Raw genomic sequence first — 72,089 nt, forward strand, 5'->3', positions numbered from 1 at the left:
GTGTCATTACAAACTGGCTGTTCTGGACTTTCTCTATCTCCACAAGTCCAGTATTTTCATGAATAGTAGAAATAGGGATCAAAATCTTCACCAGCAGATAAATAAAATATGGCAGAGCACATTACAACCTCCTGGAATAAATTTTTCCCTACATGTTAATCAGTGTAACTCACTGTCTTCCTTTAAATATAACCTAGATTACTGGATGGTTGGCAGAAAAAAGACAGAAAATCCACCCAAGGATGGCCAATCAATGAAATCCACAAGTGTTCCAATTAAGTCGTCCTTTAATATGAATAAAACTTTGACTTGAAAATAAAATGAAAAATAAAAAGCTCAAAACTGTCCCTTGAAGATATCCGATAAGCGCTTTCGACTGTTGTCTTCCTCAGATCGTATAGATTACTGGATGGGTATCAACAATTTTATTTTGGAATTAATTGGTAAGGTCCTCCTAGAGAAAGAAGGTGCGGCCTGTGGATGGTTACTAGCAAAGTAAAAAACCTCATAAGAATCAATTACCTTGGAATATCTATGAATCTAAACCCTACAGATATTTGCTCCTTCTCCTGCAGTTTATTCTTCCCACACAAGACAGATTTTTCCCACCCATGACACATAGGCTCAGGGGGTGTTCACTGTCCTTGGATCACTCCTGCCCTGTAGGATATTTTTAATAAGAGGGACCAGGCAGCAGAGATAACATGGACCCAAGACTTGCTAGAAACTTAGCTAGCATGTCATCAATGACTTGTTGGACTTTAACAGGCATAGCTTGTTCAGGAAGACCTCTTAAGGGCCTTTCTGAGAACTTAGCAGCCTCTAGGGAACCTAGTCAAACAGCTGATGCAGATGCATTTTTAAGCTGTAAAGTATGAGCCCTTCATTCACCTCAGTAGTAGATTTCTGAAGTGTTAGCTCCTTAGTCCCTGCCCTACATTGTTTGACCTTGTAAATGCTCCACCATTTCATTTCTGTGATATTAGCTACACTACCACTTTGGCCATTTTCAAAAACATTCAAGTTTTAAGAGTTCAACACCTTGAGATCCTCACCTGCCTCTCTTACTTCTGGATAGTCCTGCTATTGCCAATCAACTGGCAAATATTTTCAATCTGAACCTTACTGCAAGCCTAACTTTTTCAAGTTTAAATACTCAAAGATTATATCTCTGCACAAAAGACCAAACCTCACAAATTAGTCTGTTGTTTGACCGACAGCTAAAATTTGTCCTATGGCAAAATTTGCCAAACAAGTTACATAACCTCAGTTATTGTACTGTAATAATAAATTCTCTGTTCTTTCACCTTAGCTGTACCACATGGAAAAGGGCATTTTAGCAGTCTGTATTGTTTATTGTTTTCAGATGTATTTTTAAAATAATAGTTTACTACTATTGTGATATGATGTATTGATGTGGTGTATTGTAATGGCTTAGTTATATCTTAGTGATTAGACCTTTTATTTTATATTTTTATATTTCATTTGGTTTATTTCATTTTGTTTGTTTGTTTTATTTTATTGATTTGGGTAAGGTGACTGGGTAAGTGAGCCCCACTGGGACCCCCATCCCAAGCATTATCCCAGTCCATTATGGCAAAAACGTGAACAGTCACCCATATCACAAAGGGGAAAAAAAGAAATATTTTTATACATAATGACAAATTTTAGTTCAGTATGATATCTCTATTACAGATACACAGAATAATACAAGTAAGTACATGAGAATGTACACAGCACAAAAGATCAATGAAGCATATAGGTAAAAATACAAGTCTTTATATGAATTATACTGTCAGTGATCTTTGTACTATTAATTACCTTTTCTGAAGATATGGGGTAAGTATGTACATATCTACATTGATAAGTCTGGCAAAAGATTTCAGTTGTTGTTTCTTCTCGGCTTTTCGGGGGTAGGGATACAACTCCGTCCCGGCTAATGATTAATGATTATTTGTAGAAAGCTGAGAAAGCTGACTCGACGCTCAACCTGTTCAAATGAAGGCATGTCCATTTACATGTTCTTCAATGCCCCACCCAACCAACCAGAGGAGGATATACAGACACACAGAAGCAGGCCTCACACTCCCCCAAAAAAAAAGACGGAGAACCTCTTGCTGTGAGGCAGCAATGCTACCGCTGCACCACCGCAGATTGTTTTATTTCAGTGTATGCCTGTGTCTAGTCTTTGTTACCCATGAAGTGGGCTCATCAATGGACTCCTATTGTTGTGTGATGTGTGTGTATTGAAGTTTTTTTTGTTAATTTGTTTTTTTTGTGGGAAGAAGGTTTTCCTTTTTTTAGAGGGGGGGGCCTTGTTGTTTGTTTTGCTATTCTAGCGTTTTATTTGTCTTTCTGTGTTGTTTTTTGTACAACTGTATTGTTGTTTCATATAAAAAAAAAAAAAAAAGAAAAAGAAAACTTTATATTTTTTGTACTTAAACTGATAGTTTTGGTGTGTTTTCTCTTTAGACAGGTGTGTTATCTCTAAATTAGACATGTCCAAAGAGCATAGACCCTCCGGGTTTAAAAAGTGCGCGAGGTGTGGTTATAAGATGTCCATAACGGATGACCACTCCTCGTGCGTTTATTGTTTAGGCGCCAAGCACCTACAAGAATCATGTAGCGTGTGTCACGCCTTCTCATCAAGGGTCCTCCAGGAGAGGAAAAACAAATTAATCCTTAAGGGGTTAATTAAGCCATCCTTCGAGGAGGCTTTATCTTCTTCTCCCTCTCCTTCAAAAAAGAAAAAAGCGCCGGCGCCGACCAGTCAGTCGGAACCGACTGCCAAAAAACCTAGGCAGACTTCTCCTTCGGCTCCAAGGACTTCGGAGCCAAGGGCGGAACGGTCTGCCTCGATGCCTCCAGTCTCGACCCCTCTGGTTTCGGAGCCAAGGACTGGGGCATCGAGAGGCGGGTCACCTTCATCGGCTCCACTGATATTGGAGCCGATGAGGGTTGCCGGCTCAGACTCTTCCCCTTCGGAGCCGAAGTCCTCATCGGCACCGAGGGAAATTGCCTTGAGTTCTCCCTCGGAGCCGATAGTTATAGAATCCATTCGGAGCCGGTCCCCTAGTCCTATGGAGCCGATGGAGAAATCGGTTCGGACCCGATCGGTATCGTCCAGATCCTCCAAGATGTCTGATTCGGACATCGACAGGGTGCTCCTAAGACTCTTCCAGTCTCCGGTGTTCCAAAAGTTAGTTTCGGCTCCAGCCCATTCGGCTTCGGAGCCGATGGTCCACCTTGCTACTATAGTTCCTCCTCCAACAGCCTCGGCACCATTGGAGCCGGTGCTGGTGGAACCGGTGGAGGTTTTAGGGTCGGGCCCGACCTTTACTCCAACTCCGGCTCTTGAGTTGGAGTTCGGTACGCTGACTTCTTCCGTCGGCCCCGGGGGGGATGCTTCGGGATTGATGTTTTCGGTCCCAAGTCTTCCTCTCGGTGCATCAGCTGCGGGAGTGCCGTCTACCGTCGTGGCCACGGAGGTGGGACCCTCCCAGGATTCTGGTGGTCCCGCCTTCAGGGCTATGAGGAGTGCGTTAGCCAAATCATCTTTGGCTACCTCCACGGTCTCCCCAGCTCCTTCCCTGCATACCGAGACTGGGTCTTTGGCAGTCCCCCTGTCCTTAGACAGCGGAGCCCCGGGGCCTAAGGTTACCCCCACTGGGGTTTCCCCCCCTCCTGGAGGTCCTTCTGAAGCTTCTTCGGAAGAACCCCCCAGGAAAAGATCGTGCAAGAGGAAGCACGTTGACTCCACTGATGAGTCTCTTACATCAGACACTGATCTCGATGATGCAGAGGGGTCCCCTAAGTCATCCTCAGATGATGTCTCCTTTGCAGACATCCTGGAAGCCCTTAAGCAACAAGGTGGCTGGCAGTCCAAACCCCCTTCTGCTGATGAGTCGGTGTTCCTTAAGGCCTTCGGGGCTCAGCCCTCCGCCTCCTGGATGTCTCCGCCCTTCGACAAGCTCTTGGATTTGATCTGTCGAAGGGCATGGGAACACCCAGACTCTGTGGAACCGGTGCCTGCTCGTCCTAATAAGTTCCTCTCGGCACCCCCTGAAAAAGAGTTTCTAACTAAAGGTGTGGCTGTAGATGCTTTGGTGGTGGCATCTGCTACCCAGCAAGATGTAGCAGAGGCTTCGATGTCCATCCATCCTCCTAATAAGGTGTCTAGGAGCATGGATCGGTATGGAAAGTGCACCCTAAGTTCAGCGGCCTTTACATTAAGGTCCTTGAACTACCTTACGCACTTTACCAGGTTTCAGAGGGATCTGATTAAAGAACTTTCCGATACCCTCTTGGGTAACCTGCCTGAGGAGCTGGCCCAGATGGTTGGCTCTCAGCTGGCTACATTGTCGTCCATTTCAAACTCGTCCATGAGGCTCATTTCTTATGCGGCCGAAGGGGCGAGTAGAGCGGCGGGTACAGGCATTGCTCTATGGAGACAAGCCTGGCTCTGCCTGTGTCATTTCATGGAGGCCTTTAAGTCTCCCTTTGCCGACGTCCCCTTTGATGGGTCCTCCGTGTTTGGACCCAAGGTAAAGGACACACTGACCCGCTGCGAACAGGAGGGTAAGACTCTGACTGCTGTAGGGGCACGATTTTCCACTCCCTTTCGGCCTTATCCCAAGGCTAAAAGAGGAGGGAAAATGTGGTTCCGTAGATCTCAGAAGCCTTACCCCTCTCAGCAGGATGATCCCCCTTCCAGAGGCAGGGGAGAGGGAAATTCTTCCGGAAGACCCTGTCCCAGAGGCGGCAGAGGCCCTCGCAACACTGGAGACCATGAGTCCTTTCGTGGCTCTTCAGCCTTTCGCAGTCCCTGAGGGATTGCCCGACTGTGCAGCTCCAGAGCCAGTCGGGGGTCGTTTTTTGAAGCACCTAAAAGCCTGGGAAGGTATCACTCAGGACCAATGGGTGCGTCGAATTATCGCCGGAGGTTACACCATCTCTTTCTCTCACTCTCCACCTCAGTCCAAAAAAATCCTGGACCCGCCAGCCAGTCAACGGGAAACTGCAGCCTCAGAAGTTTCAAAGCTGCTGCAAAAAGGAGTCATCCAACCGGTCCCCGCAGACCAGATCGGATTAGGGACTTACTCAAGATTCTTTTTGGTGCCAAAAAAGACAGGGGATCTGAGACCCATTTTGGACCTCAGCATCCTAAACCGTTCAGTCAGAAAGTCCAAGTTCTGAATGGTCACCCTACAAACCATTCTCCCATTGCTGGAGAAAGGTGTTTGGATGTGCTCCATAGATCTCAAGGACGCTTATTACCATATCTTGGTACATCAAGCGTCCAGGAGACATCTGCGCTTCAGCCTAGGAGGCAGTCATTTTCAGTTCCGCACGCTGCCCTTTGGTCTCACCACAGCCCCCAGGGTGTTCACCAAGTGTTTGGCGGTCGTGACTGCTCACCTGAGAAGTCTAGGATTCCAGGTGTTTCCATATCTAGACGACTGACTCCTAACTGCCACCTCCAAGCATCTACTATTGCGGAGCCTACAAGCCACTATATCACTGGGCAATTCCCTTGGAATCACCTTCAATTGGCCAAAGTCTGTGTTGCTGCCATCTCAACGCATAAGATTCATAGGGGTAGAGATAGACTCAAACCGAATGCGGGTCTATCTACCTACAGACAGAATACAAACCATACAGACTCAAGTTCGAGCCTTACTTCTCAGGTCTAAAGTCCCAGCCAGAATGGTCCTGCAGCTATTGGGATCCATGTCCTCCACGGTTCTTCTAATCCCCTTGGCAAGGTTGCACATGAGAATTCTCCAGTGGCTTCTTTCAGCTCAGTGGTCCTTTCAGGAACTCCCTCTCAGTCACCTCATATGGATCATGGAAAACTGCAAATGGGACCTTCGCTGGTGGCTAGTGCCCTCCAATTTGGATCAGGGATGACCCTTTGTTCCACCTCCTCCTGCGGCCACTTTGACCACGGACGCCTCCCAGATGGGGTGGGGGGGCATTCCCTGGGCAGGTCAGTCCAAGGCAAATGGCACCCAGAAGAGACCCTACTTCATATCAACATCCTAGAAATGAGGGCGGTGCTCCTGTCCCTTCAAGCCCTCCACGATTGCCTTCCTCAGGGCGTAATTGCCGTTCACTCAGACAACATGTCAGTTGTCTGGTACCTGAACAAACAGGGAGGGACCAGATCCTATCCTCTTTGCAGAGAGGCCATGAGAGTCTGGTAATGGGCAGTCTTGACCAAACACTTTCTAGTGGCTACTCATATCCCGGGCAAGTCCAACGTGATAGCCGACAGACTGAGCAGAACCATCCTCTCTCCTCACGAATGGTCTCTGAACATGACAGTTGCAAATCAGATTTTCAGCAAATGGGGAGTTCCGTGTTGTGACCTCTTCGCGACCCCACTGAATGAGAAGTGCAAAATTCTTCTCCCTAACCCCGGCTCTGGGGAAGAGCCCCATGGACGCACTAGCCCATCCTTGGCCCACCGGCTTGCTTTATGCCTTCCCCCCAGTTCCTCTCCTTCCCAGGGTGATCCAAAAGGCATATCTCTTGGGGAGCAAAATGATCTTAGTTGCTTCTTACTGGCCTCATCAAGTATGGTTTCCCTATCTTTGGAAATATGCTCTGGAAGGTCCATGGTTCCTGGATCAGATCCCAGACCTTTTGGTTCATCAGTCGGGACTATTCCACCAGTCCCTACACACCTTAAAATTGACGGCTTGGCTCCTCCTCTTCCGACTATAGTCAGGAGTCATACATTGGATCCAGAAGTTGTACACATCTTATCTTCGGCCCACAAGTCTGCTACAAAGAAAGTGTATTCTAGCAAATGGAAAAGATTTGCTATTTGGGCTCAACTCCGGGGCCTGGATCCCATCACTACTCCCGTATCAGAAGTACTAAAATTTTTAACTTCTCTTTTCAATCAAGGCTCTTCAGTCTCTACCATCAAGGTTCAATTGGCAGCGATTTCCAATTTTCACGAATCTATAAACCCACCTTTAATGAGCAACAGATTGTGTAAGACCTTCTTGAAAGGTGCTGTGCTTTTAAGACCTCCGATTTCTCATCCTGCTCCTCCATGGGATCTCGATGTGGTATTACGCGCCTTAACTTCCTCCCCCTTCGAACCGGCAGCGACATGTGATCTAAAATTTCTATCGTGGAAGACTGCTTTTCTGGTGGCGATTACTTCTGCCAGAAGAGTTTCAGAGCTTCAAGCTTTGTCTATAAAACCTCCGTACTTGGTTTTTCACAAAGACAGAGTATCTCTCAGGCCAAATCCTTCCTTTGTCCCTAAAGTTTGTTCCAGTTTCTGCCTACAGCAATCATTAGAACTTCCAGTCTTTTTTCCGAAATATTCTAACAAAGCGGAATTCATATTCCACACATTAGATGTCCACAGGCAGTTGCGTTTTTTATTTAGACAGGGCCAAACAAACAAGGAAAACAGATCAGTTGTTTGTATCCTTTGCAGACAATAAATTGGGCAAAGCTGTCACAAAGGTCACTATTGCCAAATGGATCAGGGACTGTATTACTCAAGCTTATTCTTATTCTAACAAAGAGCTTACCATCTCTGTCAAAGCTCATTCTACAAGGGCTATGGCTACTTCGATAGCATTTCATTCTAAGCTTGCCATTAGTGACATTTGTGCTGCAGCTACATGGTCTTCCACGCACACTTTCATTTCCCACTGCAAATTGGATGTGGCATCTAGAGGATGAGCTTCATTTGGTTCCACAGTGCTCAGGAGTGTTTTCCAATGAGCCACCCAGGATTTAGGTGCTAGGGACGCTGTCCCATCAGTACAGAATGTAGGCAAGATAGGATCACATAACATCTTTTAGTTATGTACTTACCATAACTTTAGATGTTTGGGATCCATTTTGCCTACATTCCCAATAACCCACCCTCCTTCCCCCTTCCTTGGAGATCAGAGGATATCAGAAGGTCCGAATCCTGTTGTTTCATCTTGAAACATCTAACAATGTTATATAAACAAGTTGTGCATGTGTGCATGAATGCGGACAAACAAGATCTGGGGGATTAGTGGTGGTGCATCCTGGGATAAGAAATAGCTCAGCCAATAAGAGGCCTCGCTCTATAGCATAGCATGCCGAGTCGGAGCTGAGGGATCGGCTCCGAGCCCATCAGTACAGAATGTAGGCGAGATGGATCCCAAACATCTAAAGTTATGGTAAGTACATAACTAAAAGTTATTCACTCACTCACTCATTCATGCTGCCTTTCATTTGTTAGTTGGTTTGGGAATCTTACCGGGAAGAAACTATTTATTATGAAAACTGATATAGAAAAGCACCAGACACAAAATATTTATTAACAAAGCCACCACAGTTTAGATACAATTTCTTGAAACAAACACATGACATTGAAGAAGATCTGTATATATTATCTTGGAAGCAGTTGAAAAGCTTCATATTTACAATCTTCACAAAGTAGCTATACTTTTGTGTATGAAAATATCTGTACAGTAGCTATACTTTCATATATACAGCATTTACACGGTGCCAACTGTACTTGGATTTTTTGGTACCTGATGTAAGATCTAAGCAAATGTGAGAGCAAAACATATATCTCAATGAATATAGATATGAAATTATGATCCTGGTATATGTAATGAATGTAATGAATGACAAATGTCTTGACCTCAAGCTTGATGTACTCCTTGGTAAATTCAAGCAAAATACAATTACACAAAGCATGCTAACTGGCAGTAGGGAATGGATTCAGGATTTATATTATATTAAAAGTTTTCAAAGCCAGGCTCATATTGATTATAAAAGATGACTCTCAAATCTCCCTTTTCAACCATTAGCCCATTTGCTCAGTGGGGAGGAAAGGGCTCTGTGGCTTATTCATTCCTACAAGTGAAATGGTGCCATCATCTATCTCTGAGAACTTTTTTAAATTTTTTGAATTTACTTATTTATTTTTTTGACTGCCTATCTGTCTGTTGTGTTCAATTATAGGCTGTCCACTGGAAGATGAGGTATGTGTTCACAAAATCATACTTGGAGGCTCTAAATAAAAACCTGCAAAAGCATCAGAGACCTCCAAAGCAGACACCCAAACAACCTGTACTTCCCGTCACAAACCAGACAATACGTAAAACACAAAAATCAGGTTGCCACACAATCACAGCCCTTAAGGGGAAATAACATACCTAACACACTAGTAATAGGTGACTCTATAGTCAGGCACACTGATGTCCCACTCACTAGGCAGAACAAGCAGAAGGTTACTGTTAGCTGCCTGTCGGGATCCAGACTCCATCACATAACACAAGCACTCAAGTCACTCCAGAACAAGTAAAAATATGACTCTGTCATTGTTCATGTTGGTGTGAAGGACTTGAGATGTACCTCCCTGGACTACATGAAAAGAGACATGCAAGAGCTCTCTGATCATGTAGCCCAGGCTGGTATGACCCTGACCCTGAGTAGCATCCTGCCCTCACCAAGAATGATACCTCAGTATAAAGAAAAAATGATCAATTTCAACAATTGGCTAAGCTTCTGGTGTCATTCAAAGGGGATCCAGTGTCTGTCAGCCTGGGACGACATGCTCGACAAGCCTCGTTGCTTCGCAAGAGATGGCTTGCACCTGCCAACCCTAGGCTTTCAAATACTGGCCAAGGCTCTTGCTGTCCCCATAGTGCCTTTTTTAGGCAAGGCTCTAAAGCCAAACCCACCTCCATAAACAGCACAATTAACAAAAAACTGAGGGTTATGCTGCTCAATGCCAGGAATTTAAATCTCAAAATGCATGCGTTCAAAGCACTCCTCAGTATGGAGAACGTCGACATCTGTGCAGTAACTGAAACCTGGTTCAAGGCTCCAGAGGGCACCCCAGCACTACTGGGCTACAATTCATACCACACGTTTTGTCCACAGAACACTGACCGAAACACAAAAGGAGGGTGTGTATCAATATTCATCAAGGATACCTACACCTCCAGGTTAGTGGCACAGCATGATACCGCTGAGATCATCCATGTGCAACATTGGGCAAATCTGCAATTCAAATTGTGGCCTGCTACAGATCACCCTCCATGACTCAGGACCAACACTCCTGGGGACACTGGAAAACATGAAGGTCCTGCCAAACACCCTGATATTGGGCAATTTCAATTACCCTACCATTCACTGGGAAAACTACTCAAGTACAAATTTCCAGGCCCAGCGCTTCCTGGAATTCATCAACTCATATGCCCTGGATCAACTGGTAAACTCCCCTACCAAAAGTGAAAACATATTGGACCTGGTCATCACCAACATGGGCGGCAGGTGTTCCACACTGGAGGTCAACCCGTCACTGGTTAGATCTGACCATAAACTAATCACTCTGGATGTCCACACCCCACTACCACCCCCAATTAAGGAAACTACAGTAAAAAACTTTTCTAAAGCAAACTTCACCTTACTTAAGGTGGTAAGTTTCACAGCTCCCACGCTAAAGGATAACGCTGCCCAAGATGCAGAAATCTTTACAAATACACTCTATTAGCACCTACAAGGATGCATGGATTGTGCCATCCCTAGCAAAACCAAGACTCACTCCTCTAAGAGAAGGAAACTAGTTTGGGGGACCCCTGCAATAAATAGGCTATACAATAGAAGGAGGAAACTAGTTCAGAAAAAAAAGCAAATCTCAAGAAGGAAAGACATCTCTGATAAGTATCAGTAAGAAACTAAGGTCCCTCGTGAAATCATCCAAGGCTAACTTCGAAAGAAAAATAGCCAAGAATTCAAAAAATAACCACAAAACCTTCTTTAGCTATGTTAAGAATCTAAGTAGCAACTTGCAGATATGCACTGAACTAGTGCAAAATAGCACAAAATATACTGGAACCTACCGATATTGCCAACATCCTGGCAGATAGATTCAGTGCAAACTTCACCCCCCTCTCACCTCCAAAAGGGCCCACAATGATACTGGAAAAGTGTAGTGTCCCAAAAATCACAGATACACAGGTGAAAACAACCCTTTTAAAAGCCAAAAACATAGCATCAGTGGAACCAGATGGTGTCCCAGGCTGCGTCTTGCACGAACTACAGAACGAACTAACCCCCCACCTAAACGCACTGTTCAACCTCAGCCTCTCCACAGGCTACATGCCCAAGGAATGGCGCGCAGCAATGGTTATTCCTCTCCACAAAGGAGGAGCCACAACTGACCCTGGTAACTATCGCCCCATAAGCCTGACTAGCCTGGTCTGCAAGGCTATGGAGCGCATCATCATGGAACTCATTAAAAAAGACATTGGGAACCTCCAAACACTTGAACTGACCCAGTTCGGCTTTGTTAAGGGCAGATCATGCCTACTAAACCTGGTTGACTTCTTCAAGACAGTCACCAAGGCCATAGATGAGGGAAGGGGGGTTCACACAGCCTACCCTGACCTTGCTAAGGCTTTCAACACCATTCCCCACTCGGGTATTACAGAAAAACTCACCAGCCTGAACATAAACCCCTACGTCATGAGATGGGTTGCCAACTGGCTTACAGATAGAACTCACATAGTAAGAATAGTGGGCTCCAGGTCCGACTCTAAACCAGTCACAAGTGGTATCCTGCAAGGCTCGGTCCTGGGACCCCTACTATTCGGCATATACTTCTCAGAAGTACAGGCAAACACAGGAGGACTATGGCTAACCAAGTTCGCCGATGACTGCAAACTGGGAGCCATAATTGACTTTCCGGCTGACACGGACATCCTCCAAAAGGGCCTTACTGAGACGGACACCTGGTGTCAAAGTCATGGCCTCAAGCTAAATGCCAAAAAATGCATAGTCATCCCATTTGGGAAAAACAAAACACCCATGATTTACCACATAGGTGGCAGCCCCCTTAATACAGAAGAGGTAATAAGAGATCTGGGGACCCAGGTAGATAGTAATCTCTCCTTTGACAATCATATTGCCAAAGTAGTTAGGAAATCCTTCTATGTGGCCCATCTAATTACTAAAGGGTTCGCATCTAAAAATAAAGAGGTTATTGTGCCCCTCTACATGTCACTCATTAGACCCATCATACAGTACAATGCCCTATTTGGGATGTACTTTACAAGACACTTCCAACAGCTGGAAAGACCACAAAAGTACCTCACCAAGAGGATTACTGGCCTCAAGCATATGTCCTATGCAGCCCGACTGAAAAAACTCTAGCTGTACTCAGTGGCTTATCGCTTACTCAGAGATGATCTCTGCCTGACTTACAAAGCCATGTCCAACTCAGAATTGATGGACATGCTTAACCTAAAGAAATCCAAATCACTGTAAGCCACGCACTCTAGTGAGCTAAACCTCACCACAACAATAAACAGAACATGCTGGAGGGATAGATTCCTGTCACAGAGACTCCCCATGCTTTGGAACAAAATTCCAAATTACATCAGACAGAGCCCCTCACTAACACTGTTCAAGAGAAACCTTGACGAGTTGATGGGTAACAGAAAATACACCCCTGGGATCACTTCATTGGCTCTGCTTGACAGAGGATCAGTTAATTAATCAATGGGGCGGCAAAAGCCGACACACTCTGGCTAGGCTTATAAATGCCCTTGGGCAGATAGCCTAGTACCTACCTATGAACCTATGTGTAAGAGCTTAGAATTCCTTCCACTATGTTTGTGCATGTTCTTGATGGCCCATGATGATAACTACACAGAATGCAGCTCATGACAGTAACTGCACAAATGTCGCTTGACAGAGCCATGACCATATCCCTAGCCCATACGCCACATACTATGCACCTCTCTCTTTCATCAGTAAGTGGCAGCATTATTTATTTATTACTTATTTTATTTATTTTATTTTACATTTGTTGACTGGGTTAGTCTGACTGAGCTAAGCAGCCCTTTATCAGTGGAGGCCCAGGGAGAAAAGCTCCACAGCTTTACAATTTTAGTGTTAACAGTGTCAGCGGGTTACAATGCATACATACAATGGAATACATTTTACCAGAAATATAATAGTGGAAAAAAACATAATAAGCATACATAAGAGAAATTATTCGACACAAACATTTTCAATAAACAGTGAAAATAGTTAATAGTATAAGTAGTTATTTCATGAGATGTGTGACATTAGAAATGGAGATAAGAGATGGAGAAGAGTGATACTTTGAAGAGGTTTACAAGCTAAAAAGGTTTGAAGTTTTGGTGATTACATATGAATTACTGGGCTAGATCAGGAAGGATGAGTGCCGAGGTAGGACCAGTGAGTTTGGAGATACTCTCTAGTGGCAGTGGCAGTTTTCAATTGATTTGGATGTTTGAAGGACCTGATTTCTAGTGGCAATTTGCTCCATGATGTGGTAGGATTGTAGCTGTAGAGGTTGCAGCCGATTTTAGTCTTAGGTTTGTATATTTGTAGTAGGTTAAGGTCAGAGCTACGTAGGGACCTACTGGGGGAATATTGAGAGATGAGGGGAGATAGGCTAGGGCAGAAGGATTTCAGGTATAGTAGAGAGTGAAGTATTTGTAGTAGAGAGAGTAGAAGCTGGTGAGGTAATTCCAGCCAGTTTAGGTGTCTTGATGAAAGACAATGATGTGATTTATAGGTTTGCTGGGCAGTGAATCTGGCAACCTTGTTGTAGATAGACTCTAGTTTATTTAGTAGTGTGGAGTTAAGACTGGTAAGAATTTGGCAGCTATATAGAAAGCTAGGTAGGAGGTACGCATGAGAAAGGGTTATTTTCACTTTGTTAGAAACTTTTTGTTTTGATAAAGAAGACCAACCCCCAGATTTATGAAGCCCTTTATAGCAATATGGCCGATGTGCGATCCAGGAACGAGCTCCTGGGACGTGCATGTGAGCTCTTAGGCTAATCCTGCATGGACCGAGCTCCTGTATGCAAATTACCTTCATTTCCAGGTGAAAACCATGCAAATGAGGGTAATCTGTGGTCCAGGAAGCTGGCAGCTGGCAGTGCAGGACAAGTGCAGTCTGCAGAAATGTACTCGGTTAGTAACCTAGTACATTTCTGCAAACTACAAAACAGAGCTGTGACAGCACCAAATAAAGGCTGCATATTATTGAGGAAGCATGCCAATGGCCAATTAAAGGCCATTGGCATTGCAAACTGTTTAAAAAAAAAAAAAAAAAAAAAAAAACAATTTTTTTTGCCGATCTCAGCTGTTTAAGCATAGGGCAGTGGTGTGCAAATGGGATCGGGGGGGGGATAATAAAATAAACCTAAAATAAGCATTCTAACTAAAATCAGTATTCTGCCATGCAAGTCAATGGCAGGCATAAGACAACCTGACCAGTGAGTAATGGTTGCTAAGGGGGGAGGCTCAGTGTGGGACATGTAACTCTGCATTAGCAGGCAATCCTATGCAAATGAGGGAAAGGTTAGTGAATCCCAGTTTTCCCCAGGGTGTTGTGAGGCAGGTCCCAAGAGTGTAAGAGTATAAATAGCTGGGTGCAAGACTAGGATATAGGTGACATCATGGGTGCGTGTGTCAGGCATACTGTAAGTGGATTGGAGCCCTGTGGCGCGGGATTGCTCCTAGCTTAGCACAGCTAAGCTAGGGGTGTGTCTAAATCTGCCTAGCACTCTTTACAGAGTGTAGGTGGGCATACGTGCTGTGCACCTGGTTTTACAGGAAGAAAAGAGAAGTTAAACCAGGAAATGGCAGCTCTGTGCACATTTAAGTACTGTTTGTGCTGTGCGCGCACACAGGCTTAAACAGGGAGGCAATGGGAAGGGAAAACAGCAGTAAGAAAGTAATCAAGGAGAACTAGCTTAGCTGGCAGGTGAAATGTATCAGAATCAGCCAGTTACACAGACAGCAGACCAGCACAGCCCAGAACACTACTGTAAACTAAGCAAACTCCTTCCCCTCTGGGTTTTCCACACTCTACATCACTGGTGTATACATGTGGGGAAATTTTAACAAACAAACCTACAAAATGAGAAGGGTGGCAACAGGCAACATAGAACATCATGTGCAAGAGGCTGAGGGTGGTGAGGATGTGAATGCTGCTGAACAACCCACAGTGAGGAGACTGAGAAGAGTGTACAGACCCAGGGTAACCTACCAGGGACTACATGAGCTGGAGATAGTGGAGCGCTATAGGGTGGACAGAGACCTTCTACAGCAAATTGTTGAGCTGTGCCGGCCACACCTGACACAACAAACTGGCAGAGAGGAACCCATACCAGTGGATACCAAGGTATATGTAGGCCTAGGCATACTAGCCACAGGTACCCCACAAAGCACAACTGGGGTATCATGGGGATCTCACAGCCATCAGCATCCAGAGTATTCCATCAGTTCCTGGATGCTATGGCAGCACATGCCAGTGAGCACATATATTTCCTCAACACATGTGAGATGTTTACCAGCAATATGCATTTCTTCCACCAAATAACAGAATACCCTGGGGTAGTAGGTGCTATAGACTGCACGCACATATGCAAAGCACCACCCAGTAAGCAGGGTAGGGCCTACAACAACCACAGGGGCATCCCCTCCATCAACTGCCAGGTTGTATGTGATGCCCAGGGCATTATAATGAATGTGTGTGCTAGCTACCCTGGAAGCTATGACGATTCACACATATAGCATCTGACACAGCTGTACCACAGATTTGCCAGGCTGGACATCCTCTACAGTCACCTAGTGGGGGATGCTGGGTACCCACTGGAGCCTTGGCTGATGACACCCATCAGAAATGCACATACACCTGAACAACAACTCCATAAGGAGGCACACGCACAGGCCAGACATATAATAGAGCATGTGTTTGGGATGCTCAGGTCATGGTTTCAGTGTCTGGACACATCTGGCGGAGCCTTGCCGTATTCACCAGCTACATGTACCCAAATTGTTATGGTATGTGCTATGCTACAAAATATGATCCTGCGAAAAATCCTGCAGCAGGAACAGCATGGGGCACAGCCACACAGCCCCCCACCAATGCCAATGCCTGTACCGGCACAGGCTGACTTGGAGGAAGAACAACCTGAGTCTGCCCCAGTAGGCAGAAGGAGGCGTGCCCTGTATGCCCTGATCTTGGCAAAGAGGCAATGCATAGCATATGCCCTGACACAGTAGGGACCCAGGGAATGACACCTCTCTCTGACTTGCACAGACAGTAAAAGGGATGCCAAACATGACACTACCTGTGCTCAACCATGTATAGGGAGTGTACTATGTGCATCTGATATAGGCAGCCCTCCAGAACCATCCTCAAGTCTGGCACACCCTCAAGGTAAGTCAATCAACCTACCAATTGCCAAATGGAGTAGAATGTGTTGTTACCTGTAGTTATGGTATGGATGTGAGCATGCAAGGGAATTGGGTGGCTGAATGATATGGCAGCAGACAGTAGACACCCATAGTGGCACCATGACATCTGTAACACATACTGAAGTCACCATAGTAGCCAGTACTACACAGGGTGACAAAACCCACTGCAGGAAATGGGCTGAGTGACATGTGTCCATAAGACACACACATCACACATGCTAGTCAGGAAGGTTCACATACCCAACAACAGTCTCAGCCAGCAGGACAGGTGTAGACAAACACAAACAACTGCTGTACTATGGCCTCTGAATGACCCCTATGGTGAGCCCCTCCCCTAGGCCTACACAGACAGACTACAGCAGGCCAGGCAATGGGATGTAAGTTGTGAAGGCTAGTAAGTCAGAAACTAATATGTAGGTAATTAAAGCTAAGATCTGTAGTACACTGGTATGCCTCAAGCCAGAATGATAGGTAAGACTACAGACTGAAATGGAGTAACTGACATACCAGTACAGTCCTACCAAATGTGCACAAGTGTCAGGTGTGCCCCACCATCATACGTATACTTATAGTAACAGTCAGGTGTGCCCCCCCCACTCCTGTGTAGAAATGTAGAAACAGTCAGGTGTCCCCCTGCTATGCAGAAATGTAGCAACAGCCAATGACAAATGACCGATGGATACCCTTCAGACTCAGCATGCTACCTGTTGGTGTACAACACAAAGGTCAGCACCGCAGTACAAACTAGCTGGACTTGAGCCACACATGCAATACAGATGGCCATACTGGGCATGCTCACACACTTAAACACATGAAGGCCATGTCTGTAAACACCAGTGGACCAGACATAGCTGGCAGTTGCAGTTCTTAGTGCAGACACATGTCAGCATGCACCACTCCTGCCTTTCACACACAGTGGATAGGAATACAGACACATATATAAGGACAACACACTATAATAAGCCAAAGGTTGATGGACATAGATGTGTGGAAGAGGGTGACCGTGACCAGGAGCCATCTGGTCCTGTCCCACCCAGCACACAGCCAAAGGGCCCCAAACACATGAGGTGCAGATGTCACTCACTGCAGATACTAGCCACCGGTATCTGTCAGCATGACAGACTATGTGGTGCACGTGCCAGCTGTGCAACATGACTGTACAAGGAAGTAGTCATCTAGTAGCTGTATACACGTACCTGTGACATATGACCCGTTTGTGCCCGCATGTGGTATGTAATCCCTACATGAATGTGTTATGACCCATGCACACACCGCCCTCCCCATAGCAGTATTATAACAAGCCTGCTGAGGTCATCCAATGTGAAATACACCTTTGGAAGAGCAGTAGCTCAGTAATCTCCATGGCGCATCCCATAACTGCGTACTGCTGTAGTGATAAACTAATTAGGTAGTAGTTCTAACCCCTGACTTGGCAATTGGGTGAGTGTGTGTTTGTGTGTGTATCTATCTGTCGCTGACTGTGTAGAGAAAAATACTTTTTAGTCTACTCACACTCCTTACAATTCATATACTCAACTGTGGCAAGGCTGCTGATGTCACTCACCTAGAAATACACCTCTGGGAAAATAATAGCCCAGAAGTCTCTGTAGTGCAACCAGTAACTGCATACTGCTGTAGTGTAGATAGGTAGATAGGTAGGTGTTCTAACCCCAGACCTGGTAACTGTGTGTTTGTGTGCTCATGTGTCTGACTGTGTAGAGAGAAATGCTTTTTAGACTACTCACACTCCGTACTATTCATATACTCAACTTTGGCAAGGCCGTTGATGTCACTCACCTAGAAATACACCTCTGGGAAGGTTATAGCCTACTGATCTCTGTAGTGCATCCTTTAACTGTGTACTGGTGTAGTGTGATAAAGTAGTTAGGTAGGTGTTCTAACCCCAGACCAGCAACTGTGTGTGTGTGTGTGTGTGTGTGTGTGTGTGTGTGTGTGTGTGTGTGTGTGTGTGTGTGTGTGTGTGTGTGTTCATGTGTGAATCTGTGTGTGTGTGTGTGTGTGTGTGTGTGTGTGTCTGACTGTGTAGAGAGAAATGCTTTTAGGCTACTCACACTCCGTACAATTCATATACTCAACTTTGGCAAGGCTGCTGATGTCACTCACCTAGAAATATAGCTCTGGGAAGGTTATAGCCCAGTAATCTCCATAGCACATCCTGTAACTGCATACTGCTGTAGTGTGATAAAGTAGTTAGGTAGGTGTTGTAACCCCAGACCTGAAAACTGTGTGTGTGTGTCTGTGTGTGTGTGTGTTTATGAGTGAATCTCTGTGTATGTGTCTGACTAAATAGAGAGCAATGCTTTTTAGACTACTCACACTCCGTACAATTCATTTACTCAACTTTGGCAAGGCTGCTGATGTCACCCACTTAGAGATACACCTCTGGGAAGGTTGTAGCTCAGTAATCTCTGTAGCGCGTCCTGTAACTGCGTACTGCTGCGGTGTGAATTAGAATTGTGGTAGGGTTCCATCTCCAATCATGGCAGTTCTGGATGTTTTGTGTGTGTTCCAATGTCTGTGTATGGAGCAATGCATTATGGGCTATTCACTCGCAGTACATTTCAAATGCCCTACTTTGGCAATCCTGCTGATGTCATTCATTGTGAAATACAACATTGTGGAAAAAGTTCTCTAGTAATCCCTGTGGTCTGCCTATAACTGCTCCATGCTGTAGTGTGATATAGGCCTTGGTCAGGGGTTCAGTGCCCACACATGTCAGTTGTGGATATTTTGTGTGTGTGTCTCACTCTGTAGGGAGCAATGCATTTTAGGCGAGTCAATCACAGTACAGTTGAATGCTGATGTCATTCATTGTGAAATACACCTTTGGGGAAAAAGTACTTCAGTAATGCCCATGGCACGTACTATAACTGCGTAGTGCTGTAGTGTAATAAACTAGTTAGGTAGGGGTTCAACTCCCAGACATGACAGGTGTGTGTGTGTGTGTGTGTGTGTGTGTGTGTGTGTGTGTGTGTGTGTGTGTGTGTGTGTGTGTGTCAGGGATAACAGATGTACATTAGCTGAGAGGCTGGGGTGCAAATCCATACCCATACATGTGACATCAAGGCCAGCCAATCACAGTTAGCAACCCCACAATTACCCAGAGCACACACTCAACCCATGTGCCATATGCACACACATGCCTAGACAACAGCCAATATGTGGGTAGTACAACTGGATATTGGCCACTGATAGTAACTATGCAGTGATAGCAGTGGGCTACGTACATGCAGACAGTGCACCTCCACCATGTTCCCCAATGGACACCTGCACCACCTATGGTGCCTTCACATGTGACTCACAATGGACATAACATGCCTGACAACATGCTCTGTATGGACAGATGACACTGACATCAGGGAATGCAGTTAGCATGCTATCAATGTAGGTGCAGGGTAAACACACTCATGCTGCCCATTACCAGTTCCTGCCACAGGTGGGCAAGACTGGCACATCTGATGATAATCTGTGTTCACAACATGGGCCAGACACCCCAGGTACAGTAGCGCATGTCACGGTATGTGGGAGGTGTGCACATCCCAGACGCCATCCATGTCATGGACTAAGGAACACATACATGGCAAGTGGTGCACAGCATTGGCCACACACAGTAGTCACCCAGGTGACTGGATGGGGGATGCAACTGTGTGGGCAAATGCAGAAACTACAGGCCTGAGCCACAATGCAGACCATTGTTATGTGGCCTGATGCCAAGGTATACCCATCGCCTACCCTTGTACAGCCTGCTGGCAAAGTTAACCACCACACACCCATGCAGACATGCACCCATGCATGTCAGAACTAGCATTCTGTGTGTTCGTGTGTGTTTTGTATGGTGCACATGTCCACATACACACTCACTACAAGCCCCTAGGGCATACTGAAGCATGCTGTCTGATGTCTGACACCTCCTCATACTCTTTGCCCATACGACCTCCGTATGACCCATGTGGTGCATGTGATACCTGTACATCGATGTGTTGTGGCAATCCCAGTAGTGATGAGTTGCACTCCTGGCCCTGTCAAGTGTGTCAATGTGTGTGCATCCCTGTGCGAGTGTGCCTGGCACCTGTTCATGCAGACAGGCACGTGTACATCACCTACCGTATATCTACCATATCCCTGTTGCAGATGTCATTCACCATCACATATATGTTCTGAGTGCTCTACAGCAGGTAACCCATGTGGCACATCCAATAACTGCATCAAACTGTGATAGCACTACATAGTTGTTCTTCATCTGATACCCTGTGCTGGTAGATGTGTGACACAAACATGCTTCAGTTTTTTCTCTCCCACCCCTCCCTGACACGTATTTGCCACTGTCTGCTTCCCCAACCCCCTCTCTAGTGGATGTGGAGCCCCACACCTGCTTTGCTTAGGCAGCAGAATATGTAATTTAAGTGATGCTCATTATCAGCTGATGGCCTCTGCACAATGTGCATCCCTCTCCTAACTGATTGAATGTGGAACAGCTGTGGTAACATTTCCATAGCCAAATGCATGGAAACACATCCCAATACCTAGGAACATCATGGTGGTGTTGGCCCTTTTCAGTCACTGTGAGCAGGAACTAGATCTGCTGTTTGGCAAACAGCATCTTAGATGGATTGGGGATTTACCTCTAACAACATACACTGTGGAAGGAGGGCAACAAATGAGAGGGGGATGTGCCTGACCTGACTACTTACTGTAAGTGCTGCTATACTGCATTTGGAGTAATGTTGGTTTAACAGTGTTTGTCTGGATATGCCTGTTGTACATGTCGCAATACCTGCCATGCCAGTTCCATGTATATGAGGAATCCTCATCTGGAGGGTCATCTGCAGACTGGGCAGTGTTGCATCTTTGGTTTCATGTGCTAACCACGGTGCATCTATCTGTGGAATGCGGAAGGTAGTGTGAGGAGTGCAGTCTGTAAATAGTGAAGGCCATGACAGTTACTGACTTCATATCCCTCATAGGACATATGTTGCAACAAACCTTGTTACAATGGTAAATGTATGAGGTTATCACAGCAACATGTCTATACTGGCCCTGTGTATGTGCTGTCAGCCACACCTCTGTCAACCTTTGTACATATGTCGTGCATGAAGTGGTGCATATGTGCTGTACACGTCATCCTATCTGATAACAAGCCAATGCTATATCAGATTGCTACACATGTCATGTACAGTAGGAGTTATATATCATGGCATAACCTGGACATTCTGTGGATATTTGTACAGTACTGAGGTCTGTGTAGTGATGGTGAATGTCGGCAGTGTGTGTATTGTTAATATGTACATTAGCCTGTGTACAGACTGTGGTAGATGTCATTGTTCTAGCTCCCCTTCTATCTGATGTTACATGCTGCCCCACTGTATGGTACCATTTTGCCATACATGTTTGTAGGGCCATACACACACATGTCCCATGCCACAGACAGCCATCAGACCAAATTGTGTAGCAGCCCAGTATATGTAGGGCCATTCTGTGAGTGGCACATATGAGGATGGTTAAGAACAGATAGTCCATATACTGTAATAATGTGCTAACTTACCATATGTGGCTATGTTCACATTGGTAGTGGTTATGTACTTTCACACAGGTGTATCTTACCCTGTGCTGTGACATGGCTGTTGAGCCTGCTATATATGCTGGTACATGTGCATTCCCCCATACGAGATGTAGGCCAGAGTTAAGCCAGTCTGCCTGTAGCCTGCACAGTGCATCGTTACATGCCTGGCAGCCTAGTGTACTTACCCAGTGAGATGTCATGTGCTGATACTTGCCAGATGTACTGTTGCCAGAACTCCCTTAAAAGTCATGTATGTCAGACAGAGCAGTGGGATGCTGTGCAGATGTATGTCAATATCTAGTGGGTAGTATGTGTCCATGACACTCCTGTGCCAGCAGTCATTATGTATAGGGCCAGACAGGAGTGTGTGAATCCAAAACCTATGGTGGCAAATGTATACCAGTCGTTATGTGTTATACCTATCTACATGGCTGTATACATCCATATTGTCAGGCTTGGTACACATGTTGTGCACTAAGGGATTATGTGTAAACCTCTGGACTGTACAAGGTGTGTCCGAAGTTCCACATATATTGGTCAATATCTTTGCTGCACTCCACAGGCGCATTACATGCTAGCATCGGTACTTTACAATGATTCCCTTAGGATGTCTGTCAGTAGCCAATGGCACACATGTTATAAGCAGATGTCACCTTCCACCCACACCGTGTCTGTGAAGACAGTCCCAATGACAGTAGCAATAGTCAAGTAATATACCTGCTATACATACCAGACACCCCCTTGCACCACATATTTGTAGGAGGATCAGGAACAACAGACAGACTGTGACTAGAGTTGTGTTATGCTTTGCATAGTACTGGTGTTACAGGGTGTATGTGTGTACATACTAGTGTACCTTGGAATGCAGTCTGTCTGCATAGCTCATGCCTATCCTCTTTCTGGACAGAGTTATGCCTATCATGTGTTGTCCATCCACCACACAGGTCCTGTGTCAGATATTACACTGGCAGTGTGTGTGTTACGTGCTATCATTACATTTCCAGACTACTGTATTACTGTAACTGTTCCACAGTTGCAGTACTCTGTTTTTATGGTTGTCAGTATTTGAACAGCTATATGACATGACATATAGAATTGTTATAGTACACAATTAAAGGATTCCCATTTCTGCAAACCTGTGTGTGGTCTCCCTCCTATGACCTTTCTATGGGTATATGTTGCAGGCAACGATTGACATTTGTGTGGGTGGCCCATACAGTGTCCAGTTGTTTATGTGTTAACTGTAGGCATAGTGGCTGTTCCATATGGTGTGCACCTTCTACCTATGTATCTTACTGTACATATATTTGCGTATGTGTAGTCACATGTGTGTGTGTGTATATATATATATATATATATATATATATATATATATATATATATATATATATATCTGTATCTGCATATCTGTGTCTTGTGTATCTGTATCCTGGGAATGTTGATGGCTTCCACATATTACATGTCCTATGGGAGGCAGACTGTATTTGGTAGTATATTGCAGGGCGCACGTGTTTGGCGGTGGGGGGGTGCCTATTTGTGCCAGACGTATAGTGTGTGGGTCCTCTCAACCCCATTAATGGTGCATGTGGACATATGTATATTTCTTAAACAGCGATTGCTATCTACAGATGTATGGCCATATAAACCTATATAGATATATGTATATGCTAACATGTATATAACTATGTCCGTATATACCTACATATATATATATCTGCGTACACATATGTAATGTGCTGTGTATTTGTAGACATATAGGTGTAGACACATATGTGTCGATGTAGGCATATGCATGTATATATGTGCATATATATTGATATATATGTATATAGTTTTAGAAGTCAGTATATATATATATATATATATATATATATAATATATATATATATATATATATATAAATATATATGTATGTATCTACATATGTAGATATGTTGTATCTGTTTAGATATTAATATATTTACATACACATACAATTAGATGTTGGTATACATTCTCTGTACTGATGCATGACTGGACTGGATGATATGTTTCTGAAAACATCAAATCTCTTTCTATCTGTCATGGCTTAGTGGTAAATCACTTTGTCAAAGGTGTGCAGGGTCCTTGGTTTGAGCCTTGCAAGAGCTGTTTCTTTTGTTGCTGGGCAGAACATAGACCATTGGATACACAGTGATTTAGACACTTTAAAGCAGTTGTAAGCAGGTTTGTGTAGGTTTGCACGGAGCTAAGCAATGGCTACACAGGTTAACCAATTCAGCAGCTAACTGAGTATAAGAAACTGTAACCAGACTTTAGCAGTGCTTACCTCTGCGCAAACCCATGCACACATCCTTAAACTCACTACTGCTGACATATGCTTACTACTGCTTCTTGCTCCTTAACCTAACTACTGCTTTATGCATAATGATACTGACACCTCACATGTGCAGTTCCTATAGTACTCCAGGTCATACATGTATATGTATGTATATATATATATATATATATATATATATATATATATATATGTATGTTCTTTTGTGGCAGCAGTACTCCAGTTCATATATATACTATTCCATGGGTTATGCAACATACATATTAGTCATAACGTGTTTTGTCATGGGAAATAGTATGTCTCAGTTACATTCCTGCCCCCCCCTCCTTTCTCGCTTACATCCATGGAGCTGTCCCATCAGAATGGGTCCATCCAACCCCAGCATGCCTCAGCCCATAATGTCTTACCCATCATTTCCTCCACCCCCTCCCTCCTCCACATCAATTATCCTTCCTGCAGGTTCCAGCTGAATAGCACCACACCACTACACATTGCCCACTCTCCACTTCTTGGGACCCATCATGTAAGTAGTCTCACCCCATGGATCTTCAGGGTTCCCACACATTCAGTCCACGAACATACGTATCCTTCTTTGCTTACCTGTGAGGCATGGTGTGTTACCCAGAGGACTCTTTTTAGCAGAATCTTTGGGGTCATCCCGCTAGGGACGAACATGCTTTTGCTTGAGATTAGACTTTGCAGGTTGACACTGTTTCTCCCACTGGTAGTATCCTGCCAGTAGTCTGGGTAGCAGAGCTGTGCAACGCTTAGCAGTGCTTTAATATTCGATTTGCATGATATTTGCCTTTTGGCATTGATGTCTTCTTCATTACATGTTATATATGTGTCTTGTATCCTTGATTCATGTGTACGTATGCTGTATGGGTCCTGGAAACTTCACCACTTTATTGCAATAACACCTCACATCTGGCCTTACTGCAGTACTCCAATCCACATATTGTTCTGTGCAGGTTATACAACATCACACTGTACATAGGTTCATTTTACATGTTCAGTTTGATTTTCCTATGGTGAGGATTTGTTTGTTGACAGCTCACTCTTATGCATTGTTACAATGGCGTAGTGGTGAACTACTGTGACTGTAATGTAGAGGGTCCTGGGTTCGAGCCATGCAGAGGCTGTTTATTTTGTTGCTGGGCAGTACATGCGCTGTTGGGTACAGACTGATTAAGGCACTTTAAAGCAGTTGTAAGTGGGTTTGCGCAGAGGTAAGCACTGCTAACCTCCAGTTACAGTCTCTTACACTCAGTTAGCTTTGACATTGCTTAATCTGTGTGGGGAATGCATACCCCCACACAAACTCACTTAAACATGCTTACTAGTGCTTATATATGCTTATTACTGCTTATTTGTGCTTAAACCTGCTTACTAGTGCCTTATTCATTATGACACTGACACTTCATATGTGCATTTAATGCAGTACTCCAGGTCACATTTAAATTTTATTATGTAGGTTATACAGCGAAAAGATGTAAAAATATGTTCATCTACAGATTTCACATGGAAAATGATATGTGCTGCAGTGGGACTCGAACCAGGAATGCCTGTTTATTAGGTGGATGCTCTAACCACTACACTAGTGCTGTGCTGCTTCATTTGCATATATATTCCTTGTTATCATCTTCAGCCTTTTCAGCTGCTTTACCCATAGCTAAGGGATGGGAAAAACCCGTGCACCTACGGTTAGCTGTACTCGAGATTTAAAAAAAGATTACTACTAGGGTTTCTTCATTTTATTTAAGTGTACTGTTGCTGTTGAACACACGGGGACTGCTGGTGGGGATATGTGGACACTTATGAGCGGTCTCGCTCTTTATTTACACATTCTTCTGTTCTACTTTGCAGGGTTGAGTTTTTTCTGAGAGCTCTGCTCTCAGACACGCCCCCTGCAGTCGTCCACACTCTATGTAGCATTAGGAGTTCAGGCAGTATGCCTTCATTAATATGCATGGCACGCTGCCGTCCTCCTCATAAACTGCCGCTTCCGTGCAGGACTAGATTAGTCCTGCATGGAAGATTACTAAATATGGGGGCAAGTTTTTGGTGTATCTTTTTGATGCAGTTGTTTGTATATAGATCAAACTTGCGTTGGTCATCTATCTTTACTCCTAGTAGTTTTGTACTAGGTTCAACATTAATGGGGGTGTTATTGAAGAACAGTAGTAGATTTAAGGTGGATGAAGTTCTTTGGGAGAAATAGTAAGAGTTTTGTCTTTAGGTTAAGAATTAGCTGGTTGTCACAGAGCCCGGATTCAACTGAGTTAAAAGATGCTTGAGTTGCAGAGATAAGGTCAGAGAGAGTATCTGCAATGGTTATAACGGTAGAGTCATCTGTGTATTGTACAAAGGATGACTGTGGACAGGAGGTGTAGAGTAGATTAGTGAATATATTAAGTAATAATGGGCCAAGAATAGATCCTTGGAGGACTCCCATTTTGACAGGAAGAAGGGGAGAGAGAGCTGAGAGCCATCTCACTGATTATAGATGGTCAGTGAGATAACTGGAAAACCAGGTAGTAGTAGAGACAGAGAAGTTTAGGTAAGCCAGTTTACATCACAACAGGCTAGACTTTGAACCCCTCCCCAAAATTGTCAAACTACCACTTGTTCCTCTATCTCAGTCTTCACTTGCTGGCTTCTCCAGCACTTGAGCTACTAATTAAACTTGTGCCATATTTGACACATTTGGAGCAGCCATCTCTGACACATTTGGAGCTTCTGTTTTCTGTACTACAGAGCTGAACTTTATAGTAGTCTAATAGTTAAATATATGGTGTTTCCGGTTGCTACAGGAGACTTGATATACCAAAAGCATGACAGAAGAAACTTGGTTTACCTAATGTGAAATCCAAATGATTTTACCAAAAGATAGAAAATGAAATAAATGAATTTAAGAAAAGGAAGTAAGGTGTATGACAGAAAACTAAGACATAAGGATGGGCAGGTGAAGAGAGTAGGACATGGTAATTACAAGTATTCTGATGATATGAACAGTAGTAATAGTAATGCTGTGTAAGTAAACATAGGACAAAGGCCAGGGTAATGAATTATGCTTGTGTGTGTCTGTGTGTGTGTGTGTGTGTGTGTGTGTGTGTGTGTGTGTGTGTGTGTGTGTGTGTGTGTGTGTGTGTGTATATGAGACTGAAATGTAAATGGAAGAGTTGATAATAGGTAAGGCAGAAGTTCAGTGGAAGGAAGGCTATATAGAATAAAAAGAGAGAAGTAGACATGTGACTATGGTATATATATCAAGTAACATTACATTTGCAATACAGTAAAGTCCCAGTTAACCAAAACTCAAGCAACCGGCACTCTCAAGCAACTGGCAAAAAATATTGAAGAAATGAAGTACACTTTTCATGTGTTGCACTTTCTGTTTTCCTCCCGCAGAAGCATAACTTACTTTTTAAAGTTTTACAGTTTTAAAAAGGAAGATAGGAATAAATTCCCTCTCTCCCCAACCTGAGAACAAATCAAACCAAACAAATAGTATAGGGTACAGTATTAGTCAGGCCTGTTTTTAATAGTACTCTCACTCACCAGAAACTACATTTATCTGGCATCTACCAAACCCCATGGGTGATGGTTAACTGAGAGTTTGCTGTACCAGGTAATGGCTAAGTGAGACTATATAAAATGATGTGCACTACTATTTGTACAAGTGTGGTACTGCTGAAGTGCAGACTGCTCAACATATGGTGCATGAGATGAACTTTTCTACCACTATCCCAATTCAAATATTTGACAACCATTTACAAAATTAAATGAATAATCACAAAATAATAAACATAAGTCAAGTAAATGCATCTGAATCTGAAATATTCCAAAAAATATTGCACCTTCTAAGAGTGTGATGAAAGGAGCATAACAGTTTACATCTGTCTAATGATTACTGGGCCCAACAGACACACCATTACTGACATGACAAACTAATAGTAAATGCCAGTATTGGTCCGTAACGTAACCCTTATCAGTCTATAATAAGGTTATTATTTGCAGCGATAAAAATAATTTTATGTCAAGTTCAGGTGCAATGGATGCCCATTCAGTAGTCAGATGTTAGAAAGCCATGTATCTAAATGTGAATAATTCATCAATTACTGGATGCGATGGCATTACGGTCACATGTGTGGTTGCAGTTTGTTGTGGATTGCATGAAAAATGTACAAAAATGTCAGCAAGTATTCTTTTCTTTACACCGTCAAGTTCATGAGTGCAATGGGTGGAAACGCATTTACTGTGACAGGCACATTTGTGCTACAATATGCAAAATAGATAGGCAGTATTCCATAAACTTATGGTGGTTCCATATGCCAACTTAACTGTCTACCAAATACATGCAAAGAACAAACATCCAAAATCAAAAATGTTTATCTCAGCTTGCTTGTATTTTGAATTTTCTGTGTATTTGAATTTTAACTACCACACATGGTGACTACCTAATAAAGAAACTTTCATCAGGCTCAATTACTCCATGAGACCAGTGACAATTTACTCCTACAATATGGATTGTAAAAGAAGAGGATTATGAATGCCATGAGCATCCTGAAGATGAACGAGTACTTGAATCCCTGCACAGGATTTGCATCTCAGGAGTTAGGTAATGATGTTTATCATTCTCATTTCTGCAGTAGCCTGTGGGTTGTATCCTGCCAAGGATATAGTACCAAGCAGCTTCCCAAAGCTCTCACCACAGAACTCTCACTCTGGCTCTCATAGGCTAATCCCTTTTGGAGGGAAATATAAAAACAACCAGAGTGACTAAAAATCTTCAGTACTTTCTTGCTATTTCATGTAGATGCATCTCTGAGACTTCTCCAGTTTCCTATCAGCAGATAAGACCCATTTTGAAGATACTTTCCACACATATAAATTGCATTTTGAATATTTTTTAGTGTTTTAGTATTTTATTGTAGAAATAGTGGTATGTAACTTTAAGAATATCAACTTTTAAGGGACATGGGTAGACATTCCTCAATTACCATTTACTGTCTCTCTTGGACTGCTTTCTAGGATTTGGCTGTCATTTGGTGCCCTAGGGCTATATTTAAGTATATTTCTTGTCTTTAAAGTGTTTTTGGACAATCAGGAAGTATTTTTCTGGCTGGGAGAATAACGTGTTTATAGGTGAATGCTTCTACTTACACTTAGTTTGCTTAGGTCTTATGCAATTTTACAGGGTAGCAAATTTATTTAATTCTGTCTATCTTTTGACAAGGAATTCTTGTGTGCTGCTTGTGCTACTTTGTTGTTGGGCAAATTTGATTGAACTGGAAGAGTTGTGTGTTGTTTATGCTTGCTAGTGGCCACTTACCTTCTAGCAGACTCCTTCAGACTGCCTTACCAGCAAATAGGCTTCTTCACCAGCTACAGCATGGATACTTAACCAGATCCTGATAGTCCTTCTTCTAATGTACCTAAAAAAACAAAAAACAAAAAAACAATTGAAACATGAGTCTGTGCCTCCTGTCTGGGCTATTAGTATGCCTTGTCAAATGGTGCATAACTCTACAGTGTCCACTGCCAGTTCTTAAGACCACTTGCCTATTTTCTTAAATCCTTCTGGTGTAGCCTTGCCAGCTACTATGGATCAGGGGTCAGACACATCCTCTGCAGCTGCAACACAGACCTGCCTGGGCATGGAAGAACCATTCATTGTAGGTATGGGAGCTACTTCAAAATGATCTTCACAAGGTGTCTGGGGAAAGAGACCTTTTGTTCAGGATGATATGCTGTCCTATAGCCACCCCCACATACACACACTTAGGAATGTATCCAGAAAAAAATAATCAGAAAGTTAATCAAATTGAAAATAAAGAACTTGTTTCTGTAAAAATGATGCTATTATCCTAGCCAGGAGTTTATTACAGTCAGTCAACTATGAGTTTTATATACCCTGTTCTAATACTGCTGCTTCAATTTCTAAGGAAGAGGACACATTTTCCGATGAACCTGATATTGATAGAGACAGGGTTTTCTCACTCTAGGATTCTATTGCTCAAGACTCTGATTCTGTAGATAGTGAGCTTAAAGTAGCACCAATGGAAGCTTTCTCCTTTTCTGAGACCATTTACAGACTGAGGGATGCATTTATTTGGGAACAGATGACCCCCCCCCCGAGAGTTGAGCAGATATTATGATTTATTTGAACAAGAAATCCCTATTTCTGCATCCACTCCTTCTACTTTGCGTGATTCAGATGACATATTTAAAGCTGCCTATAATGCTTGATTTTCTGTCTCATCAGTTCCTAAAGAAGCGGATGAATTGTATAGAGTTTCACATGCAATATATTTCTGTATACTCATCTTACAGCTGATTCGGCTGCAATTGCTTATACAGATGAAGCAACAAAAAAGACCCTTGCCTCCATCAACACAATTCCTGGTGATAATGAGTGGAGGTTTTGGACAGACTAGGTAAAGGACTTTTTTCTTCTGCTGCATTAGCCATCAGAATCCTGAGCTATCAGGGCTATATGTGGAAGTTCATCTTGAAGTGTGCTAAAAGTCTGGATGAAATTTCTTCTTTCTTGATCCCTGAAGATAAGTCTCACATGAATCACATTGTGTCTAACTTGTCTTAAATTTCTAAGCATGCCTTAAAGAGAGTGTGTATGATTGTGCTGATATTGTTTCCAGGGCTTCTGCTTCAGCTACTGATTTGAGAAGATTTGTTTAGGTACATAACCAGAATTTTTCAGATGACAAAGTCAGAAAGTTTGAGTTCTGTCCTAGACTCAGAAGTTGTTTGGTACTGCTGCTACGGGTACTCAAACAATGGGATGGCAGAGGTAAATTAATGCAGAGAGTTTCTAGGATTTTTTTAGGTCCTCAAATTCTTCCCTTATAAAACCTCTACCCTTTTTCAAAGTACAAAATAAGCAGAGAATTTAGCCTAATAACAAGCAGGCACACAAGAGAAAATGTCAGGAGGGTAGCAACCCCAAACCCAAAGAACAAGAGAAGTTCCCAATAGTGGTTCAGAATGAGTATGCTAGAAAATTGGTCACCTTTCCCCATTTTCCTACTCTTTTTCCCTTGTAGTTTCAAATGATGTCTCTAGCTTGATGTCAAATAATTTCAAACAAATGAGTTTTAAAGATGATTCAATAGGGTTACCTCTGCAATGAAAATACTTTTTCTCCTCTTTTCGGGGGGGATTCTCCCTTAGCTTCCAATCAGAGTTGTTTCCTCAGATTTTCCAACATATGTTAGAAGCAGGTGTCATTGAACATGTTCCTGCAGAACACTTTAGAAGGGGCTTTTATTCCAGAATGTTTCTACAGGAGCACTTGTGCATGCCAGATTTTGATCTCTCCTTTCTCAATCTCTATGTGTTTATATAAGTTCCAAAATTCAAGATGTTGTCATTGTTAGCCCTTCTCCTAGATCACTCTGTTATGATAAACGTAGACCTCAAAGATGCTTACGCTCATATTCTGATAGCATAAAAATTCAGGAGATTCCTAAGATTTTGTGTATCCAGATCACACTATCAGTTCTCTGCATTATCCTTTGGACTAACTACTGCACCAAAAGTGTTTGCAAAGTGCCTACATCTGTGGTGTTTCACTGCAGGCTGCAGGATATTGACATTTTCCCTATTTAGATGATGTACTTATTTGTGCAGCATCATTGGCCAGGTACCAGGAGTACTTAACAAAGGTTTCATTCCTCCTAACCCATCTGGGATTTCAGATAAACAAACAGAAATGTTGCCTGACTCTGTCACATAGGATTGTTTTTAGGATGCCTTATAAACACTGTCATGCAAAAAGCCATTTTTACCTAAAAACAAAATGAAATGTATAGGGAAGCATTCCTGTTTTTTTCTTATCTGACTCAGGCTTCAGCCAGAGAACTCCTCAGAATTCTAGGCCTTATGTCTTCTATGATCCCAGTGATACCACTTGCCAGGCTGCACATGAGAAAGTTTCAGTGGTTCCTAAAAAACATGAGGACCCAACATCTCAACCCTCCAGATTTTCAAATCCCAGTGATGGGGGTTTTAAAGCTAAAACTACAGTGGTGATGGGATCATATGGCTGTCAGACTCAGACTCCTTTTCTCACTTTCTACCCCAAAGCAATTAGTTTTGACAGACTCCTCAGATTTTGCTTGGGGTGCAATGTCTACATGAGTAAAAGTGCAAGGTCTGTGGGACAACTCAGACAGACAAAAGCACATAAATATCATAGAAAGGTTGGTTGTGATTCAGTCTGTAAAATCCTTGCATTATATTTGGCACCAGAACCTCTTCTGGTGATTACAGACAACAAACAAGGGTGTACCGAGTCATAACAACTATGTTGCTTGGCAGTGATGGCTTGTGGGTTAGCACTTCAATACTCCATAAAAATTCAGGCCTCTTACATGCCATCAGAGTAAAACATAGTGACAGATAAACTCAGCATGTCCTATACAGACCTTCATGAATGGAAACACAGTCCAGAGTTATTCCAGGAACTGATTCATACGTGGTGAGCACCTCAAGTAGATCTGTTTGCCTCTTTTCAAAACAGACAATTAGAACAATTCTGTTTTAGGAATACTTGCAAACAAGCTTGGAAAAAGTTAATTTTTCATTCCTCTGGTCGGCGATGTTTCTGCATGCTTTTCAACACTTTCCACTGAGTTCCAATGTACTTCTGAAGATTCTGAAAGATTTACAAAAATCATTTTGGTTACTTCCTTTTTGGTGCAGACAAAATTGGTTCTCCCTACTTATAGAATTGGCAAAGGGTAATTATTACAAACTTCCACACAGACTGGATGTACTCACACACAAAAAATGGGAGTTTGATGCATCCTGGCATCAAGCAACTGTATCTGACTGTCTGAGTGATTCAGTTTTGATACTTTTAAGACATCTTTTTTCATGAGGACATGCAGCAGATACTAAAGGAGGCAACAATTCATGCTACTAGAAAGTCATATGTTGGCAAATGGAAAAGATTTTTAACTGGTACCTGGCCAATGACTGGGGTCTCATCAGGAATTTGCACCCCTGGTGCATAAATATTTGTGTGAGTTACGACCATCTGACCTTTTTTATGCTACTATCAAAGTAGACCTAGTGGCCATTTCAGCTTGTCTACCCATGGTCAAACAGCTTATGAAAGGGTTATTACATATGAGGTCCCCTGACAAACAAATACTGCCATTATGGGATGTCAGTTTTGTGTCGGAAAAACCTGACTTTGTCACAGTTTAAGCTGCCCTCTACTATTGTGTTTTGTTACTTCCAGCATGGTGAAACCATTCCAGATAGGATTAGGGCAATTTCTGCCAGGGCCTTAACTGCTTCAAAGGCATATTGGAAAGCGATGGATGCTAGACGCATTCTAGTGGCACTGGCAGCTACTTGGTCCTCCATCTATACATTCCCAAAGCACTACAAACTGGATTATTTCTCTAACAGGCTTTACAAAGGACCATTCTATAGGGAATCCTGGACCAATATCCTTCCCCCAACTAGGTTAAGTAAGTTTTTTGTAATTTAACCATAATCTACTGCTGCAGTGAGAATGCTGAACACAGTACAGTTATGTAAGGTGGATTTAACCATAAAAATAGATGTTTGAATTGTTCACTGCTTCAGTAGTCACCGTCTCCCAACATTTCCCTTGTTGTATATAGTTGCTGTATCTTACACCTTTTGTTGTTGAGATTATTGATGTTTGTTGTGATTAGTCTGTCATTGGTTGCAGTAATTGTGCTTGTTACAGGATGAGCTCCTCTTTTTCCTCTTTTGGGGCAAGAAAGTTCTGAAGTTTTTTAGTCACTCTGGCTGCTTTTATACTTTTCCAAAACAATGAATAAGTCACAAAAATAGCAAGCAAACTGAGCACAAGCAGAGCTGGGGATCACATTAATATAAAAAATGTGTTATTTTTCCACAAGCCAGTGTAGTACAATGAAAACTTTTATTAAGCAAGTTACACACAATCAGATAAGCGCTTTTGTCTCTGCTGATTCAGAGACTTCTTCAGACTAGGTCTTGCTCACTTTTCTTGCTGCTTTTATACTTTCCTCCAAAAGAGAGTAGTATATAGGCAGCCAGAGTGGCTGAGTAGAAGGGAGTTTGTGCTTTGGGAACTGGCTGGCTGCTGTATCCTTGACAGAATACATCTCATAGACTACTAAAACAGTGAAGAATTAAACCGTCTACTGTTATGGGTAAGTGCAACTTTCACAACTTTACTTTCATAATGTATAAGTTCGTGGAGAAATCCACTGGATTTAAAAATCAAAGTCTAAGCCACAGAATGAGAAACAGAAGAACAAACCTGTTTCTTCCTGGTTTTGCATATAATTGATTTGGTTGTACATCAGTGTGCAACAATGGTTATTTAAACCAATATATTGTGTTAAATTATTTTTTAAAATAACAGATCTGTCATCCAATGTACTTAGCAGTCCTGATATGCATCAGTCAATCACACTGTAATGCTTGATATATTGGTGTCATTGAGTGCCATCAAGTACTTCCTTTTTCTCTGGTACAAGTTGTTGACTTTTTAATTCAATGAACTGTCAAATAAAATTCAAAACCAGCCACAAAATAAGTTTTACAGGAACCTAGTGTTCTGTAAACTGTCAGCATAGCAATGCTTATGTAAATGGTTGTGGAACTCTAATGATAAGACAGGGAGATAACATTAGGCAATATGACTGGCTGTGCTCCTGTCACTGATGTGTATGACAGTAGAACACAGTATGCATAGCAAGCAGAATGTGTGTAATGGACAAGAAAGTAGCAAATAAATAATCAAACCAAACAAATTAAATGGTCACCTGTGGAAAACTAAGGTATATGGGGTTGTCTAACACAGTGTAGCAGCTGCATAGATGTGTTGCACAGGTTGGTACACTACCACAAATGTGTCTAAAACTAACAATACAAATAGGCAATAGACAGATAATTATTTTGTAAGAGTCCAAACAGAAAACTAAAATCCTCACTGTACTGATACACAGCAGGGTTACAACTGGTAGCTGGGTGGCATGATGACCATGTCTATTACTGCCACTGCAAATATGTAGTAGTGTGTTCCGACTGCAAAGCTGCACATAGGTTAACAGGACACAGTCCACATGTATGAGTAAGACTGGGTCTCATAGCATACAGTAGGGCTGATAACACACTAAGTTGTTGCTGCAATTTAGAGAACATCACAATGAATTCCCCTTTTAGCGTTATCACAGCACTATAAAACCCTAAACAGCATAATGAATCTGTGGTTATTGTAAGGAGAGTAGTATTGCTAGAACTGAATTCATCTTCAAGTTTTGGTGAGTACCTTCATGCGATGGACCATGTTTTCACAAAATTTCACCCAGATGGCAATGATATATAGACTGTATCTTATGTAGCATATACCATGGAGAGAGATGGGTTAAAAATAAAAAAGACAACTGGGTGCACAAGTCCCAGGATAAAAAAGTGCCCGATCCTGGTATGTGCACTGCTGCCAGGACTAGAAAAAATGATAGCGTAGAATCTTTAAGACATGGAAACATTCCTACAATGGTGTTTGACAAGGCTCTGGGAAGGATGGTACCTCTGATGTAAAAGGAAGTAGTCATCCATAAAAATCCCAAAAACAGACAGCTCAAAAGAGAGTTTTAAAGATGACATAGTAGACTATTGAGGATGATGAGAAATTATATGTTGTTACTGTTATGCAAGAAGCCCAGAAATTCCTGATAAAATATATTTAAAAAGATTGAGAGAAATTAGCGGAAAGAAAAATACTTGCATAAGAAAAACTGTTAAAAGCTTCAAATTCACATTTGCATTCATTAATGCAACAGATCCATGAAGAGACATTACATAAAGAAACTTTGGGCTGCCTGGGAAAAAAAGCAGATAGTGTCAGTGTGATATTATAAACATCAAAAACCAGAGTTGTTTGAAAGATATAAAAAAGAAAAATGGATATGAGAAGAAAGTAAAAAGACCTTATGTGGTGCAATCTGCATGTAAAGGAGAAAGACAAACTAATCAATAGAAGAAAAACAAAACAGCTCCAAAGGTATTTGAAGAGAGATACAGGCAAAGGCACCCAGATATGGAAAAATTCACAATACAAACATTAAGAACACAAAGAGTTAATGTAGAACAGAGGATTAGTAAAGTAGAAGTTAAACAAATAGAAAATGAAGTTATGGAAAGAAAAAGAGACCTTATATGGTGCAATCTGCATACAAAGGAGAAAGCCAAATTAATCAATAGAAAAAAAAAAACAGCTCCAAAGGTGTTTGAAAAGAAATACAGGTGAAAGCACCCAGATATGGAAAATTTCACAATACAAAAATTAAGCACACAAAGGGTTAATGTAGAACAGAGGATTAGTTATGGAAAACCTGCAGGTGAAGAATTTAATGTACAGAGTTCAATACAAATAATATCAGGGCATGATGAGTCCCCAAATTAAGGAGAAACAAGTGGTATGGGAGACATCTGAAGAAGAAATGTGGACATAGGAAAGAAAAGGAGATTTTATATGGTGCAATATTTATGCACAAGAAAAAGTAAAACTAATTAATACAAAAACAGCAGCACTAAAGAACTTGAAGAGAAATAAAGGTAATGGCACACATATATAGAACATTTCACAATATAAAAAATTAAGAAAATTGAGGGGGAAAGTAAAAAAGAGGCTTAGTAATGAAGGAGTTAAATAAATAGAAACTGAAGTTATAGATTACCTCTGAAGGGAAGAATTTAGTATATTTTAGTATATAAAATCCAACTCAAGTAAATGCTACAGCATGATGAAACGAGTCCCCAAACTAAGGAAAAACAGGTGGAAGGGGAAGCATCTGATCACTTGCCAGGTGATGATGCTCTGGAGCCTTCAGTAGGAAAACAGTACAGAAGTTCAGTTGGAGTTGGACAGCAAGGGATGGAGAAAGAAACAGTGGCAACTCTAATGCAGAAAATGTTGTGGTGTGATAGGCTAGTGAGTTCCCATATAAAGGAGCAGCAGATGATGCAGGATGCAGTTGAAAAGGATATGTCACAAAAAGACATTTTGGAACTTTCTGTAAAATGTCCACAGGAAACAGAGTGCAAAGAATGTGCTCTCACTTTAGAAGAAAATAATCTAAGGGAAGAGTTGTTTGATTTAATCAAGGTGGATAGACATATTAAGATAAATTAAAGTAATAGATTACAGAAAGTTAATAAAACCCAAAATGTTAGAAGTGTGATAAAACAGATGAACACAATAGTCAGGAATATTAACAGAATTTGTGTGATATAACAGAAATAAATAGGCTATATTACTGGGCAGGTAAATTAATAACAGATAAAGTTGTGATGGTCCTGCACTGGCCCAATAATCAAGGAGCCTGAATCCTCACCACTAACACCATTGAGGGACATGCACATTGGGAGGATGACAAGTACACACACAGTAAAGTACAATTTCCCTTAAGAGCACACGGAGATCACAGTCAGTCTGGGGCTGGTTTCTTCCTCTTTCTCCAGATCCCCAATAAGACTCCCCACTGACACAGCTATAGAGTTAAGATCTCAGCTGAGTAGTCAAGCCAAAACCTCCAGCAACCTCTCTGTCCAACAGTGCTTTGTGTCCCTGCCTGAGTAGCCGACACACACACACACACACACACACACACACACACACACACACACACACACACACACACACACACACACACACACAGTTTGAGATTTGATTTATATACAAACACACAGACACTCCTGGGGAAGGCTGGCACAGGTTCACTAGCTATGCCCCCACACACACACAGTTTGAGATTTGATTTATATACAAACACACAGACAGTCCTGGGGAAGGCTGGCACAGGTTCACTAGCTATGCCACTTTCTGCCCAGACTATACAGTAGTATCAGCTGCCACCAACCACTCTTATCAGCTACTATAAGGCCCTTTCCAAAGGGTGACCAATTCTACTGAGTAATGTTACTATTATCCAAATGGTAAGTGTCCAAGACTTTTAAGGCTATTTAAGAGTGGCCTATACAGTGTCACCAGATACATGCAAGTACTCTAAGAGCTTAAATATCTCTAAACAAACCAGCCATAATTAAAAGGATTAAATATATTTAATAATAAATAATAAAAGCACAAGACAAAACTCAATAACACAACACAGTGACAACAGAGTTCAGAATCACAGGAAATACTTCACAACAACATTGCAGGACAGTCTCACATAAATACAGAAAACATCTAAACTAATCTTAGTAAGTTCCTACCTATCTCCAAGTGAAATCACTGTAATGCAAGTCTGATGAGAAGATGTTGTCAGATCCAAAGACAAATACAAAATGCCCAGACTCACTCTCTGAGATTGATCTTAAGTTGATATCAAACATTTCTGCTGGGTTAGCTCAGATTACATCATTCTTTGTCACCTCTGTATCAAAAATACTTATTTTTCAGAAGTTTGCCTGGAACTGGAAGTCGTAAAACAATTAAACACTTTTACCTTTGAAACCTGTAATTATTTCTGTTTCCAGACAATAGAAAGACTTTCTAGCTGCAGACATTCTGTCTCCTAGCTGAGATAAACACCATCATAAACAATTCACTTATTTTCTTAGAGTTTGCAAGTTAACTCTGTTCTTTTCCAGTAGGGTATACTGTCGTTGCATTCTTGAAGCTCAGCACATAATATTCAGCTTAACACACATTTCTGCACCAGCAGCTTAATACACGCATAACATATAGTTCTCTTACATTTGTAGGACAAGCCTATGGATCGTATTAATATTCACAAAAGGCATAGCATTATTTACAAAATTCTAGCTAGCTGGGCTGGCAGCCTTCACAATTCCCCCCACCCCCCGAAAACTCAAGCTAGTTTTCAAGTGACCCTTGAGAAATGTTGCTTGAGAGGGTTGAGCCTATCTGGGAATACCTTCCCCCATTGCCTGTCTTGAGACAGCATCTGCATTGGCAATGCTAACCCCACTGCGGTGCTGCACTAACATATTCATATCATATGCTTGCAACCCTAGGCTAAACCTTAGTAACTTGCCATTTTGCTGGCTGTTTCAGTGTAGCCATGTTAAGGGATTGTGGTCTGTAACTACAGTGAATTTTCTTCCATACAGATAAGGCTGAAATTTCTGCAGTGCCCACACTATGGCTAGTCAGCTGCATAGCATTTCCCCCTGTGTTGGAACCTACAATTGAGATAAACCACTGGGTGCTCTTCTTCCTTTGAAGAAATCTGGCTAAGTACAGCCCCCACCTCTTAGTTCGAAGCATCCGCCTGCACAACAAATTATTTGCTGTAATCTGGACTGGCTAACACAGGGGGCCTTCCCAAAGCTTCTTTAAGCTTCTGGAATGCCTGCTCACATGCTGAGGTCCACACTACCTTATCTGGCCTGTTTATCCTTGTCAGGTCTGTGAGGGGACAAGCTATGATACTATAACTGGGGACAAACTTTCTGTAGTACAGTACCCTGCTGTCCCTAAAAATTCCCTTACCTACTTTTGGTAACAAGTGCAGGCCATGCCCGAATGGTTTCCACTTTGGCCTGTTCTGGCCTGATCTTACCACTCTCCACTCTATGTCCCAGGTAGGAGACCTCTGCCATACCCACCTGACATTTGCTGGGCTTAATAGTCACTCTCTGTATTCTGCCCAGTACCTCCCTTACATGCTGAAGGTGCTCTTGCCAGGAATGGATGTAGATGGCAATATCATCTAGGTAAGCAAGGGCAAAGTCTCCTGCTCCTGCTTGGATATGATCTACCAGTCTCTGGAAAGTTGCTGAAAAGCCACTCTAGGGCTTTATCTGTTCTAGGCATGGTGTAAGCATCTGACACAGTGTGACTATTTAATTTCCTACAGTCCACACAGAACCTGGTGCTGCCATTCTTCTTTGGTACCAGCACCACTGGGGAGGCCCAGGGACTGCTGGACTCCTGAATTACCTCTAGTACCAACATTTCTTGTATCTCCTCCCTTAGATTCTGTTTGACTCTCTCAGGCACCCTATAAGGGGCCTGCTTAATAGGCCTTCGGGGTCCTGTATCCACATGGTGTTGCTCCAGGTGGATGCACCCTGGTTTTCCAGTGAACATGTCCCCAGACACCTGTAATACTGTTCAGATTTCTCAAACCTGGGTAGGGGATAACTGCTGGCACATTGCTACCCCTTCCACTGAGGAGATCAGTCAACAGATCCCCCTCAGACTCTTCTTGCAATCCACTGCAAATATTCAGCACAACAGCCTCCCTATCATGGTAAGGTTTCATCATGTTAACATGGTACAATCTGTGCCCCTGAATCCTACCTAGCAATTCTACCATGTAGTCAACATCCATGACCTTCCTTACCACCTTGTAGGGTCCCTCCCAAGCTGCCCGCAGCTTGTTATGTCTGACAGGAATGAGAAACATTACCTGCTGCCCTACAGCATACTTTCTAGCTTGAACATTTCTATCATACCAGACCTTTTTCTGCTGTTTGGCTTCTGCCAGGTTCTCCAGGGTCAAGCTTATGAGTTCCCTGAACCTTGTGCTGTGGTTTAGGACATTGCTACAACAAACTCCTTGTGGGATTCACATTCACCCTCCCACTCATCTCGAATTAAATCTAGAGGTCCCCTCACCCTATGCCCATACAACTCAAAGGGTGAAAAACATGTCGATTTCATGACACCACTTTGTAAGCAAAAAACAGTTGGGGCAAATATCTGTCCCAGTCCCTGTTAAACTGGTCTGGAAATGCCTGTAGCATGGTCTTGAGTGTAGAGTTTAACCTCTCATCAAGACCATTAGTCTGGGGATAGTAAGAGGTGGTCTTTAGGTGTTTCACCCCACAGTACTTCCACAGACAAGTCAGCAGGTCTGACATGAAATTGACAGGTCTGCCAGTCAGTATTTCTTTTGGGAAACCTACCCTGCTGAAAATCTAACAAAGTATTTGACAGGTTTTCTGCCTCAATGGAGGACAGAGACACTACCTCAGAGTATCTAGTAGCATAATCTACTACCACTAGGATATACTTTTTCCCTGTGGAACTTGGGGTACACAGAGGCCCCACAATATCCATAGCTACCCTTCGAAATAGCTCCTCAATCACAGGCAAAGGCATCAAATGAACTTTCACCTTGTCTCCTGCCTTGCCTACCTTTTGGTACTGCTCACAGGTCCTGTAGTACCCTGTTACATCTCTGGAAATCCCAGAGCAATACAAATTCTGCATAATATGTTGCCTGGTATGTTTTATGCCCATATGACCTGCAAAAGGAGTATCATGGGCTATGGCTAGAAGTGCCAGACAGAAGATTCTGGGCACTACCAACTGCTGTATTCTCTCACCCTCTAGCCCTCCCTCAGGGATCCACTCACTATACAGTAATCCTTTGTCCCAGTATACAGATTTCCCCTTCCCCTGAGAATTAGGTGCCTTACTAGCTATCTATCTTAGGCCTTGTTATGTAGAATCTGTGAGCTGAGCCTGTCTCAATCTCGCTCTTTGTAACCCTTCCCAGCTCCCCTTCTACAGAAATTCTGGTATCCTCTGACAGCGGTGCATCACTGTCAGCCTGGGCACTACTACCTCTCACCTCAGCCTTTGCATTCACTTTGTCTAAGGGGAACATCAGTACCCACAAGCAGCTGTGGCTCACCTTCAGTCTGACTGCTACAGGGTAGCTCCCTCCCTGAAATAACCACCTACCCAGTCCTGGATGCAAGTGTGCAGTCTGTCTTGGTCTGCCACAGGTGCCCAGACCCACATGCTTGTTTCCAAGCCTGACTGAGTGTAACTGCATGCATACATGGTACTGCATTATCAAAAGCATTCCCTATAAGGACATTTGCAGGGATATCCTCAAACATACCTACTTGTTGAGTTCCTTTTCAACCTTTCCAGTCAAGGTGAATCCTAGCCAAAGGTATTTGGAATGCATCCCTCCTAAAGCTCTGACTGGAGTAGACTGACCAGGCAAATAGTGCTCCTCTGTAACCATTGCAGGCTTCACAATGGTTATGTCAGAGGCTGTGTCTCTCTTAGCAATGGTCTCCTTGCCATTCACTAAAATAGGATATAACCTATTGTCATAGTTTGGTACCCTTGTTGTCTCGAGACAACTTACTGTTGGCATTTTGTCATTCCCACTTACTGGATCTCCCACCTTTTGTTCCCCACCTTGCCTCTGTGGACATCTATATGCTACATGGCCCCACTGGTTGCATTTAAAACATTTAACCCTAGGTCCTGGATGTGTATCTGGACTAGTGGCTTTCCCTGCTACTAGCAGATTCTGTTGGGGCAGTCTGGGCTGCCCACCATGGGTTCCCTTAGACCCATTAGCAGCACTGGGTGTCCCTTTCCTGTTCAGGGATGCCCTGCTTGCTAGGTATAGGTCTCCCTTCTTCCCCAACTCATCTACAGTAAGGTATTGTCTATTAGCTAACCAGATTCTCATGTCCTCAGGCAAAGTGCTAAGGGCTTGTTCCCTCACCAAAATGTCTGTCAGCCCTTCAAAAGTGGTGACCTGACATCCACTCATCGACCTATGAAAATAAGTATTAGTTCAGCAACTTATTCACACATGCTTTCATCTGCCTTGCATCTATGCTCACAAAACCTTTTCCTGTAAGCTTCAGGTGTTAACTTAAAAAATTCTAATAATCAATTACTTACAACATTATAATTTAAGCAGTCATTATCAGACAGTCTGGAAAGAACAGTTACAGCTTTACCATGGAGTAAGGGGGTCTGGAGCCATACCCAGAGTCCTTGGTCAACATCATACTGTTTACATACCCTCTCAAACATATGAATGAAGCTGTCAATATTATGCCCCTCTGTAAATTTTGGAAGAAATTTACTGACTTTAGTTGCTTCTGAAGTTCAGTTACTCCCTTCCCCATTACATGTATGGGTGGTGTGGTGGTACAGTGGTAGCATTGTCACCTCACAACAAGAGGTTCTTTAGTTTGATTCTCAGCTGGTGTGCCTTCTGTGCACAGTCTGCATGTCCTTCCTGCATTTCTGTTTTTTTTCTGGGTACTCCGGTTTCCTCCCACATTACAAAGACATGCATCTTTGTGTATTTGTTGTATTTTGTATTACTTTATTGCCTTTTTCTATTTTGAATACTGTGATTTGATTTCTTTACCTTGTGTTTAACTTGGTATTCTGCTTTTAACTGCATATTAAAACTTGAAAAGAGGCCACAGCCTTGTCTCTTGTGAGTCAGGCAGATATCAGAACAGATCAATTAAGGACTCACACATAAGATAGAACAGGTCAGTTAAGGTTAATCATCTGTGAACTGAGGAGGTGGAGCTAGGAACTAAACCTTCTATTTACGGGGTAAAATAAAAAATTTCAGAGCTTTACTAGAAAGGCTCACCCAGACTCTGCTACACTTTGCCATGAGGGAAAGGTTAGTTTGATTTTATTTGTTGTATTTTGTATTACTTTATTGCCTTTTTCTATTTTGAATACTGTGATTTGTTTTCTTTACCTTGTGTTTTACTTGTATTCTGCTTTTAACTGTATATTAAAACTTGAAAAGAGACCACAGCTCTGTCTCTTGTGAGTCAGGCAGATTTTTTTTCTCCACCCTCCCATCCGGTTACTGTTGTGTTCTTAAACACCACTGTCCTACTAGTTGCCTACCCCTTATGTTAATTTGACCGTATATCTCATTTCCTCTCTGCTTTTACTGGCTTGTGTGAGTAAGAGCAAAATTATCATTTTGTGAAATCACTCCCCTTCAACTATTTAAATTTATTGGCCATCCTACTGTATTCCATAGTACCAGAATACAAAAGTGACCACCCCCTATCAATCTATCTTGCTGTTTTAAAATATAGTGACTCTCCACTAAAACTTAACTTTTTAGACAGGTAAAACTTAAGTTACCTGCTTTCACATCTAACTCCTCTAGTGCACACCACAGTGTTTAGGATAAACCATTTTTTTCATCTTACCTTTAAGTATCCCTGTGACTAGCACTTGCTCTAAAACCTGTTGGTAAGCACTAGGAAGCCTTAAACTGATACAAGCACTCAACTCTCCTTGTTAATAAGGAGAAATTAATAATGGGCACTAAACAGCCTATAACTGTAAAGTACCTTGCTAAGGTAAGGGAAAACAGCTCTTGTACTTTACAAAAGGAAAACACCAAACCAGACATGTCCAAGGGTCAGCTTCCAGTGATTTCTCCTGTCCACCTGGTGAATCTTGGCATACTGGGGCAATGCAGCAATTGCCTCATGTACATAGACAACCCTCTTCTCCTACCACCCAACACTACAACCTGTGATAGATGCAGTTACATAGCCAAACTGGAAGCAAAGCTCTCTCCACCCAAGATTGTGTTAGACATTCAAGAGGAGAAGGTTAACATCCACACCACACCTCAAGCAACACATAGCCCTTCTACACCCACACCACCAACACCCTCACATAACAATGCTAAACCCTCATATGCGGAGGCCCTTAACAGTAACCTGCACAAGCAACAAGGACCTCTGAAGCTGAAATGCAAACACCCAAAGTGTCACATAGCTTACAACACCAGTGTGCCACCCAATAACAGCCCTTAAGGCAAGACAACTCACCCAACACTTTAGTCATAGGTGACTCTATAGTCAGGCATACTGATGTCCCACTCACCAGGCTGAACAATGAGATAATTACAGTCAGCTCCTGTTGGGTGCCAGAATCCACCACATAATTCATGCACTCAAGTCACTACACAACAAGTACAAATATGACTCTGTCATAGTCCATGTTGGAGTGAATGACTTGAAATGTACCTCCCTGGACTACATGAAAAATAACATGGAAGAGCTCTCGGATCATGTGGCCCAGGCAGATATGACCCGAGCCCTGAGTAGCATCCTGCCTTCACCCAGAATGATACCACAGTATAAGGACAAAATGACTGACTTCAACAATTGGCTAAGCTTCTGGTGTCATTCAAAGGGGATCTAGTATCTGTCTGCCTGGGAAGACATGATCAACAGACCACAATGCTTTGCCAGAGATAGTCTGCAACTGTCACCGCTGGGATTCGGGTTACTGGCTAAGTCTCTTGCCACATCTATAGTGCTTTTTTTAGGCAACATTCAAAGGACAGAACCACCACCATAACAGGTAAAAACATGCAAAATCTGAAGGTAATGCTACTCAATGCTAGAAGTCTAAACCTCAAAATGCACTCTCTCGAGGCACTCCTAAAAATGGAGAACATCAATATCTGTGCAGTAACTGAGACCTGGTTCAAGGCTCCAGAGAGCTCCCCTACAATGCCAGGCTACAACTGTTACAAAACTTTTCGGCCACCAGTTTTGTTGACAATGACACAGATTATGTAGGAAAGACCAATAGAAAGTTTAAGGAACTGATACATCGCCACCTGTTAGACATCAAGAATAAACTGGTAACCAATGCCCTATATGGACATGTGTCTGAAAATCCAGGGCATTCATTTAGCTTTATGGTTATCTCAACTGTGACTACTAACATCCGTGGAGGAGACATTGTCAACAAAACTGAAAAGGAAGAAAGCAAATGGATCATGAACCTCAGAGCTAATTTATTTCCAGGGCTCAACAGAGTAGTTCCTATTAAACCTATTTTGAAAGAGAGAAGCCTTATTAAGAAATGAAATGGAGGCTTAAGGAAGGTGTGCATCTGATTGCTGTATGTGATTGGTTGAGCAATTAAGGATCTTTATTTAACAGCAGTAAGTCAGGTCTACACACTAGGATCTGAAGAAGGTTTTTTAACTGAAAGTGCTTATCTTGTTTGACCTGCAACTTGAACAGCACAATTTGTGCTTTTTATTTCTTCATTTTATTAAAGCCTACATTTTAACAGAATTTCTCAGTGAACTTTTTGCTGTGGTGGAAGCCTTTTTTTCATTTTACTATTTTTGCCTATTAAGGCTTCCTCTGGAGGTGGTTTTTGGTTTGATTGTCTATACATGTCAAGCAGAGTGCCTGTTTGGCCCTTTTCAAAAGGAACCTTGACGATTGGATGGGAGATAGTAAATTCACCCCGGGGATCACGTCAGTCGCCCTGCTAGACAGGGGTCCAGGGAAGTAAATATTGTGGAAATAGCCAGGGAATTGTTATGGCTAGGCTTGTATAGGCCCTAGGGCCGATAGACTAGTACCAACCTATGAGCATTTCTCCCTGGGACTCTGTTGAAAATTGGCTTTGTTCTAAGTTGGACTTTCTCAGTAAACAAATGTTAAATAAAATACAATTATTTCTATGACTCCATGGTGAAGAGTTAGCATCTCCTTTTCATGTTGTCTGTGCCTTTCCTTCTCCTCAGCTTCCAGGGGTAGCAGTTTCTCATATTCCTCAGTCTCTTTGCTGCCTCTATTTCCACATGCTTGGCCTCTAGCTCAAGTCTCTTTAACTCCAGATGGATTTTTAAATCCTCTGTGGAAAAGTTGAGCTGTCAATTTTCTGAGAGTTGTACATCTCCATGGCCAGTCTGATCATCCTCCTGGTTCCTATTCTCTGATGCAGCTGAGACTAAAGATGTAATCATGTCTGCCTTAGTCAGGTTGGCATGCAATAGTCCTTTAGCCTGGCACATCTCAGCCAACTGGCTCCTTGTCAGCTTGCCATTCTCCTCTGCTGACATGCTTGCCTGCTTTCCTTGACTAACTTAAAAAAATAAAACAATTGTAATATGAACTGTGAATGTTCACTGCATTGCTTATTAGGAGTACAAGCACCTTCAGTGATCACTGTCCACAAGCTACAGGAATTCAATATCCACACCACTACAAGCCAGTTAATATGTGATGTGGCTATCCCACCACTACAAGACAATTAATATGTGATGTGGCTATCCCACCACTATCAACTAATTAATATGTGATGTGGCTATCTCACCACTGCCAAACAACTAATATGTGATACCCCTGCACTGGCCCAGTAATCAAGGAGCCTCAATCCTCACCACTAGCACCAGTGAGGGATGTGCACATAGGGAGGATGACAAGCATGCACGCAGTAAAGTACAGTTTCCCTTAAGAGCACACATAGATCACAGTCAGTCTGGGGCTGGTTTCTACATCTTTCTCCAGATCCCCAGTAAGACTTCCCACTGGCACAGTTGTAGGGTTAAATTCTCAGCTGAGCGGTTAAGCCAAAACCTCCAGCACCCTCTCTGCCCAACCAGTGATCCGTGTCCCTGCCCAAGTAACTGACACACACACAGTTTGAGATTTGATTTATATACAAACACACAGACAGTCCTGGGGAAGGCGGGCACAGGTTCACTAGCTATGCCCCCTTCTGCGAAGACTATATGGTAGTACCAGCTGCCACCAACCACTCTTATCAGCTAATATAAGGCCCTTCCCAAATGGTGACCAAGTCTACTGTGTGTTACTATTATCCAAATGGTAAGTGTCCAAGACTTTTAAGGCTATTTAAGAGTGGCCTATACAGTGTCACCAAATACATGCAAATACTCTAAGAACTTAAATATCTCTAAACAAACCAACCACAATTAAATGGTTTAAATATATTTAATAATAAATAATAAAAGCACAAGACAATAATCAATAACTCAACACAATGACAACAGAGTTCAGAATCACAAGAAATACTTTAAAACAACATTGCAGGACAGTTATATAAATACAGAAAATATCTAAACTAATCTTACTAAGTTCCTATCTATCTCTAAGAGAAATCATTGTAATCTAAGTCTTACTTACAGAGCCAGATAAGTACTGATGAGAGGATGTTGTCAAATCCAAAGACAAATATAAAATGCCCAGACTCACTCTCTGAGATAGTGTTTAAGTTACTATCAAACATTTCTGCTGGGTTATCTCAGATTACATCATTCTTTGTCACGTCTATGTCAAAAATACTTTTTTCAGACATTTGCCTGAAAGTGGAATTTGTAAAACAGTTAAACAATTTTACCTTTGAAACCTCTAATTATTTCTGTTTCCAGACAATAGAAATAATTTCTAGCTGCAGACATTCTGTCTCCTAACTGAGATAAACACCATTGTAAACAATTCACTTATTTTCTTAGAGTTTGCAAGTTAACTCTGTTCTTTTCCAGTAGGGTACACTGTAGTTACATTCTTGAATCTGCACATAACATGCAGTTTAACATACACTTCTGCACCAGCAGTTTCATACACACATAACATATAGTTCTCTTACATTTGTAAGACAAGCTTACGGATCGTATAAATATTCACAAATGACATAGAATTATGTACAAAATTCTAGCTAGCTGGGTTGGCAGCCTTCACAAATGTCTTTACCACAAATAATATAAAGCAATAAGGGAAAGGAAGGGAGGAAATAAAATGGGATCATGGAAGCACTGAATAGAGAAAACTATAAAGCAACTAAGACAAGAAGTATCACTGTTAGAAGAATATAGAAGAATAAACAGATCAACAGAAATGTTTATTTATTTAACATTTGTTTACCAAGAAAGTCTGACTTAGAACAAGCCACTTTTCAGCAGAGGCCTGGGTAGGAATGCTCCAGACACATATCTTTATAACATGGAACGAAACCGGATCACCCAAGGAAAACTCACACAAATGCAGGGAGGGCATGCAGATTCTGTACATAAGGCACCCCAGCCAAGTATCTAACGGGAGAACCTCTTGCTGTGAGGCAACAATGTTAACCACTGGATCACTGTGCCATCCATACTTAGATAAATAGATATGCTTAAAGCAAAACAAAGTATCAGAACAAACCAGTATTTATCATACACTATTGCAAATAATAAGCTAAAGATATCAGCACAGGTAAAAAAAAAGCTGAGAAGATATGCAGATAAATATAAAGGAAAAGCACAAAACAAGCAGTCCATTGATGACCCTAAAAGTTTTATACAGAGTGGGAACAAAGCAAAAGGAATAGAAACACCACCAAAAAAGATGAAATAGACGTGTTGTGGAGAAATACTTATGAAGACCCCAGGGAACATAACAAAGATGCTGAATGGATAGAAAATTTAAAAGAATCATCAAGGAGTTCAAATGCACATCATACAAAATGGGATAAAGTAACAGAGAAAGTGAAACAAAATTAAGAAAAGCTCCAAATTGAAAATAACCCTAGGCCCAGATGCAGTACCTCACTTTGTAGACCAATAACTTGCCTACCAGTGATGTGCAAACTATATCCTGGAATTGATGAAGCAATGTTTATAGTCATTTAGAAGAAAACTCAACTATGGCAGTAGAATAAAAGGGTAACAAAAGAAAGTCATGTGAAAGGATGATTTACTAAAAAAGCACTAATAGAGAATTGTAAAAATGGGAGGAATCTAAGCATGGTATGAATAGATTACAAAAAAGCATTTAACAACATCCCAAATTCATGAATAAAGGAGTACTTACAGATGTATTAGATACATCCTACATTGATTAATTACATTACAGTGACCATAAAACAACAGCAAAGCATTTTGCAATTAATCCACGACAAAGGGCAATTTTTTATCCCAGGGTTTCAAAGGGTAATATTCCATGGTGATTCTTTGTCACTATTGTTGTTTCTTCTTGCCCTTAGCACAATAGACTGTTTACTTAACAGACTAGGGGCAGGATTCACGAAGGCTTGCACGGAGTGTAAGAGATGTGTAACACTCCATGAAAGTCTCGCGATCCAGAAACAGCCCTAAACTCAGTGTAAGAGACCAGCTAAAACATCTCTTACACGGACTGGGCGTGGATATGCTAAATACCTCACTTGCAGCCGAAAGGTATGCAAATGAGGTATATTAGCGATCCACGAAGCAGAAACCAGCCCGTGTAAGAGACGTTTTAGCTGCAGAAATGTACTCAGTTGACAACCGAGTACGTTTCTGCAAAAATCACAATGGAGCCATGTCAGCTCCAAATAAAGGGTGCATATCTGTCAGACAGCATGCCAATGGCCAAATATGTGGCCATTGGCAAGGTAACCCGATGCAAATTTTTTTAAATGCAGCGCAGCCCCGCGCAAATGGGCTGTGCTGTATAAAACATAAAAATGAAGGTTATAAACCCACAAATGTGGGTTTTATGCAATACATGGAATGACAATGCAGGGACCAGCAGATTTGATTTCCTGTGGTGGAGCATGTCCATTACTCCTGTGTTGGACATGGCCTTGTACAACAGACATACAATGCCTCTGTGTAGACAGTCTGTGACTGCATTCAGCTGGGGTGTCTACAGCCAGGCAGCATATGACATATATTTGACACCCTTTATCCTCTTGGTGGGGTACCTTTGAGGTCTTCCGAACCGCTGCAGGTGTCAGGTACAGTACATCCCATATGAGTCATTGTACTAGATTATGGGTCTGATAAGGGAACAGTACAGGGGCACAGTGACCTCTGTTGATGTAGATGTGAATCCTTTCATGATACGGTGTCTAATATCGACAGTCTTCCTAGCCACATTGGCATTGTGAGTGTCACATGACAGGTTACTGTCGACTTGTGTCCCTAGGTCCCTGATTACTCCTTGCATACATAATGGTTTACCACCTATGTGGTAATTTGTGAGTACATTGTCTGGTATTTGGTGGGACATTCATACTGTTCAGTGTCTTCAGGATGTCTGAGTGGGGTTCTTGTGTGTGAGAGTGTGGTCTGTCGCATGCTACAGACTGTACAGCAGTTTTGACTACACTTAGGTGCACATGGGTGGTCTCCGCTGCTTCGTGCATTGTCAGTTACCTGGCCATATGGGTGTCTGTGCTGCATATGGATACTCCCCCTCCTTTGATGTTTCGGTCCAGGTGTTGGGGCCATAACGCATGATATGTGGTATAACCTGGTAGTGCTGGTGTGCTATCAGTAGGCTTGCAGCAGGCTTCTGTCACTGCACAGACATCAATGTTCTCCATACTGGGAAGTGCCTCAGGGGCATGCATATTGCAGTTTTCACATCTGGCATTGGTCAGCATTATCCTTATGTTTCTTACCACTTATGTTTTCTAGGGTGGTGGGTTAGTCTTTTTGGCCTTGCCTACGTACGGCTCTATGGAGGTGGCAAAGGCCTTATCCAGTATCCAGATGCCCAGGGGTAACAGGTGCAAGCCATCCCTGGAACAACAGCATGGCTTGTCATGCATGACATCTCAAGCAGACAGACATTAGACCCTCTTGGACTGACAGCTGTAACTGTGCCACCTGTTAAAGCTGATCATTCTGTGTTTGTACAGTGGCATCATTCTTGGTGAGGGTTGGATGCTGCAAATGGCCAGTGTCATACCGGCCTGGGGTACATACTCAGAGAGCTCATCCATGTCTCTTTTCATGTTGTCCAGGGAGGTACATCTCAGGTCATTCACATCAGCATGGACAATGAGTGCATCATATTTCTGTTTGCTTTGGGGTGACCTGCGTACTTGTGTTATGTGGCATATTGTGGCAGCCTACAGGCAGCTTACTGTGCCCTTTCCCTTGTTCAGTCTGGTGAGTGGGACAGCAGTGTGTCTGCCTATACTGAAGAAACTCCAGCTCTATTCAGTCGCATACCGTCTGCTCAGAGGTGACCTGTGCCTGACATACAAGGCCATGTCCAACCCGGAATTAATGGACATGCTCCACCTCAAAAAATCCAAATCTACCAGATCCACTAGAGCAAGCGACTTAAACCTTAGCACGGATATAAATAAGACATGCTGGAGGGATAGATTTGTCACTCAGAGACTCCCTATGCTGTGGAATAAAATCCCGGTCCATGTGAGGCAGAGCACCTCGCTGGCTCTGTTCAAGAGAAATCTTGACCAGTGGATGGGAGATTGTAGGTTTACCCCGGGAATCATCTCTGTGTCACTGCTTGGCAGAGGCACAACAAACTAATGGGCACAATATTTTTTAACATAAGGGGTGGCGTAAGCCACAAAACTTTAGGCTAGGCTTATAAATGCCTTAGGGCAGATAGCCTAGTATAAACCTATGAACCTATGAACCTATACAGACAACTATTACAACTGTATCAGGCATGTTGTTTTTCCTTCTGGCCTGTGACTGTTTGGCACACCAGCTCAGTGTACTATGTGTTGCATGTGCTATGTTTGGAGGTTGTGGGTGCCTGGGATCTGCTTTGGAGGCTTCTGTTGGTGTGGTGTGTTTGTAATTAGGACCTCCGGGAATGTTTTTCTGTGTTTATGTGTTTGGTTTACAGTTGTGATAGGTCTACGTGGGACTGGGTTTGTGGTACTGGGTTTGTGGTGTATGTGGTTACCTTCTCCTCCTGACTAGTTTTGACAGTACTGAGTTGGGGGAGCTCAGCCTCCAGTTTGGATACATGGTTGCATCTCTCACATATATTTGTATTTATTGGGGGGAGTTGTGGGTTGTCTGTGTACTTGGGCCAGGTGTCACATTGCCTCTAGATTCACAGATTCTACTTGTTGTGGCTGGCCTTAGTGGATTGTATGTGTGGACATATTTTATTGTCATACTACTGATCAGTGATTACTTCCCTTTTATGTCTGCTCTATCATGTAGTAGCTTCCTCATTCTCTTGCATGGTTTGGTAATGGCTGGAGTCCAGCATGCCAGATGCCTGCGTGTATGGCATTGTGTCTTGTTGTTATTTGTGATTGCATACTCCAAGCATTTCTGGCTGTGTTCATGGAATGCCTGTATAACATGTTCTGCGGTGTGTCCCATATTCTGCACTTGCACAGGGCCTTTCATGGATTCCACATCGGTTTGAAGGGGTGCAACCTATGCTTTACACATGTTTTTCACTGTGGTTTTCTGGCCAGGGACTGTGGTCAAAAAGTACACAATGAGGAACCTTGTTTGCAGACAGAAACGCCTCCGAGTCAAAAAGCTTCTTAACGCTTTTATTTTGAACAAACCAAAAGAGCATTTTCGCCACAGACCACTGCAGCTTCTTCAGAGAAACAAGTTAGACAAAAAACACTCACTTTAAAAATACTACATCAGGAAATGACATATTCCTGTTTCCTGTTACCGAACAGTTGTATTTAAAACACATACAAAGTGCTAAAAGTTAAAGGCATCCCACATTTAGAATCATTTTTAAAAGTAGCACACAACAATAAGAAATGGATTCAATTATATGAAAAAAGATCTCAGCGACTTAACAATAATATAGATGACAAAAAACAGATGTCATTACTATTTACAATAAACTACTATACAAAATATGTAAGTAGATCTATCGAAAAGTATACTCTGATACTCACTTAAAACATTAAAAACAAATTTGCCTTGTATGAGGTGTGTATAAGGGATAAATGCTGCTCATATTTGCTCAGGCTTAGTTTGTTAAACATTCTGTTTGTGCTGTAACCATGCAGGACTAAGGAAAAAAGAAAAAGGGGGGGGGGGGAAGAAAAGGAAAGGGAAAAGTATCATTTGCCCTGCGGAAAACACGTGCGACCTAAAAGATTCAGCACGTGAGAATCCATTGTGTCTTCCTACTAAGACCACTAAGACTAGGTTATAAACCTGACTGTTAGGTTAAGCAAGCCCTGAATAGTAGACGGTCAAGTCAACTAGCTAGACCCAATGTGTTAGTGCAAGGTGCTGAAAACAAACAAGACTGCCAAGTCGTCCAATATGTGTTGCCTGATATACGGGTCAGACCTAAAGTCAGAGAAAACTATATAATAACAGTAGGTTTTACCTAAAATAACTTTTTAATTTAAGAACTGGGGCAATGTTGCAGTTAGTGTTAAGGCCAGGGAGACAGAAAGCGTCCAAGCGTAACTGCCAATCCAGCTCACAATTTTCTAGTATTAAAGATACAGGGCCCCCTCTGATTTTTAAGGGTACATGGTCTATAGCCATAAAGCTAAAACTATGTCCTGGGAACAATGCAATATGTTTGGCCAGTGCGTTGTCATCTTTACATGTCCTAATTGCATACAAGTGCTCATACATCCTATCTCGCAGTCTCCTGTCAGTTTTTCCGATGTAGAACCCAGAGCAGCAGTTGCACATAGCAATGTATATTACTGATTTGCTCTCACAATTAAGTGCATGCTTGATGACAAACTTCCTGTCCCTAACAAGGAATGTCTCCCCTGTTCGGACATTGTTACAGAAGTTACAGAATCCACATCTGGACATTCCTTTCCTTTTATAAAACTATGCTGTTGGATATCCCTTTGTAATAGTTCCTTCAAATTTTTAGATCGTTAAAAAAAAAATCTGGGTTCGTCTCCCAATTTTCCTGCTAGTGATGGGTTTGAGGATATCAACCTCCAATTCTTACGGATGATGTCCAGAATTGCTTCTGAATTAGTACTAAAAATAGTGACGAAGCTCAAAGATAAATCTGTGTTTGATTCTCTGCGGTCAACATTGCTACCTATTAGACCACTTATAGGCACCTCATCTGTGAAACTACTAACTACACTGGAGGAGACCTTTTGTTTAGTCAATAAAGGGGTGTAGAAGCCTCTAGTTCTTTTAAGAGTAACTTCCTCAATAAGTTCACAAACCATTTTCTCAGGATAGCCACGGTTAGTGAACATTTCCTTCAGAAATGAACATTCCTTAACAAAATCCACAAGGGTGCTGCACATTCTTCCTGCCCTCACCAGCTGTCCCTTCACTATAGATCTTTTCTGTTTGTGAGGGTGAAAGCTGGTGAAGTGCAGGAAAGAATTGCAGTATGTGGCTTTCCTAAAGACGGTGGACCTGAAGCACTGATGACAAATATCCTTCGTAAGTTTGACATCTAAATAATCCAGCTCGGTGGTAGAAAATTTAAAAGTGAACTTCAGGAACTCAGTGGAATTACTGATATTATCCACTAAGTTTTTCGCTTCCAATTCTGACCCCCTAAACAGGAGGAACATGTCGTCAAGGTAGCGGGTGTAGAAGGTAACAGGGGCCATAATACCAGGGAGATCAGCCAAGATGTTTGCTTCCCAGTACCCCATTACATAGTTTGCCACACCTGCTCCACATGGGGAGCCCATCACACCCCCTGCTTCTTTAAATAGAAGTCACCGTCAAATAGGAAGTAGTTACTGGTTAGTACTATTTCAAGTAATGCCATAACCAGTTCGACCTCCAATCTGGGCCCCAAAATTTTGTAACATTGACCCTGTCCATTCAACCTCTAAGTGCGGGATGCACGTATAGAGGTCAATGACATCAATAGTTAACAAGTTGTCATCTTCATTGAATGGCAGTTTGTTTATGTTGTCCAAAAATGTCCATGAGTCCTTACACACACTTGGAATGTACTTAACGAATTTGTCCAAGGTGTGTGTGATTAGTTTGGAACATGGGTAAGTAATAGAGGATCTACTGTCAATTAAAGCTCTCATAGGGGGGTCGGTAACACTTTTATGGATTTTAGGGATCCCAAACATAACAGGGACCGAAGCAGATATGATGTCAATATTATTATATGTCTTGATATCAATTTTCCTGCTAAGAAAAGGTCCCTAAAATATCCCTGATCCTTTGTGTGGTACCGTTAACTTCATTTCTTGAAGCTTTGTGTAGGCATCACTATCAAGGAGGGAAGTCATTTTCTCATTATAGGTGACATTATGAAAAATCACCAAGCCTCCTCCCTTGTCCGGTTTTAACACCCGTATAGGTAACTGACTAAGTTCATCCAGTAATAAGCGTTGTTCTTTAGAAATATTGGGAGTTGTAGGCCTATTATATTCATTATATTTGTTACCCAAAAATCTAAAATCAAATTCACACATGTTCTCAAACAATTCCAACGTAGAATGTAATGGAGGATTAAAACACTGGACAGTTTTGAAGTCCTACATTGGGGATGGCGTTTACTTCACCATGATTCACAGCCTCTGTTTCATGATTGAACAGTAACTTAAGATTCATTTTTCTTACAAAACACTTTAGTTCAATAATTTCTTTAGCAACATTCCCATAGGAAGTTGGAACAAAAGTGTTTCCAAAAGCTAACAATTCTATCAATTGTTGGTCCAAAATAATATCAGAAAAATTGTAAATGGTAAAGTCGCCATTCGTGTTAGTGAGAATGACAGGGGGCCCACCATAAGAAGGTGAGCTAGAGGCATCAGCCGACTATACTAGAACTATCTGCCACCAAGAAGTTAGGTATGGGGTCAAGCAGGGCAAGTTTGTTACTGTTCTGTTCCTGTAAGACTTCTTGCTGCGTTGCCCTAAAAATTTTGTTGTTACTATTCCCTGCATTATAAGTGTTGTGCCCCTATTGTCATTGTAACCTTTGTCACTTCTCTGGCTTCCCTTATCTTTAGCAAAGCCCTTAATTCTGTTACTCCTTCTAGGTGTTGGGGTGGCATGAACATTCCCAGAGTCTTCTTCATCAAGGTCTTCTACCCCGTCCTCATCCTCACCTAGTGTTTGGACAGGATATTCATTATTACTACTTATACGAACATGTCTGGTCCCTTTAAGGTTAGGGTAAGCAGCATTTTTACCATAAGCCTCTCTGTCCCTACTCAATTTTTTACTCTTGTTTCCCTTTAGTTTAAGTAGCAGAGTATCAATACTGGACAAAATCCGTCCGTAATCGAACTGGTATCTATTAAAATCTAAATGTTGCTTAATTTCATTGTCTAAATCATTAATTTCTTTTAATACAACATCAACATTTGCACCATAGTGCTTAATAATAACATTCATTAACTCAGCACCATGTTTTTGAAAAAGAGCCTCCAGGTCAATCAAGAAGTCATGGTCTGAAATTAAACCAGAAGGCGTAAAATTATTCCGCAAGCCTTTTGGTACAATATTTTCATTAATGCATTGCTTGAAGTAAGCAGACCTAAGCTGCAGTTTTTTAATTTTAATAATTTAGAGTCAAAATCTTAAGCTTTTCTGATAAGCATAAGCCATCATTATTTGCGACAGTACCTGTATTTATTCCTTGCTCGGTGAAAAGCAAGTTAGTAGTGTCCAATAGCCAGCCACCGAGGTCTGGAATTCTATTATTAGACCCTGTAGGTATATTGTCATTAATGGAACCAGCAACTGCTCCATTCCGAGCAGTTGTTTGGACGATAACGCGTCAGTTAGAGGCCACTGCAGCGCATACGAACCAGTCCGCCTTATTGCTTCCAGGCCACCGGACTTAAACCGAAAGTTGTAATCCAGGTCCTTGGCTCATTCCTGTGCCAAGAACATCGCAGGTGACATAGTCCGAGGGTTAGGTTGCGCTGCTGGAATCCAATCTTCATTTGGGCCCTGGCTGTGCTCTATTGTCAAACCATTCCGGCTAGGACCATTTCTCAATGCATGGAAGGAAGCTTGCATCGTATCCATCCTCGAGTTCATGTCATCCAGTCTAGCTGATAGACCTGCTATCAGCGAAGTTAAGTCAGTGTCCATAGCAGTGCTGCCAGTTGCCATTAACTCAACTGTTAGTCAACTGCTAGAACACACTTGATCTCCACCCTATTATATGCTTCCTCCATATACACCAATCTATCTAAGCATAACCTCAATAAACTAGCCACATCATACAACAACATAGCCAGATTTGCAACAGCCTCTCCATATAGAACTCACCATTGTCTAAATCTAACAAAACTAGGGTGGTTAGAACTACCCCACCTTATACAATTCTATCAACTTACCATCGCCCATAAAGCCCTGCATAACCCTGAGAACACACCAATGCTCTCCACCCTCATAAAACCCTATAACAACATGAAGAACCTTCGCTCCTTTAACAAAATACAGATTCAAACTTCCGATCAAATAATGCTGGTGACTCCACATTTTCCAACTCAGTTGGCAAAATTTGGAATCAACTTCCACCAGACCTCACATCCCTGACTACAATTCCACAATTCAAAACAAAACTTAAACTCTTCCTAACCAACCACTGGCTATGCTCTTGCTATAACCCTGGGTAACCACTATTCTGTCTCTTATTTTCCTCAATCCTTTTCATCTGACCTCCCTCTCCTTTTCTTCCTAACCCTAGCATATTCCACTTTCCACCTCTTAAATGTTTCTGTTACTCCCTCTCTTTAAGAGACAAAAAAAAAAAAAAAATTCTAAATGTTACTACTTATGAAGTAGGTAGAAACACCATAAATTACTTAAGCATCCAACCCTTTCACCTGCTATGCCTCTAACTGTACTCTAATACCTAGACAGACTGTAAAAGGTTTAATGCAAATGTTTTTTTATTTTTATTGTATAATTTTGTATATTCTTAACCTGTTATGTATTAGTTAGCGGAGCTTTTCTCCTCGGGCCTCCACTGAAAATGGACATGTATCCAGTTGGACTAGCCCGGTTAACAAATGTAAAATAAATAAATAAATAAATAAAATCATGTACATTTCCCCAATGCCTCTGAGGTATTGGCCAGCAATATGCGTCTCTTCCAGCAAATAGCGGAATACCCTGAGGTAGTGGGTGCAATAGACTGCACGCACATACACATCAAAGCACCAGCCGGTGAGTGGGGTAGGGCCTACATTAACCACAAGGGCTTCCCCTCCATCAACTGCCAGGTCCTGTGTGATGCCCAGGGCATAATAATGAATGTGTGTGCTGGCTGCCCTGGGAGCTACCATGATTCCCACATCTGGCATTTGACGCAGCTGTACCAGACATTTGCCAATGGGGACATCCCACACGGACAACTAGTGGGGGATGCAGGTTATGCACTGGAGCCGTGGCTGATGACACCCATCAGAAACGCACACACACCTGAACAGGAACGCCATAATGAGGCACACGCACAAACACGTAATGTAATAGAGCATGTGTTTGGGCTGCTCAAGTCACAGTTCCGGTGTCTGGACACATCTGGTGGAGCCTTGCAGTACACACCAACTACATGCACCCAAATTGTCATGGTATGTGCTATGATACATAATATGATCTTGCGAAAACAGCTGCAGCAGGACCAGCATAGGGCTGGGCCAAACAGCCCCCCACCATTGCCAAGGCCATCACAGGCAGAGCGCGACTCAGAGGAGGAACAACCTGAGCCTGCCCCAGTAGGCAGAAGGAGGCATGCCCAGTATGCCCTGGTCTTGGCAAAGAGGCAACGCATAGCACATACACTGGCTCAGTAGGAACCCTGGGAATGATACCCCCTCTGATTCACTCAAATAATAACAGGGATGCCTAAAATGACATGACCTGCTCACAAACATTACAGGGAGTGTAATATGCGCATCCGACAGAGGCAGCCCTGCAGCACCACCTGAGGCATGAATGCCATGTGTTAAGTAATGTAACACCATGTACTATATGCACACCTAAGGACCCTGACTAACATCCACCCTCACCAAGCATGAGGCCACAAAATGACGATGGGATGATCAATTGCAATAACTGGCTGAAGTACTGCAGTTAGTCAAAGGGGAGCCAATGTGTTTCAGCCTGGGAAGACATGCAGAGCATGACATGATGCACCACCTGCTAGGGGTGGCATGCACCTATCAGTGCAGGCCCCATGGATACTGGCAAAGGCTGTCAGTACCCACAGCATGCCCTGAATAGGTAAGTCTCAAAACACAAACCCACCTTCATAGGTACCACAAGGGATAGGAGCCTAGATGTAATGCTACCCAATGCCAGAAGTCTAAACCACAAGATGTGTGCAGTGTAAACGCACACAGTATGGAGAAAGTTGATATCAGTCCTGTAATAGCAAACTGGGTCAAGGCTCACATCAGCACCCGAACACTACCAGGTTACACCTCATACTGTGCTGTACAGCCGCAAAACATGGAACAAGCTACAAAAGAGGGTGACTAGCAATAAATGTCAACGATAATCACACCCCCATGTTGGTGCCACAACAAGAAGCAGCATGGATTAGCCATGGTCAAATACCAATGGCTAAAACTGCCTCCCAGTATATAGCCTGCTGCAGACTACTGTCCTAATACCAGGAACTGCACCTGGCCTATGTTGGAATACATGAATATATCAAGCCCCCCAAACCACATTATATTGCTTGACTGAAAATACCCAGACATACACTGGGAGCATTATACTAGCACCAACACAGTAGGAGAAAAGTTCCCAGAATCCATAAACCAAAATGTCCAGGAACAACGTACCACTCCAACAAGAGGGGTAAGCACACTGGATGTGATAATCAGCAACATGTGTACTGGATGGCAAGATGAGAAGTGTATCCCTCACTGGTAAGACCAGACCATAGAGTAATCACACTGGATATACACATCCTGACCACAGTCCCTGGCCAGAAAACCACAGTGAAAAACATGTGTAAAGCATAGGTTGCACCCCTTCAAACCGATGTGGAATCCATGAAAGGCCCTGTGCAAGTGCAGAATATGGGACACACCGCAGAACATGTTATACAGGCATTCCATGAACACAGCCAGAAATGCTTGGAGTATGCAATCACAAATAACAACAAGACACAATGCCATACACGCAGGCATCTGGCATGCTGGACTCCAGCCATTACCAAACCATGCAAGAGAATGAGGAAGCTACTACATGATAGAGCAGACATAAAAAGGGAAGTAATCACTGATCAGTAGTATGACAATAAAATATGTCCACACATACAATCCACTAAGGCCAGCCACAACAAGTAGAATCTGTGAATCTAGAGGCAATGTGACACCTGGCCCAAGTACACAGACAACCCACAACTCCCCCCAATAAATACAAATATATGTGAGAGATGCAACCATGTATCCAAACCGGAGGCTGAGCTCCCCCAACTCAGTACTGTCAAAACTAGTCAGGAGGAGAAGGTAACCACATACACCACAAACCCAGTACCACAAACCCAGTCCCACATAGACCTATCACAACTGTAAACCAAACACATAAACACAGAAAAACATTCCTGGAGGTCCTAATTACAAACACACCACACCAACAGAAGCCTCCAAAGCAGATCCCAAGCACCCACAACCTCCAAACATAGCACATGCAACACATAGTACACTGAGCTGGTGTGCCAAACAGTCACAGGCCAGAAGGAGAAACAACATGCCTGATACAGTTGCAATAGTTGTCTGTATAGGTTCATAGGTTCATAGGTTTATACTAGGCTATCTGCCCTAAGGCATTTATAAGCCTAGCCCAAAGTTTTGTGGCTTACGCCACCCCTTATGTTAAAAAATATTGTGCCCATTAGTTTGTTGTGCCTCTGTCCAGCAGTGACACAGAGATGATTGCCGGGGTAAACCTATGATCTCCCATCCACTGGTCAAGATTTCTCTTGAACAGAGCCAGCGAGGTGCTCTGCCTCACATGGACCGGGATTTTATTCCACAGCATAGGGAGTCTCTGAGTGACAAATCTATCCCTCCAGCATGTCTTATTTATATCCGTGCTAAGGTTTAAGTCGCTTGCTCTAGTGGATCTGGTAGATTTGGATTTTTTGAGGTGGAGCATGTCCATTAATTCCGGGTTGGACATGGCCTTGTATGTCAGGCACAGGTCACCTCTGAGTAGACGGTATGCGACTGAATAGAGCTGGAGTTTCTTCAGTATAGACAGACACACTGCTGTCCCACTCACCAGACTGAACAAGGGAAAGGGCACAGTAAGCTGCCTGTAGGCTGCCACAATATGCCACATAACACAAGTACGCAGGTCACCCCAAAGCAAACAGAAATATGATGCACTCATTGTCCATGCTGATGTGAATGACCTGAGATGTACCTCCCTGGACAACATGAAAAGAGACATGGATGAGCTCTCTGAGTATGTACCCCAGGCTGGTATGACACTGGCCATTTGCAGCATCCAACCCTCACCAAGAATGATGCCACTGTACAAACACAGAATGATCAGCTTTAACAGGTGGCACAGTTACAGCTGTCAGTCCAAGAGGGTCTAATGTCTGCTTGAGATGTTATGCATGACAAGCCATGCTGTTGTTCCAGGGATGGCTTGCACCTGTTACCCCTGGGCATCTGGATACTGGATAAGGCCTTTGCCACCTCCATAGAGCCGTACGTAGGCAAGGCCAAAAAGACTAACCCACCACCCTAGAAAACATAAGTGGTAAGAAACATAAGGGTAATGCTGACCAATGCCAGATGTGTAAACTGCAATATGCATGCCCCTGAGGCACTTCCCAGTATGGAGAACATTGATGTCTGTGCAGTGACAGAAGCCTGCTGCAAGCCTACTGATAGCACACCAGCACTACCAGGTTATACCACATATCATGCGTTATGGCCCCAACACCTGGACCAAAACATCAAAGGAGGGGGAGTATCCATATGCAGCACAGACACCCATATGGCCAGGTAACTGACAATGCACGAAGCAGCGGAGACCACCCATATGCACCTAAGTGTAGTCAAAACTGCTGTATAGTCTGTAGCATGCGACAGACCACACTCTCACACACAAGAACCCCACTCAGACATCCTGAAGACACTGGACAGTATGAATGTCCCACCAAATACCAGACAATGTACTCACAAATTACCATATAGGTGGTAAACCATTATGTATGCAAGGAGTAATCAGGGACCTAGGGACACAAGTCGACAGTAACCTGTCATGTGACACTCACAATGCCAATGTGGCTAGGAAGACTGTCAATATTGGACACCGTATCATGAAAGGATTCACATCTACATCAACAGAGGTCACTGTGCCCCTGTACTGTTCCCTTATCAGACCCATAATCTAGTACAATGACTCATATGGGATGTACTGTACCTGACACCTGCAGCGGTTCGGAAGACCTCAAAGGTACCCCACCAAGAGGATAAAGGGTGTCAAATATATGTCATATGCTGCCTGGCTGTAGACACCCCAGCTGAATGCAGTCACAGACTGTCTACACAGAGGCATTGTATGTCTGTTGTACAAGGCCATGTCCAACACAGGAGTAATGGACATGCTCCACCACAGGAAATCAAAGCCATTGGAGCTGTGAGAGTGACAGATGTCAGCCTCAACACATAATGAAATAGGATGTGCTGGAGGGACAGATACATAACCCAGAGGCTCCCCACACCCAGAAACAGGATCCCAATCCATGTTAGGCAGAGCCCCTCACTGACACCCCTCAACAGGAATATTGCCAAGTGGATGGATGGTTGTACATGTACACTGGGGGTCTTCACTGCGTCACGTCCAGACAGAGGCACAGTAAAGAAAATCATAAATGGCCATAATAGTCACATAGCAAGGGGCGGCGAAAGACACACACTCTGGCTTGGCTTACTAATGCCCTAGGGTGGATAGCCTAGTATGAACCCATGAACCTATGAAGATACAAATTATACAGGACACTAAGGATAATCACAAGGCTTACTTAACTGATGGTAGGAACCATGCTGGGAATCCACAGATATGCTCTGAATCACACAGATATTACAAACAACATACCAAACACACACATATATTGCCAACATACAACCTGACAGGTGCAGTGCAAACCCCCCCCCCCCAGAATGCAAAATATCCCAGCAGACTGCTGGTCCCCTGAAATTGCAGATGCTGAGGTAACAGCCATCATCTGCAAAGCAAAACACACAGCAGCAAAGGTATGTGATGGTGTCCTGGGCTGAGGCCAACATGGACTCCAAGAATAATGGAAAGCCAAATCACACTACTGCCCAATGTCAGCCTTACCACAGGATATGTACCCAAAGAGCAGTGTACAACAACAGTGGTCCTTCACAACAAAGGTGTTGCCTGAATGGATACTGCAAACTACCATCCCAGGATCCTGACAAGCTTGGTCTGCACAGCTATGGAAAGGATCAGTATGTACCGCAGACATAAAGCTATTGTGGTCCTACTGATACTGGACCCTACACAGTGTGGCTGTCCTAACCGAAGATCTTGCCCCTAAACATGTTCGACCCATTTGAAACAGTCATTAAAGGTCATTGATGAGGGCAATGTGGTCCACACAGTGTAGCTGGGCCATGCATATGCTTCCAGACAATACTCTATGAGTTCAGTATGGATATGTTCACCAGCTTAAATATATACCCCTATGTCAGTAGAGGGGTTGCAAACCAGACCAAGGACAGAACTGACATGGTCAGACATGCTGCATCCATGTCAGACTACAAAGCAGATATGAGTGGCATCCCACAAGGCTTGGTCCTGGGACCCCCCCCCCGTTCCGTATATATGTCCCATAGGTACAGGCCAACATGGAAGGACTGTGACTGAACATGTATGCAGAGGAGTACAAACAGCCCACCATATCCGACCCCCAGCTGACACAAGCAACCCACAAAAGGGCCACCTAGAAACAGACAACTGGAGCCATAGCCATGTCAGCAAGCTAATTGCAGAACTGTGTATAGACAACCACCGTGGATATACAGTAAGTGCCCACAAATTACCACACAGGTGTTAACCCATTACATACCTAACTTGTAATGAGAGACCTGAGGTCACAAGGTGATAGATATCCTGCACTGGACAAACATGTGGCTGTAGTGTTCGCAGAAACATACCATATACCCACCCAATCATGAAGGTTGTCAGATGTAGATAAGGGGAGGTCACTGTGGCTCTGCAGTCATCCTTCATCACCATCACAATTGACTACAATAGCCCCTGTGGGATATACCTCAGCAGACACCTCCATCAACTGTAAAGTCCACAACAGTACCCCACCAGGAGTAGCAAAGAGCATGAACAGATGCCATGTGTTGCCTGAGTAAACAAACTGCAGCTCCACACACTGCCATACTGCCCAGCCAGAGGCAAGCTGTGCCTGATGTATGAAACCATGTCCAAGCTGGAATCAATGAACATGCTGCACCTTGTACAATCTGAATGGCAGTGAGCTATGCACATGAGAGACCTGAACCCCAGCACTGACATACATAGGACAAGCTGTACAGAATTATCCATAACACAGAAGGCACCCCCACTCTTCAGTAAACTCCCAGTACAGGTTAGCCAGAGAATCACCTATCGACACCCTTCAAGAGGAATACCGATGAGTGGATGGGAGATGGTAGGTTAACCCTGGGTATCACTATTATGTCAGAGGTAGACGGAGGCACAGTATACTAACCATGACATATGTCATGGCAAACTCCAGTTACAATGTGTGTCAAAGGACAAACACACCCTGTGACTAGCATCAGAAATGGCCTACGGAACATCACTAGTGTTTGCCAATGTCCACCTATGTTGTGGAATACACTACCAATGTTGGACAAGCCTGGTGTAAGTAGTCCATATCTGAACATAATGCAACATGGTCATATGTGCACAACTGGCCCCTACACAGTCTGTTGTGCTCACTATGAAGATGTCAAGCAGTGATAGGACTAAAGCCCAGGATACTGTCCACCACAGTGAAAGTACTGAACCAGTACACTATACGGTACTACAGTGTTAGGTCATTATGAAAGGATGTTGACAACTGTATGCAAAGTATCCCATGCAATCCCTGCAGGCACAGTATAATCCCTGTTGTGGCAGACACGAAGCAGTTGGCCAGTTAGTACACAACATGACACCCAACACACAACCATAAACGTGAGATATTGTTGAAGTTCACACACACCCAAATATGTGGTGGACTTCAGAGTTCAACATATGGAAAGCTCACACTGGGCATGCTCGCACACTTTGATAAATGAGGCATATGTCAGACAACATGCCATGGAAAGGCTGAACTGGGCATGCTCACACACTTAGGCCATATCTCCGTTTAGCAGTTGGCCACACATATCTGGTATTTGTAGGTGTCATTCCAGGAACCAACCACAACACAGCAATCTGCCCAGTGCACACAGTAAATGACTACAGAGACATAAGTGATATAGTGGATTGCCCTCATATTCAAATATCTTCCACAGATACACAAGTTGTTCATAGGAACAGGGAATGCTATGGCAATAAAGACCTGCAAACAGTATAACAGCACAACAAATATTGTGCATCTGAAAATTGAACATATATCTAGTATTTGTAGGTGTCATTCCAGGAACCAACCACAACACAGCAATCTGCCCAGTGCACACAGTAAATGACTACAGAGACATAAGTGATATAGTGGATCGCCCTCATATTCAAATATCTTCCACAGATACACAAGTTGTTCATAGGAACAGGGAATGCTATGGCAATAAAGACCTGCAAACAGTATAACAGCACAACAAATATTGTGCATCTGACAATTGAATATATGGGTGTAGAGGTCAATACTAGGCTTGTTGCCCTAGGGAATGACAGCTTAGCCAGAGTGTGCTTGGCATCTGCATCCCAGTACAGTAGGCTACTGTGCCACTGTAAAGTAGGTCACATAAGGCAATGTGTGAGGCTAGTGAGCTGTGCCTCTGTCAAGCAGGGGCACAGTGGAGATCCCAGGGTTTGAATGTGCTAAGCCACAGCCATGTTGTTGGTGTGTGCTGGAAGAGGGTTGCTGAGGACCTCTAACAGTAAGTGGTCGTCAATAACAGACTGAGGGGAGCCCTATCTGCATTGTCTGGACAATTCCACTGTCAACACTGTGTTGTGATGATTATGTGGGAATGAAGTGTCGTGCTGGAACTGTTCAGAGATGTCCTCCCTCTGTGGGCTACAGCTCTGCAATGTATTAGCTCACTCTGTCTGTTGGACGGCTCATATATGGCTGGTGTACACCTGACAGGTGTCTTGTTGTGGAGCAGTCATGGGTATATGTGGGATAGCATGATCAATGCAAACCTTACACATGCTCATAGAATGCAATTGTCAAGGATTATGCAGAGTGGCCAGTATAGTCCCCCAGCATGGGTCCTTTGAAGTCGGCCACCCCAGTCTTCACAAGTGTAGAGTCTGCTTGTGCTAAATACAGTTTGTTTGCAGTGACAACCTTGCCTGGGGGTGGGGATGAAATATGGATGTCCAGGGAAAGGTGGGTATGGTCAGATATCAACAATGGTGGTCTACCTCTAGTGTGGAACAGTGAGTACCCATGTTGTAGATGGACAGGTGCAATATTTATTCCCCCATGTGGCTGTGGTGTGTGGTTCTGCCATAGCACATGGACCCACAAATTGTAGTGGCTGTAGGGTAAAGTGGTAGAGGCCTGAGTAGTTCTCACACACAATATGCCTGTACCTGATGTTAACAACTGGAATGGTGTATGTGAACACCTGCATATCCTGGCACTGTTCCCAGGGAAGCAAAGTGTGTGTCCTGGATGTGGGAGTGGTGTTCTGGACTGGTTGTGTTGTGTCTTCCAGGTCCTGTGGTCACGAAGCATGGTATAGAACATAACCTGCCAGTGCGATGTGCATATCTGACCATGACGTAGGTGGCTGCAAATGCATATATATGCTATCCCCCACCTGTAGAAATAAAGATGTCAGCACCCTATAAATACTGCAGGTGCAGACCAGATGCCCAGTAATTCTGTTAGCGCGCTCTGCTAATGCGTCTCCCTCAAGTGTCATAATACAGGTAGGTAGGAGTTTGAACCATGCAAATGCTCAGTGTGTGTGTGTGTGTGTGTGTGTGTGTGTGTGTGTGTGTGTGTGTGTGTGTGTGTGTGTGGGTGAGCGGGGTTGATGTGTGTGCAAGTCTGTGTGAGGGAGATGTCCCTTTTGGCAACTGTGAAAGTACTCTACAGGATGCACATTCCCCTATCTAAGCACGGATGATGTCAGCACCCTATAAGTACAGCAGGAGAAGGGAAACCTCCCAGTAATTCGAATAGCGCACTCTGCTAATGTGTCTGTCACGAGTGTCACAACATAGTTAGGTAGGGGTTTGAATCCTGCAACTGCCCCGTGTGTGTGGAGGGGGTTAGTGTGTGTGCAAGTCTTGAGGGAGATGTTCCTTTTGGCAACTGTGAAAGCACTCTACAGGATGCACATTCCCCTATCTAAGCACGGATGATGTCAGCACCCTATAAGTACAGCAGGAGAAGGGAAACTTCCCAGTCATTCGAATCGCGCACTCTGCTAATGCATCTCTCTCAAGTGTCATAACATAGTTAGGTAGGAGTTTGAAACCTGCAAATGGCAAGTGTGTGTGTTTGGATGTGGGGAGTTTGTGTGTGTGCAATTCTGTATGAAAAACATGTTAGTTTTGGCAATCAGGAGATCACACTACATGATGCACATTACCCTTTCCAAACACTGATGATGTCAGCACCCTATAAGTACTGCCGGAGAAGAGGAACCTCCTAGTAACCTGAATAGTGCACTTCACTAATGCGTCTCTCTCACATGTCGTGACATAATGAGGTAGGGGTATGAATCCTGCAAATGGCAAGTGTGTGTGTGTGTGTGTGTAATTGCAAGTATAAGAGAACCAATCATTTTGGCAAATATTACAATACACCAGATGCTGCATATTCCCCCAGTAAACACAGGAGATGTCACCACACTATCAGCACAGCCAAACAGGGCTAGATGGCCAGTAATGCCAATAGTGCGCTCCGCTACTGGGTCTATTACCATTGTCACAGTACAGATAAGGTATGTTTTGGAAACCCACAACTGCCACGTGTGGTTGTGTCACACATTATGACCTTGTGTGGGTCTTTGTGCATAACAATGCATGCCATTGCCTAAACCAGCAATGGCAATGCACACATGATGTATGTGTGTGACACATACACATAAATACCTGTGACCTGCAGTAGTTACCATGTTTGACACGTGCCTCGAGTGGATAAATGGTATTTGCAATGCATAACGATATGACTGTGTCTTACTGTGCAGGAACCGCACACGGTATGTGTCTATACAGTGTGGGTGTATATGGTAAAATACCTACAGCAGGGGATACACATCTGGTCTGGGCCATATAGTCTACATGTAGTCGATGTACAGGTGCTGCATGTTCCCACCTGTTGTGGGAGTGGTAACATGTTATTCCACTGCAATTCAGTGACCACATGCTGGGAACCTTTCAACTAGTGTGTTGTAGCTACAGTAATGCTCACGCACAATGTTTGGCTGGATGCAGTCCAGCCATATAAAGACAGTTCTTGAGACTGTCATATTGCCAGTGTTGTTATGGAGGATAGGTGGGTTTCCTGTGTATGGGAGGGCTGTGTGTGCCAGGCTATGAACCAGAAGGCAGTCTGACACACTGTTAGCTGCACATGAATAGGCCCTGATGCTTTGTGCTGTGCCAACAACCTGGAGGTGTGTGTATCTGTGGTGCCTTGAGATACCACCCCCCTGTCCATGTGTGTTACATGTGTAGGGGACGACAGGCATGGTATGAGGTATAACCTGGCAGTGATGGGTTGCACCTGTGAGCCATGAATCAGGACTCTGGTACTGCATAGACATTGCAGTTCACCATGCTGAGGACAGTGTCCAGTGCATGCATCTTGCGGTGTACACTGCTGGTGTTGTGTAGCATCACTGTTAGTGTCCTATCCTGTGTGATACCCACGGAGGTGGCTATGTAATCCGTGTCTTGCAGCATAAGGCACTATGTGTGTATCAAGGGGCTTCGCCAATATACATTGGCCCATGGGTGTCACGTGCAAGCTGCCCCTCGCAAATCATTGTGGCTTCCCTAGCATGTAAACACACGTTGACAGCCAGTGGATACCCTATGAATGACATTGGAGATTGAGCAGAATGTAGACATAGAACACCCTTCCTACATATAGTGGTAGCATACCTGGTGAGGGTATGATGGCAACCAAGATCAGGCTCATACTGGCCCGTGCCACATGCTGAGAGATCCCTTCTATGTTCCCTATCATGTAGTCCAGGGAGGTATGTCTCAGGTCATCCATAGTGGCATGGTCAATGACTGAGTCATATGTGTCCATGCCTCTGACTGACCTGTATGCATGTGTTTTGTGGTGGACCATAGTGCCCCACAGGCATATCACTGTGACCTTCACCATGTACAGCCTGTTGAGCGGGACCCCACTGCAGCGGTCAAGAGAGGTATCTGACACATCTGTAGCAGGTGTGTTGTGTAGCCCTACAGGCTGTGAGTGTGTGGCCCACGGGATGTGTGTGCCATGTGTGGCATGTGCTCTGCTCTGACATAATGTATGCCTGTGTGCCAGCTGCGGAGATGTGTGATGCTGAGGCAGGATGTTATTCCAAGTCTCCAAGTATGCCCCAGTGTGTTCAGATTGCTGTCAGTGTGGGTCTATGTCTGACTGGTATTGTAGTCACTGTAGTATGTCATGCCACCTGACAGGGTATGGCATTACTGGGTTCAGAGTGTTCAGTCCCGAGATTGGCTATGTGGTGGCATCCCACACATGTGTTGTACGTTCCTGGCCAGGGGTGAGGTTTGACTGCATACATGTGGCAGCTGTGACATTGCCACATGACTCACATAAACCACAACTGGACCATAGAGGTGATTCACAGGTTACCTTTGCACATGCAACCATAGTAGTGTGATTGCCATGGTGATTACCAACACATAGGGCCAATGGGGAACAGCATACTGAAGGTGTGTATGTGTGGGTGTACTGCTACTGATTTCATAGCACTGGCATATATGACTGCACACGTGGGTAAATGCCATGTAAGACATGTGCAATGTGTCACAGGCAACATACATGCGAACAGGGCAGACAGTGATGTTCTGTCATGTGAAAAATTGACATACATATCGTACGCTATGCAGATGTCACTAGGAGTCCACAGAACCACTGTAACTCTGCATTGCAGGTGGAAGCAGTGTTCCAGGGTACCCCAAGCGAACATGCATGCAAACAAAGCTACAGTAAGCAGGGCTCGAAGTAGTCCATTGTACAACAAAGAAGGGGTAACACTAATAGTGCAAATATGTAGGCACTATCAACATGTACCCAGGAATGCACAGCGCAGATGTCCATGGTAGAACTGATATTATGTCATAGTTAATTGTGATTTGGATTACATTGGTACTGCACACATATCAACATGCGCAAACATCCACATTGCATAGTCATTGTGGGGAACTTGCCACCATTACTGTACATGTCCATCATTGTGTATCATTACTTGCATTAGCTTCCCCCCTGTGCTACCCATGTATGTGGCTATCTGTTGACATCCTTAGCACTGGTATGCAATAATGTGCAGCTGTTATGCTTTGGTATGTACTATGGGTGTAGATAACAATTCAGGACAGTCATACGGTTACTGCATCAGGCATGCTGGGATATACACACAGTCATATCAGCACACTGTACTGTTACCAATGTGATACTACTAATACACTTCTATGTAGTCACCCTGTGCATCAGCAACATGTTTACCTGTTCCTGCACTGATGTTGGAGATTGCAGGAGGTGGCACAGTTTCATCATATGCACAGGGTGTGAATTAGGTATGCCCGAGTCTGCCACTAATACCACCAATTGACATGTGTGTGTATGTGTGTTGGTGAGGGACAGCAGTACAGGGTGGGGCACTGTTGGTGCAGTGTGTGCATGTATGTGGTAGCCCTAGGTGTTAACATTTCACATGTGTGTATGCACGCACACAGTTCCACCTCATGGCTGCCATATGCAGGGGTTTGTGGACAGCTACAGACTGCACCTGGCAGGTTATACAATTCAGTGTCTGTGGGCACGGACACGGTACCTGGTACTAAACCAGACTGGGTACTGTCATCAGAAGCGGGAGTGTGTTGACTGGACACAGGTCCCTGTTGGGACTGTCCAGAGCCATGTGCACGTGGTCTCCTGGGGTGTTCCGATGACAGCACAGACCCAGCATTGCTGGGGCTGCTGCTGGCATTATGGGGGTGTCCGTGGGCCTGTTGTCATCCGCGCTGACTGCCAGCTGCTGCTGTTGCTGGCATATGGCCACGTCAACGCCACAACCGCCCACCATTGCCCCGGCTCATGGACATGTGGTTGTGGAACTGCTGTAATATGTCCCCACAACGTCTGTCTATGACATCGGTGAAATTACGGATAGCATCCGCGATGTCATGCCTACTGTCAGTCATGGCTGTGTGACATGCTCTCAGCTCCCTCAGACCCTGTCTGGTGTACCTTTCCATAT

Source organism: Protopterus annectens, chromosome 17.part0 (genome assembly GCF_019279795.1).
Source record: "Protopterus annectens isolate FY-2018-M chromosome 17.part0, PAN1.0, whole genome shotgun sequence".
Taxonomy (NCBI): Eukaryota; Metazoa; Chordata; order Ceratodontiformes; family Protopteridae; genus Protopterus; species Protopterus annectens.